Genomic DNA, 62,288 nt, shown 5'->3' with positions numbered 1-62,288 from the left:
GCCTCCGCCAACCAAAGTCCAGCTGTTGCTTCTCTCAACCATCATAGTGCTCAGGGCAATGATGACGCCTTCGAAGGCACTGCTGCATCCCCACCATCTCCAACTCCTCCGCCGCCTCCAAGGAAGTCCACAACTCCTCCACCGAGGTCTCCAACACCTCCACAGCCTCCAAAGTCTGCACTGCCTCCAAGGCAGTCTCAAACGCCTCCCCTCCTCCAAGGAAGCTAGCCCCTAAGAGGTCCGCCTCACAAACGAAGCCGTTGCCCTGCCCACCGGCAAAGAAGCAGAAAGCAAATACGCATCCAGTTATTCCCCAAAAACTATCTTATGAGAAAAGTAAACAGGAATTAAAGGATGCAGTACAAAAAGAAGTGATAGATTTCTTTGAAGGTGCAAAATAGGCACGACGAGCGAGAGAGAACCCGGAGCCATCATACTTCTTCCTACCTCCAGATCAGCTAAGAAAGAAGTTGGAACAAAAAAATGGGATTCTCTTAAGAGCGCCGCGAAACAACCGATATCGGACTATGACCGCTCTCTCACCAAGTCATATGAGGTGGCGCAAAAAAAGAAGAGAGTGGAGAAAGGTGTTGCACAACTCGGACAACAAACGCAACAATCAATCCCCCCTTATCGTTCCTAACGAATATGGTTCAAACTTAAACTTAGTGGCGGAGGTAGGCGACTATGAGTCGTTTCTTCGGTTTTATGAGGAAATTGGTTTGAACCTTGCCGAAGTGCTCGCTGAAGGACCATTTGCTCCGGAAGTGGATCCTTACAAGAAATTTGTACCAGGCCAGAGTCTATACAACCCAGAGAAATTAGGTGAACTAGGTACGTAAATGTACCTGCTAAACGGGTGGTACATGTTGTCATCTGATGCGGGACAAATCTATATTTCTATCGGAATTAGAAACCACCATTACTTCCGTGGCAATGACATTATTTATGTTGAGCTTACAGAATTACACCAATTATGCCACCTGGACTCTCTTGACAAAAGTCTCATTAGCTGCTATTGTCTGTAAGTGTGATTATTTTCTACTATATTCACAATTTCTTTATTATATATTCATAATATATATATTCACAATTTTCATGTATGCAAATATGAGATGACAGAACTTAGAAAGAGAAAGGATAATGATGTTGGGTTCGTTGATCCGTATGTCGTATACAAACACCCTAACCCTCCGAAGGATTATAAGCCTCAACCTAAGAGAAATCTCATGAATTTCTTAGTGAACCAATGCGACAAGAAGGAGATACTCTTCCCCTACAACTTCAAGCGAGTGTTATTATAAGTAATTAATGTCGATCATATATATGGGACAATATTTCCTTACTAGCTAGTTACCTCACACACACACACATATATATATATATATATATATATATGTTTATGCAGGAATCACTGGATATTGATGGTTATCGATATGGTCAATAGTAGATTAAAAATCTTAGACTCGTTGAGAAAACCGCAAACGGAGTATCAAAACATGATAGATATTATACAAGGGTAATTAATTTAGTTTCTCTATAACAACGTATATATATAATGGCGCCGATCTCTCAACAATTATTAAAGGTTAAATTATTTTTTTATTTTATTGGGAGCAAGGTTTGGAAAATGTTCATTGAGGAACAAAAAATAAAACATTGCAAAGCGCCACTGGGTGTAATCGCACACAAAGTAAGTACTATAACTACACATTTATATTCAATTAACACCATATGATTATTTTAATTCACCCTAATTGATTTTTTTGTCGTAAAAGTGGGTTCTAAGGCAGGAGCAGGGTAACAACTACTACGGATACTATGTTTGCGAGTTCATCATGACGTACTTAAAGAGAACTCCTGAAGAGCAACTCAAAGTACGTATATAAATACTTTTTCCTTTATATTATTTCAATCATATATTTACAATTTCTTTATTGCTCTCATTTGTATAAGTAATTACATGAGCAATACACACATATATATATATATATATATATTAATACTTTTTCCTTTAACTTTTATTGAAGACTGAATGGTTGAGGAAAAGAGTCATACGACTTGACCAACTTAAAACAATTCGAGAGACTATAGCAGGATTTCTAAATGACCAGGTCATCAACCCCAACGGCGAGTTCTACAATGACCCGAACGAAACGTGGATGCCAAATCTGGAGGAGTGAATTGCTAAGGACATAAACAATTTATATATCAAACCTTTGTAATATATATATATGTATGCACTTATTATATGTACATAAAATAACGTGTGTATATATATGATCATCATATATATTTGCATGTACGCGTATATTCGTTTGTTATTTATGTACAAAGTTCGAACAAAAACTTATGCGTGCGAAGTACACATATATATTATTATTAGCAGCGTATTCGAAAATGTATTTTAATATCAAAACTAATCATTAAATGAAAAAAGAAACCAAAAATAGAAATCAAAAAAAGAAAAAAAGAGAGGGACATTTAGTCCCGGTTGGTGTTTACAACCGGGACTAAAGGTCCTGCCCCATGACGGTCCCTAGCCAGGCCTGGAGACCCCCTTTACTCTCGGTTGGTGTTTCCAACCGGGACTAAAGGTCCTTTAGTCCCGAACGTCAAACCGGGACTAAAAGAGGATACCTTTAGTCTTGGATTGGTGCTCCCGGTTGAAAAACCGAGACTAAAAGGATTTTCCAACCGGGAGAAAAAAAAGCCTTGTTGCACCAGTGGGAGCCTGGCAAGCCGTGCAATCTGGCTACCACACATGCCGACTAATCCCTGAGAGATGTTAAATAATTTGTTGCTCTCACATCTTTCTTTGTCATCGGAGGATTGTAACTGCTCCCTCCCTTCCCTGTCAATAGGACAACAGTAGTTGGGAGTATGGCTATAGTGTCATATAGTAGGTAGTATGACTATAGTGGTAATGGGCAGTATGACTCTAGTTTGACTTGTATAATTTAGCTTCTATACGAAGGAAGTGGCTTGCTACAACCGCAAACAGTTTAGTAGTCCAATTCACGTGTTTATGTGTGTGTTCTAATCTCCTCTTCTTCATCCTCTAGTGTGTGTGAGAGTGAGGGGTATGGCGATACACACCCATGTGACAAAGCTGACCAACAAGTAGTATTAGAGCCACGGTTAGCTATCATTGGTGATGTCAGAAGCCGGAGGAGGGCGTTCTCTGACCTTGGGCCAACATGAGCATCGAATGTCTTTATCACCAGAGCAACACCAGCTCGTAGTGCAGAGGACGGTGAGGGAGGTTGGAGGAGCATAGTATCCCAAGCTCACCCACACCAACTACAATGATTGGACGGTGTTAGTGAAGGTGATACTCTAGGTTCGGGGTTGTGGCGCACAGTGGAAACCGACACCACGTATGAAGTCTAGGAATGGTCCGTGATCGAGGCCATCCTCCAAACAGTGCCACTGGAGTACGTCCAGACGCTCGATAGCAAGGACAAGGCGAAGCTCGCCTGGACAGCTTCAAGTCCACGCGACTGGAAGGATCGTGTGGGCGAGGGCGCCACAGCTCTAGTGGGAGTACGAGGCCATCGTGTTCCATGATGGGGAGGTGGTGGAGGCCTTCGCATTGCATTTGCAGTCACTCGAGCTCACGGTGCTCGGCGAGACTATCGATGAGTCGGAGGCCATGTATCTGTGGGTGGTCCCACCTATATTTTGAAAGGATCAACAATACCTTGAATAGGCATAACCTACTTTAAAATTTTGCAGCGGATTAAAACCTAGGTCGATCCTAATCGGAAACTACGGCCTTGTCTAGAATTTTGGGGACGGACTGAATTTTTGGGCCCTGGTAGAGAGTGAAAACCTAGAACTACGAATTTAAGGAACAAAGTTCAGATCGACTTTTACCACACGTGTAGGGGAGTGCTATGAAGGGATTCCACACTGAGACTTGCACCAATACCTACACAAAACGTAGCCGAAGCCACCACATGGAAACAAATACAAGAAATAGGAGCTCAAGAACTCAAGCACACCAAGACACGAGATGTGATCTCGTCAATCTTCATGGTATTTCTTTCTGTTGATTAATATGTAATGTACATTATGGCCCCGTTCGGTCTGAAATTTGGCTGAAACTAGCTGAAAACACTATTTCAGCTGAATTGTTGTGAGAGAAAAATACTGTTTCAACTGAAAAAAGCTGAACAAGCTAAATATAGGATAAATCGAACAGGGCTTATATCTACTTCCGTGTACAGGATTGCGACCAGTGAGAAGAAGTTAAGTTAAGGTCTGTTGATTAGTATGCAATGTGCTTTATATCTACTTCCGTGTAGAGAGTTGCGACCGGTGAGAAGAAGCTCACAAATTAAGGGTGGAGAGTCGATGGACAGCCAACAAGGTGGACGACCCTCTCCCCGATCTTATTTATTATCTACCATACTAGATCCTTATTACTGTATACCAGAATCTGCCCCTCGCGCGTCCACGTCATCGGCAAACCCAAGCCGTCCAAACTCCAATCTAAGAGCCTAGATTATTTAGAGCCATCTCCACAAAATATATACTTCCTCCCTCTCTCTCCTCATCCGCTGTCTCGCTCCCTCGCGAAGCTTCACCGTCCGCACCATCGGCCTCTCCGACCCAGGCCACCGCCCCAGCTTCTGGCGCCCCCAACACCCCCCACGGACGCACTGCCGGTCGCCGGCCGCCGTCGGCGCTCCTCCCACCAAGGTCCTCAGCGCAAGGTGCGCGCGCCCCCGCGGCGCCTGTAGCGGACCTCCCCTCGCCTTTCGAAGCCTCCGCCGGCCTCCTCCACCTTAGCGTCTTCCTCTCCATGCCTCTACCCGACAGAGACACCTCCGAGGTTGCGCCTTCCTCTCCCTCTCTCTAATTTTTCCAATACTCCAGTGATTTGGTTCCTCACCTAGGGTTTCAGTCCTCATGCCTGTTCCTATTGCATTGCCGTCTTCATCTTCGGCCGTCGGCTAGGCCAACGACTCGCTTCACAACTCCGATCTGGGTCGTCTCCCTCACCCTCCACCTCCACCTCCCTGGTGCGTCAGGCCGATGAAGCCTGCGGATGTCGTGCAGCCTGAGGCCTACTAACTTGAAGAGGAGAAAGGCAGATAGTGATGCTCAGGTACATTGTGCTGCTCCCAAGATACAAATATTTATATATCAAATAAGTTTGCATATTGAATTTAGCCATCCATGGATACAGTACATGGATTATTATTTATTAATTTACATACACAATGCAGTGTGTTATGACTGCAAAGCACAGCTGCAGTTTTTCCGATGTTCAGAACTAACCTCAAGGTGGCCGTCATATTGACATGCTGCGGGGACTTCAATATGCTCCATGTCCCCTCCTTTTCCTTTTCCCACAAATTAATTAGCGTCTTCGTGCTGTTTGATATGTTGCCCTTCAAGGCTAAAGTGATGTATGTATTTTTTTTCTTTGTTTCAGCACAAAAAAAGGCAGCCTCTGCTCTTTGTGGATAGCCTGGATTGACTATTAACATCTCATGGTATGGTAGTCCTTACAATTTACGTTGTTATTCTCATAGTTGAATTACATATCTGTTAAAAATAAGAATTAAAAAACACACAGGTTGCCAAATTGTTGTGTGTCAGTTTACAAGGTAACTACATTCTGTAATGCTTCAATAAGCACCATGTCCCCTCCACCTTTTCCTTTTCTCACAAATTAATTAGCGCCTTCGTGCTGTTTAACCTGTTGGCCTTCGAGGCTAAAGTGATGTATGTATTTTTTTCCCTTTGTTTCGGCACAAAAATGGCAGCCTCTGCTCTTTGTGGATAGCCTGCATTGACTATTAAAAATCTCATGGTATGTTAGTGCTTACAGTTTACGTCAGTCATTCTCATAGTTGAATTAATTATCTGTTAAAAACAGGAATTCGGATACACACAGGCTGTTAAATTGTTCACTGTCAGTCTACAACTCGAATTGCTGAATTTCCCTTTAGCGGGCATTGTACTGGGCCTGGATTGACTATTAAAATCTCATGATATGTTAGTCCTTACAGTTTAACATGTCATTCTCATAGTTGAATTACATATCTGTTAAAACCAGGAATTTGGATACACACAACCTGTTAAGTTGTTCAGTCAGTTTACAACTTAGATTGCTGAATTTCCCTTTATTCAGGCATTCCTGTGGATAAATCACAAAGATGTGGTGCTAATTCCTTCCCAACCAACTCGACACATAGTGCCGATGCCTCTTTTTATGCTGGTTGCTGCCATGGCATGACTCAGTTTTGAAACTGACGCAACCTCCCTAGGAGACAGAACAACACAGGTTCATGTTTTAGGCCGCCATTTTTTCTAAGATCATCTTGCTACAACATGTCCTTTTATGGTCATCATTTATAGTGTTGAGCATCTAAGAGTACCCTAAATTTTGTTTCCCATCCGTGTTTTTTTTCCAACTCCCAAAGTAGTATGGGGAGGAAAACAAGAGACCATCTCCAAGAGTACCCCATATTTGACTTCCAAAACATCAAAATTGTGGACCCACAATGGTTTTTTTTGTGGCTTTTTTTTTCTGACGTGATCTCTTTCGTGGCACCGCGAAACCTTTCACGCCGCCGCCGTTTTGGACATCGTGTCCGTCGCATGCGGTTCCCAGCCGACGGTAGCCAGGGACCCGACCCCTCTAGCATGCAGGTCCCTCTCCTAGCCGGCAGTGCCAGCCTTTGGTAGCCAGGCACCCGCCCCCTCCAGCCTTAAGCTCCCTCTCGTAGCCTTTGACAGCCAGATATGTGAACGTATACTACTATTATTCGCACGCAGTATATTTTGGCTTGAGATTGGCCGTAGATGTGTTTATGCCTTGATGATCAATTGTTCAATGAGATTCATATTAGTATTTCCAGGCCACCAGTCATTTGTACATAGTGAATTCTCAGGCAGGGTAGACGTCATGACGAAATCACTTCTTCAAAGAGAATTGGACGATTCATCTTCAGGTGACGATGATTATTTGATCTTCTCAGCTGCTCAAATTGTGCAAACATATTCGAATGCTAAATGAAGACATGGTGGTTCTGTCCCAGGCCATCAAGTTATCTATTGAGATAGAGAAGGCGGCCACCAAAGGATGTTTCAAGATTATTTGGCGGATAATCTGACATACGGAGGTTGGTTTGCATTCACATAATTATGATTGGTACGTACTATGTAGTTAATTATTGTATGAGTTGTTTAAATTTGTTTTTGTTTATTTCAGATACAGGATGAGTTATGCGTAGGAAAAGCTCCGTACTCATTATGCGTAGGAAAAGCTCCCTACTCTATCTCGATAGATAACTTGTCTTCCTTTAGCATTCGAATATGTTTGCACAATTTGAGCAGCTGAGAAGATCAAATAATCATCGTCATCGTCTGAAGATGAATCATCCAATTCTCTTTAAAGAAGTGATTTCGTCATGACGTCTACCCTGTCTGAGAATTCACTATGTAAATACTAATATGAAATCTCATTCAACAATTGATCATCTAGGCATAAACACATCTACGGCCAATCTCAAGCCATGCGAATACTAGTAGTATACGTTCACATACCTGGCTGCCAAAGGCTACGAGAGGGAGCTGAAGGCTGGAGGGGGCGGGTGCCTGGCTGCCAAAGGCTGGCACTGTCGGCTAGGAAAGGGACCTGCATGCTGGAGGGGTCCGGTCCCTGGCTGGGAACCGAATGCAACAAACACGGTGTCCAAAACGGCGGCGGCGCGAAATGTTTCGTGGTGCCGCGAAAGAGATCGCGCTAGGAAAAAAAAGGCGCAAAAAAAAAAAAACCGTTGTGGGTCCACAGTTTTGATGTTTTGGAAGTCAAATATGGGGTACTCTTGGAGTAAGATCTCTTTTTTTTTCTCCCCGTACTACTTTGGGAGTTGGCAAAAAAAAACATGGATGGGAAATAAATTTGGGGTACTCTTGTAGATGCTCTTATAGATCATGGATGCTTTTTCTTCCCCCATATGAGCTTTGATTACTTCACAAAACATGCAGCAGCATTTGGTTCCTGAATTGTATATTACAATTTCTGATAACCTGTGTCACTGTCAAGTGCAAGTGATCTGTTCGATACGAACTGCTATTCAGTGTGTAACTGTGTATCTTCTCTATGGAAGATAAATTTCTCCAGAAGACGGAATGGAAAATGTGCATGTACAGCAATCAAACGCATTTTCCTTATTTCCTGGACAATTCATCGTCAAAGCATTCCTGTGATGGCCCTTGCATGCCATCTAGGCAGTTCTACAAGTTTAGGCAGCATCCTGTCCAGTTCACTTATTTTGGTGAAAATATTCTTTACGCTTCTGATCGCTAATTCATTGGCATGAAAGCCACGGAATAGACTAATGAATGACGTAGCGTTTTGTTTTCTCTATGTTTTACTCACGACTCCAACTGCTCCAAGATGAAAAGAACGACAAGAAGGTACCAGCATCAAATCATCTCGTACCATTTGAAGAATAACTAGTCCATCATGTGCGCCATCGCGTGCGTCGGCAAATGACCTGATTAAGGCATAGGGAAAAAAACTGTTTAATCTTTGCATAGAAACAATATTAGGAATTCAATGTAGATATTTTATGCACGGGAAAGCGAAAGCTTTGTCACTTGTCAATATTTAGAAACAAACCAACTAAAAATGCGTACGTAGGTAGGAGTATACCAATCTGACAGCAGACGACACCGTTGTCTTCATAGGGCACGTGGATCAGTTCCTGACATCATCATCATATCAGCGATTGATTCCATGATCAGCACTACTTTGACAGCAGTACACCTCTGGCCACTGCATTGATCACAACACATTTGAGTACAAGGCCAAGAAGTATTAGAGATGGGATAGTACCTTATTCAAAATAGTAATACTGTCCTTGGAAAAAAAACAGCAGTGCACTTTTACTCATAATAAGTCACAACCTAAGATGGAAGCATGGAAGCCAAATCCAAGGATAAGCATGTGACAACACTCTTGTGTAAATGACACCAGCTTGGATACCACATGTCATGTTCTGTTAGCTAAAAGTTTTTGTTGATTCCAATTTTTGGTTTCACTTTTTGAAGTTTTCAATAAAGCCAAGTGCGATATAAAATTAAACAGCATTATTAAGTACTGCACCTGTAAGAGAAACCACCCTTTACTATATTTCCTACAACCAAGTCTAGATCTGCATCCTCTAGCACAATGCAAGCATCTTTGCCCCCAAGCTCCATCTGAAGAGGGACCATTCCAGCCTTCTTTGAAATGGCTATACCAGTATCGGCACCAGTAAAACTAAGAAGCAAAGGAACAAATAAGGTTCTGTCTCACTAAAACTGAAGAATTCAACTGTCGGCAAGTGTTGTTGATGCCTACCTTATGCAGTTGACTCCAGGATGCATTGTAAGAAAATCTCGTATTTCAGAACCCTTCCCAGTCACACAACTGATCAAACCTTTCGGGAAACCAACCAGGTGGAAGCAGTGTACCATATGAAGTGCAAGCACAGCACCCTGTTCGAACAATAATACTTCACATAAGTATTTTGAGTTTGAAAGGCACTAAATTCACACTCAGGAAGTGAGTTAGGTTAACCCAAAAAACTCATATACCTGAGTTGGAGGCTTCAGCACAAGAGCATTGGCCGCAATTAGTGCTGGGCCAATCTTAGAAACCGCTAAGTTGACAGGATAGTTGAATGGAGGGATTGCCAAAACTACTCCAAGGGGTATTTGCATTAACAGGATGATACATTAGATATGCAAGGAAACAATATTAATGGATCAATAATTTTGGGGAACCCAATAGTGTTCAGGGGAGCATCAATGGCAACTTAGCACCATAAAAACTGTCTGAAATACAAATTTCTACAGGCTACAACATGCATGAATATTGGTTGGTAAACAACTTAACATCATCAAACCTATGTTTGGCAGCCACAAACATTGTATGGTTTCTGAGTCCATAACTTACTGTTTGGTCTATGAGTTCATAACTGACTGTTTGGTCTATGAGTTCATAACTGAATGTATGGTGTTTGGAGTTTCATTCTAACAAACATAACGGAATGTTTCCCTGCCATCTCAAGTAGCACTGCTCAATAGGATGAACCTAATTTCGAAACACCTCTAAGACGTAAAGTGGTACAAGGATCAGCATAGTTGGTTTAGAAAGGAAAGGTGAAAATATTCATTTATAAAGAAACAACCTCAATGATTTTGATAGTACACTGAGGGGGAAAACCAGCTCAACTACTTGGCTTGAATGAATAACAGTGAAGTGACTGTATTAGTACAACTGTGCCAGCGAATTAAGGCTAGCAAAAACCATAATGGCAGAATCCTAGCTCGAGGCACAACACTAATCCTCGCTGGTTTGATGCTATGTTTTCTTTGAGTTATGGTTGCACCTGGACAATTCCAGCCAATCTGGCATAGAAACAGTCGAGTCAGGCAAATCCATGACCTTGTTGAGTTTGGCCGAGACACGATATCATTTACACAGGGAAAATAGGATGGACAAACGGAGCAATAGTTTACACTGGATAGAATCATAGAAAGTACAACATGGCAATGACATCAATGAAGAAAAGGCAAAACAAAGCAAAAGGAATCAGCAAGACATGCCAACAGCATACATGGAATATTCCATGCTCCTCTGCATGTCAATAAGCTGTCACAGAGAAGCAAGGTGCCTATTTTATGGCCTATCCTTTAGAGATGAATTTAAACTTAATTGCTCACCCCCAACTTTTATTATTCCATTCTCCATCACTCAGGATGAACTGGTCCATCAATTAATTTCGTAAACGTTCAACTAGCTTATTTCTATCAATATTTCTGAATAAGTGAAGATACACAAACAATGTCGTAGTGAAATCAGTGGAGCATTTACAACAAACAAGAGTACTGCAATGTAGCTATACCTTAGAGCTCAGACAGTACTTGTTCCGCTCATTACCAGGGAAGCTATCAGAAACGAGCAGCTTGCCCTCCCCCAGTATCTGCACACTCTCTGTAACACCTCTGGTGTTTTGACCTAGCACTAAAACTTGACATGTCATCATATGCATTGCAAAGCATTCATAAAGTAGAAAATTTTGAATGCATACACGAAATAAGCTTTATTTCATAAGTTGTTATTTTATGTGTGATGTGATTCAAACTCTAAATAAAGATCATGATCACAAGGGTCAAATTTCATGTGATCATGTGAGGCCATGTGTCATTTGACTCAAATAACCCTAATGGGCCATGTTGCTGGTCAAAAATCAAAGTTAAAGTAAAAAGGTAAACAAATCAAATTTGAATTCAAATTCAAATCATAAAAGTCCTTTTTGCCCCTTTTGTCTAATTCAAAATCCATTTGGAATTTGGGGTTATGACAAAAAACAAAGTTGAAGCTTATTTTATAAGGATCAACTTTGGTATTCAAAGTTTTTCAAGTTTACATATAAAATTTGGAGTAATTTTGAAATGATTCAAATGCTCAAATGCACCCCAAATTCAAATTTCAAAATGGAGGCAAAATTTGAAAATATTCCTTGAAGCAAAGTTGTAGAGTTTGAAAAGTTGAGCAACTTTCATTTTTGGAGATTTTCAACTTCTTTAGAAAATTTGGGAGTAATTTGTAAAATGAACTCAGTGGCAATTCTGTAAATATTTCAAAAATCAAGTTGACAACAGGGCGCCACCGCCCCACCGCTGGCGTCCTTTCTTCGGTCTTCCAGGCGTGCCCATGGCCGCCCTCGGCTTCACGCTGGCACGGGGTGCACACTGCGTGTCGATCCCGCACGCTCCTGGCCGCGCTATAAAGCCCAGACGTCGTCGTTTGCTTTCTTCCTTCCCTCTGTTTTCCCGACGCCGCCGTCTCGACTCCGGCGAGCTCCCCTTGCCTCCTCAGCGCAAGATAGCCCCAGAAAAGCAGTGTTCCAGTTCTGCCTGCTCCTTGCGCATCCGACCAACCTGTTGCTACCGCTTGATTTCGCCGAGAACTCGCTGTCCACGTTCTTCTTCCTCGCGGCCCACGACCTCGATCGAAACTTCGATTCACCGCGGTTAGCATCATCCGGTGAGCCATTGCCCTTGCTTGTTGTCTCTACAGCTTCATCTCGATGCTGTAGTGCTTAATCTACTCTTGCTTACTCGTTTTGCCCACTGCAGTCGCCGAAACGCCGTCGTCGACGAGGTCCGCTTCGCCATGATCACTGTCACCGTCGAAACGTGTCACCATAGCTTCTCCGGTCTCGCTCGTTGCTTCAACACATTCGGGGTGAGCCACTGATGCTTCCTGAACTCTTTGTTTCACCGTTACCGGCCTTGTTTCGCCGGCGTAACGCTGCCGTGCCACCGCGTCCGCCATGGCCGGTGTTAGTCTTGTTCCGTGTCGTAATCAACCTCCGTAGTGCCACAGATCGATGCGCCTAGTCCTTATGAACGTTGTGGTGCCTTTGCCTTCACCGTTAGACTCACCATCGGTGAGTTAGCGCCGGTCAGCGCCGTCGTTGCCACGGTCAAAGCCAGAGGTTAGGGATGACATGCGGGACCGGCTGTCAGTGAGAGAGAGAGAACAGTGAAGTTTTGTTATTTCTGAATTTTGAATAGTGCTAAAACTTTGGGAATTTGTAGGAAAATAATCATAGCTCCAAAAATTCTGAAAATTTGTGTGTAGCTTCTGTACATGTTCTATTATGGTTTAAAAATATGAAACTTGAAATTTGAATAAATTTTTAATGTTCAAATATTCAGTCCATTAATTGATAAATGCAATTTCCATGATTTTTGTAGGCCACTTTATAATTCCAAAAATTATAAAATTTGTTTTGGTACACTAATTTGTCATGAGGAAGCTTACATAAAATTTTGAGGTCATTTGAAACAAGTTCATTTTTGGGCTTATTTCCAAATTAATTCAAAAATAAATAAAAGCAAACCCTAAGTGTTTGATTAGTGTTTGATCTTGTTTTGATCATGTTTTGTGACTAGTAGGGTTTCAAGATCAGTTTGGTCAAGTCACGTGTGTGGTTCTTGATGGTAGAATTGCAAGTTAGTTTTGTTGGCTTACAACTGTACCGTGAAAAAAACAGTTGTATTCGAGGTGTTGTTATATTTCATCTACAATGACAGCATCATGTTTACATTATCATCATGTTAAAGCATATGTTATCATTTCATGTAGAATTCGAGAGTGAAATGATTCTAGTTGAGCAAGTTTTGGAAGAATCCCCGGTTGTCACGGGATTCGATAATTGTGGTACTGATCCAGAACCTGAGATTGTCAACGAAGGCAAGCCCCGGTTTATGCATTAAACCATTACCTTGTTTACTTTGAAAAGTTTATCACCTATGTTACCTATTGCATTAAGTTGATTATTTCAAATGTTACCTATTTGATGCATTGCCTACCTTGTTAATTGTTTACCATCCTTGAAGATGATTTCATTTACAAAGGCGTAGAATGCTTAGTATGCTTTATGGTAGGTTTTTAAAGTAAAAGTTTCGATACAATCAAAGATGGCATACTGGCCAAAGAAAGAAAGAAAATAGAATGAACTAGAGGCTAGTCGGGTGACCTACCTTGAATGTTGGGTAATGTTGCCGACTATGTCGCTTAAAGGCCACTCATTGTGGATCTTCTGAACGAGACACTTTGTAGTACTGGTCACATACTCCAGTAAGCCTACTTCGGCTAATCCGATACTAAGACGAATGCCCATGCATTAGAAGTGGAGAGATGGCAGGAGTAGCATGTACCCTCATGGCTGGAATGTGGCCGGATTTGAGGTGTGTTGTGCTCTCGGGTGGCGTGGAGACAACTTAGTATAGGAGGATCCGGTAGCGAGGTTGATATATGCAAGATTAAGTTCTACATATGTCGTGTGATTAGGAATCCCTAGCTGGGACTTGAATCAATTCGAATTGCTGATGCTCCGTGGATATGGGGACTCGATTCATTACAGAAGCAATGCAGGACTGGTGAATTACTAAAATTTGAGAAAAGGAATGGAATGAGAATGTTTGGAACATGGGATATGAACACTTAGTTTGGGATAATGAACCAAGAAAACTTAGGGGTAAAACGTGAAAATAGGATGAAGAATAGTAAGCTTTTGGCAAAGAACTTTTGAATCTTGCTACATCGTTACCTTGCCCCAACACCTGCATCTTTAAAGTCTTTCACCCCCTGTTACGTCAGGTTAGTCTTGTTGAGTACTTTTGTACTTAGGGTTTGTTAACCCTTGTTGCAGGTGATTCGCATGCACAGGCTTGTTTTGATCCCTGCTGCATGTCTGTGTTTGAAGTCAATGACGATAAGGAATGATGATTGGCCTTTGGACAAGGCACTAGTTTGTATGATAAATAATGTTAATGTAATATTATCCCGCTACTATGGTTGTATGACACTTATGGTATTGTAAGTTTGAAAACAACTGGTTTGTAAACTATGTTATCTTAAGACTTCCGCTATCTTTTACTCTGATGTATATATCCGAATAAACTGTTGTAATCTGCAATGTCTGTGATTGGGATCCTATTCGAAAAGAGAATCGTGGATGATTCGGGTTTCCCGAGGACACCCGACAGACCTGTTGAATTGTTGGGAACTCGTGTACGCTATCCGAGGTCTGTTAAGACAATGATAGGTGCATGTGGGCCTAATTTCTTAGGAGGTTCTGCCACAGCTGGTATCAGAGTAGTTCCCATCTAAGATCATTATAGGTTACTTTGGAAAACCATCAAATTGGTTTGGATCAAAGAAAGTAAACTTGATATTTTAAAGTTCAAATTTCTTTCTTCTTACCTTTGATCTAGACTCAATCCTATCTTATTTGAAAATTTATGGCGGATAATATGATTAGGTTTGTCCTATGTATTAAAAATCTAGTACTTATGATTATATAAATCTTTTGTACCTAGATTCGTAAGATCGATTCATGCATCATGCTTGAACACCTTGCATAATAATTCCCCTTAAGAAGTGGTTGGGTAAGTAATGTCAATCCCATTCTTGCTAACCTCCTTTATCCTCAAGCTATTCTTATAGTCCTACCCTAAATTCTACAGGCTATGGCAAAGACCAAGGTAATCGCACATAAGTCCACCGGACCTCATGGAGTCCCTCGTCACCAGTTGGCACCACAAAACCATGAGCTTGGTGAAGAAAGTTCCAATAAACTAGGAGATGAAGGATCTTCAAGCAATCCCACCAACATCGAGAACCTTAACAAGGAGCTCAACACTCTTCGTCGAGCTCATGCCAAAGATCATGAAGAGCTGGCGGAAATGCAAAGGGGCATCACCATGACCATAGAGCTACGGAATGAAGCCTAGACACGAGAGGATGCGGCCAATGAACGCATCCATGAGTTGGAGTTCTACGTAGAAGACCTAGAGATGGACAATGCCATTCTTCATGAGAATGTCCACATGCTGTACACTCAACTTCATCCTCCTCATGGGGATGGTGAAGTTATAGATGAAGAAATAATTGTAGATCTAGGAGAAGTCAAGAATAAAGAAGAGGAGGAGGATCCTAAGGAGTTAGTGTACTTCTCAGATGAAGATGGGGTTTCGTCCGGTATGGGCACGGACGCCGATGACTGAGAGCTCGGAGTAGTAATAGTTCCTTTACTGCTTTCCTAGTAAACCAGTGTTGTCTTGTGGGATACAAGACATGTAATTTAAATAAGTAACCCTTTGTAGCATGAAACCTTTTAAAATGCTTTTAATAAAGAATAATGTAAGTAAACGTGTTTCTCTAACAGATGCCTCGTCCTATCACCCGAGCTGGTGCTAGTGGCTCACATGACGATGATGAGTACCCAAATCCTCTACCAATGCCTTTGACTATGGCAGATGCCATAGCCACACTCGTCAATGCAACGGTAGAGAATGCTAGGTTGTTAAGGGAATTGGCGTAGAACCAACAGGCACCATACCCTAATCGTGGTCGTCGTAATAATGGAAATGATGAGTCAACCTATGTTGATTTTACTGACACATGTCCGCCTGTGTTCTCTAAGGCAGAAGAGCCTTTAGAAGCTGACGATTAGCTTAGGACAATAGAGCAAAAGTTTGAGCTGATTCACTGTACCGAGATTCAGAAACCAAGGTTTGCGGCACAGCAACTCCGAGGAGCTGCTGGTGCCTGGTGGGCAAATTTGGTAGCAGTACAGCCCGCTGGTCACCAAATCACCTGGAGGGAGTTTAAGGATGCCTTCAGGGCACACTATATTCTAGATGGTGTAATGACCATGAAGTTAGAAGAGTTCTTGGCTCTTAAGCAAGGGGAGCACCCGGTGATGCACTATGTTGGGCGCTTCAATCACCTGTCGCAGTATGCTATAGAGTATGTGAATACTGAGAGGAAGAAGAAGAATCATTTTCTTAGAGGCCTGAACACTAAACTTCAGACCATGATGGCAACTTGTGATAACGCAACTTATCATGAGACAATCAACATTGCTATCGCTTTGGAGGAGAATTACCGCCGACACAAGGAGGCAAAGAAAAAGAAAATATCTGCTTCTAGATCGTCGAGTGGAAAGCGTCAAAAGATAGTCTACCATCCTCAGAATCATGGTCGTGCACCATTCCGCCCACAACAAGGCCAAGGTAGGCAGCAAATCTTTATTCGCCCTGCAACTAATACGCCTTATCCTCATCAGGCACCGCAGCATCAAAATAATACAAATAATGCAAACCGCAATGCTACTCCCCAGAATCACAATTATCCATGCTATAATTGTGGTAAACCCAGACACTTTTCCCGAGAATGTCTGTATCCTAGGAAGAATAATCCTGATGCACCCAAAGCCCCTGTTACTCAAGCTTAGAATCAGTACAAGGGCAATGCTCAGAATAGTCAGAAGGGTCAGGCTGAGAAGAAAACTAGAAGGGTCTTCTATACTCAGGTGGAATCTATTCCAGAAGGAGAACCAGTAATGATGGGTATGTTTCCTATTGCTAAGCATCCTACAATTACCTTATTTGATTCTGGTGCATCCCATACATTCATCAATCGTACATTTGTTGTGAAGCATGGGATAGCTATTGGGGAAACAAAAGAACCATATCATATATACAGTCGCCCGGGGGATGAATCTGTACAAGGGAGGTAGTTTAGCATGTACCTATTGATTTGGGAGGTTATGAGTTCCCTACCAATATGCTGATATTAAAGGATCAAGATATAGATGTGATCCTTGGTATGAACTGGTTAACCCAACATGGGGCTATCATAGATGTCCTACGTAGAACCATAAGAGTAAATGCACCTGATAGCAAAACCCAACTTCTCATCCAACTTTCCTTTCCTAAGAGTACAGTGGAAACAGTCTGTGCAACTACTGTTGAAGAAGCTGAGAAAATTCTAGGAGTATGTGAATTTACGGATGTCTTTCCCGATGGTCTATCTAGTCTACCACTAGACCGAGATGTAGAGTTTAGAATTGATCTGAAACTAGGAACAACACCAGTGTCCAGAAGAGCATATATGATGCCACCCAAAGAACTAGTAGAATTAAAAATGCAACTACAAGAGTTGTTAGACAAGGGTTTCATTCAACCCAGTTCATCACCTTGGGGATGCCCTGCTATCTTTGTGAAGAAGAAAGACCAAACCTTAAGGTTATGTGTTGACTATCGGCCGTTAAATGAAGTCACCATAAAGAACAAATACCCCTTACCTCGAATTGATTTGCTTTTTGACCAACTTGCGGGAGCTAAGGTGTTCTCAAAGATAGACTTGAGATCAGGCTATCACCAGATTAAGATCAGACGAGAAGATGTGCCGAAGATAGCGTTTACCACCCGATATGGTCTATATGAGTATCTAGTCATATCTTTTGGGCTGACCAATGCCCCGGCTCATTTCATGTACCTGATGAACTCGGTTTTCATGCCCGAGTTGGATAAGTTTGTAGTGGTGTTCATTGATGACATTCTTATCTATTCTAAGAGCAAAGAGGAACATACAAAACATCTCCGTATTGTTCTACAAAGATTAAGAGACCACCAATTATATGCAAAATTCAGTAAATGTGCATTTTGGTTGGAGGAAGTATAATTTCTGGGTCATGTGTTATCTGCTGAAGGTATAGCTGTTGATCCGAGCAAGGTAGAAGAAGTCCTTAACTAGAAAGCACCTACCACTGTTCATCAAGTTCATAGTTTTCTAGGGTTGGCAGGGTATTATCGTCGATTCATCCCTGACTTCTCTAGAATTGCGAAGCCAATTACTGGACTGCTGAAAAATCAAACTAAGTTTGTATGGTCAATAGAATGTGAGAAGGCCTTTTAGATATTGAAGAAGTTGCTGACAACTACACTAGTATTATCACAACCTGATATCGAGAGGCTGTTTGATATCTATTGTGATGCATCTGGAATCGGTATTGGCCGTGTTCTTATGCAAGAAGGCAGAGTCATAGCATATGCTTCCAGACAACTCAAGATGCAAGAAAAACATTAACCCACCCATGACCTTGAATTAGCTGCTGTTGTTCATGCACTCAAGGTTTGGCGACATTATTTATTGGGCAATATCTGTCATATCTATACGGATCACAAAAGTTTGAAATACATCTTCACTCAATCAGAGTTGAATATGAGGCAAAGAAGATGGTTAGAACTTATCAAAGATTATGACTTAGAAGTGCATTATCATCCAGGCAAGGCTAATGTGGTTGCCGATGCCCTGAGTCGCAAGAGTCATTGCCATTGTCTGATTGTAGAACCTATGCAACGAACATTGTGTCAAGAGATGGAGCATCTGAATTTACAAATCATAGAACAAGGTTCCCTATCCAATATTGCAGTTGAGTCCACTATCAAAGATCAGATCATTACTGCTCAACGGAAAAGTAAGGGTATAGCCCATATCTAGGATAAAGTTAGATCTGGAAAACCAACATGTTTCAAGATTAATGAATCAGATGTTGTATGGTTCAAGGATAGATTGGTAGTACCCAAAAATCTAGAACTGCGAAAGCAGATTCTTGATGAAGCTCATTCTACAAGATACTCCATTCATCCGAGTAGCAACAAAATGTATCATGATCTAAGAAAGAGATATTGGTGGACTAAAATGAAAATAGAAATAGCTCAATATGTAGCCAAGTGTGATATTTGTCAGAGGGTCAAAGCAGTTCATATGAAGACTGTAGGTCCATTACATTCATTGCTAGTTCCATCTTAGAAGTAGGAAGATATCTGTATAGACTTCATCGTGGGATTGCCTAGGACATCTATAGGCTACAATTCTATATGGGTTATTGTTGATCGCCTAACCAAGATAGCTCACTTCTTACCAGTCAGAGATAAATATCGAGCGAAACAGTATGCAAAGCTTTATCTTGATAGAATATTCAGTCTGCATGGGGCACCCAAAACCATTGTCTCTGATAGAGGGTCATTGTTCATATCTAAGTTTTGGAAAAGTCTACATGAGTCTTTGGGAACTAAACTTATCCATAGTTCTGCTTATCATCCGCAAATAGATGGACAGACTAAGAGGGTAAATCAAATTCTTGAAGATATGTTAAGAGCATGCATCCTTTCCTATGGTGCTAAATGGGATGAATGTCTTCCCTTAGCAGAATTCTCATATAACAATAGCCATCAAGAGAGCATCAAAATGGCACCATTCGAAGCATTGTATGGCTGTAGATGCTTGACACCTTTAAATTGGTCAGAAGCTGGAGAACATTAGTTCTTTGGACCAGATGTGGTCAAGGAAGCTAAAGAGAAAGTTAAGCTCATACAAGCTAATATGAAGGTAGCTCAATCCCGATAGAAAAGCTATGCTGATAAGAGGAGACGACCGCTAGAATTCAAAGTGGGAGATCATGTCTACCTTAAGGTATCGCCGATGAAAGGAGTTCATCGTTTTGGGATTCGGGGAAAGTTGGAGCCCTGTTATGTCAGTCCTTTTCGAATCCAACAACGATGTGGACCGATCGCCTATTGCATCAAGTTACCAGATCACATGTCGGCTGTGCATGATATCTTCCATGTATCTCAGTTAAAGAAGTGTCTTCACATACCTGACCAAGTGATTGACTTTGGTGATGTAGAACTAGAACCTGACTTGACTTATGCCGAGTACCCCATTAGAGTCTTAGATCAGAAAGATCGAGTCACTCGAAGACGTACAATCAAGTTCTACAAAGTACAATGGAATCAGCACACTGAAGATGAAGCTACTTGGGAGTCCAAGGATTACTTAGAAGAAAACTTTCCTGATTTCTTTGCTTCTATCTAGTTGCAATACCTTGTCTATATTGTAACTTGTCTTGTTTGTCAACAGAATGGAAAACCCCCTCACTAGCCTTTCGAATAAAGTTATGATGTGTTAGCTTGACATATTTCCTTTTCCATTACTTAGCCTTAGGTTTTAAATCTCAGGATAAGATTTCTTTAAGGGGGAAGGGTTGTAACACCTCTGGTGTTTTGACCTAGCACTAAAACTTGACATGTCATCATATGCATTGCAAAGCATTCATAAAGAAGAAAATTTTGAATGCATACACGAAATAAGCTTTATTTCATAAGTTATTATTTTATATGTGATGTGATTCAAACTCGAAATAAAGATCATGACCACAAGGGTCAAATTTCATGTGATCATGTGAGGCCATGTGTCATTTGACTCAAATAACCCTAACGGGCCATGTTGCTAGTCAAAAATCTAAGTTAAAGTAAAAAGGTAAACAAATCAAATTTGAATTTAAATTCAAATCATAAAAGTCCTTTTTGCCCCTTTTGTCTAATTCAAAATCCATTTGGAATTTGGGGTTATGACAAAAAGCAAAGTTGAAGCTTATTTTATAAGGATCAACTTTGGTATTCAAAGTTTTTCAAGTTTACATATAAAATTTGGAGTAATTTTGAAATGATTCAAATGCTCAAATGCACCCCAAATTCAAATTTCAAAATGCAGGCAGAATTTGAAAATATTCCTTGAAGCAAAGTTGTAGAGTTTGAAAAGTTGAGCAACTTTCATTTTTGGAGATTTTCAACTTCTTTAGAAAATTTGGGAGTAATTTGTAAAATGAACTCAGTGGCAATTCTGTAAATATTTCAAAAATCAAGTTGACAACAGGGCGCCACCGCCCCACCGCCGGCATCCTTTCTCCAGTCTTCCAGGCGTGCCCGTGGTCGCCCTCGGCTTCGCGCTGGCACGGGGTGCACACTGCGTGTCGATCCTGCGCGCTCCTGGCCGCGCTATAAAGCCCAGACGTCGTCGTTTGCTTTCTTCCTTCCCTCTGTTTTCCCGACGCCACCGTCTCGACTCCGACGAGCTCCCCTCGCCTCCTCAGCGCAAGATAGCCCCAGAAAAGCAGTGTTCCAGTTCCACCTGCTCCTTGCACATCCGACCAACCTGTCGCTACCGCTTGATTTCGCCGAGAACTCGCTGTCCACGTTCTTCTTCCTCACGGCCGGCGACCTCGACCGAAACTCCGATTCACCGTGGTTAGCATCATCCGATGAGCTGTTGCCCTTGCTTGTTGTCTCTACAGCTTCGTCTTGATGCTATAGTACTTAATCCACTGTTGCTTACTCGTTTTGCCCACTGTAGTCGCCGAGACACTATCGTCGACGAGGTCTGCTCTGCTGTGATCACAGTTGAAAGGTCCTTGTTTGGTTTTGGTAATTGAGTGACAACCTAGGTGGACTAATTGTGTTTATGTGAGATACACAGGTGATTAGTCCACAGGTACATGTGTGTGAGCAACATATGCCATGAAGGTGAAAATGGCTTGGAGATGTTGCAAAGCTCACACATGTGATGATGAAGGAGCTTAAATGCACATGAGACATGACATTGAGTCATGTGATCAAGGTGGAGAAGATCAAGACAAGACTTGGCTTGATGGACCAGTTGCAAGCATGAAGGGCAAGTCGAAGGCTTTGGAGTGATGGACCGCGTGGCGGTGAAGCTTGAGCAAGACTTGGCGCCGATGGACAATGGCAACGGTGAAGAGCAAGTAAAGTCTAGATTGATGAACCAATATGATCACATGATGATATGAAGTGAATCATATCATTGTTGATCATGTTGGTGCATGTGTTGTATCAACATTGAAGGAGATGGAATGGAATGCGCAAGGTAAAGGTATAACCTAGGGCATTTCATTTCACCGGTCATAGGTGTGTAGAGAAGTTTATGACCGGGTTTAGGATAGATGGCCGTACTATCAAGAGGGGCAAACTTGTTTATATATCGGTCATCTAGTGCCACTCGAGTGATCTAACTTTGCATTGTCGCTAGGATCGAGTGGCGTGGCAAGTTGAGTGGCTAACACCCTTGAAATTGTTTGTGAAAATATGCTAACACACATACACATGGTGGTGTACACTTAGTGGTGTTGGCACATCTACAAAGGAGGTGGTGTTTGTAGGGTTGAGATGGGATTCGACGCTTTTGGGAAAATGGAATGCCTATTTTCTATTACACCGGATGCAAATTCTTGGGGTCGGCACATTGGAGTAAGGGTGAAGAAGTTAGAAGTGAAAACGAGTTGATTGCAAAGATGCTAGCGTCGGTCTACTAACCGGACGCTGGGTCACGCAGCGACCGAACGCTAAAAGGCTGCGTCCAATCAAACTGATGGGTCTACATAGTACCGAGGGTATTGCATCGGATGCTGGTCTGTGTTCGGTCAAGGTGGACCGGACGCGTCCAGTCGAAGAAATATGCCTCGGGGAGCTTACTGGAAACGATCGGACGCTGAGGTCCAGCGTCCGATTAGTTAAAGCTGCTGCGTCCGGTCAGGTCAAGTGACCGTTGGAATCGGGACACGTGGTCGTCTACGGGCGACCGGACGCTGAGGTCCAGCGTCCGGTCAACACGACCGGAGCGTCGGGTCGGCCCGATTTTTCCCCAGTGAAGGGGTAACGGCTAGTTTAGCCCTTGGGGCTATAAATAGAAGTGGCCTTCGGCCATAGCTGGTGCGGAGCACCTTGGGGGACTTTGTGTCCATGCTTGAGAGTGCTTAGGAGCCCTCCATCTCACACATACTTGACAGTGATCATTCGATTGTGTGAGTGAGTGATTCTAGTGCGATTGTATCGTGAGGTTGCATCGAGTGGCACTAGGTGATCGAGTTGCAAGCCGATGGTGCTTGTTACTCTTGGAGGTTGCCACCTCCTAGACAGCTTGGTGGTGGTCTCCGTCGAAGCACACAAGAAGCTTGTGCGGCATTCTGAAGAAGTGCTTGTGAGGGGCATTATGCTCGCCCCGCGGGAGCCGCAAAGAGCAACTCTAGTAAAGCGTGTCATTAAGCTACCCTCACTTCCAGGGTAGGTTCTTACAACGCCCGACGTGCGGGCTTAGCGGGTGATGCTAATTAGCCGCCGAACCACCAAGTGAGTGGTCGACACAATGGGGACTAGCGTGTTGGCAAACACGTGAACCTCGGGAGAAAAATCATCGTGTCAACCTTATTCTTCCCGTTGGTTTGCATCCCCGTTACACAAGCTTGCAATTACTTTTATACATATTAAGCTTGTGTAGTTGCTCTTGTAATTAGATAGCTTGTGTAGCTTGCTAATTACCTTCTTGCTTGTGTAGCATAGAAGTAGCTCCCTTGCGTGGCTAATTTGGTTTTAGTAACCTTGTTAGTCACATTGCTTAGTTTGTGTAGCTAAGTTTTTGCGCTCTCTAATTAGGCATTGGTTGCCTTGTTATTGAGCATTGCTAGTGAGCTTAGTTAGCTTTGTGCTTTTGCTTACTAGCATGTGTAGGAGCTCCCTTGTTGCTTAAAGTACTAGTGGCATATGTTTATGTAACCTTGCTCCTAGAATTGGTTAGGTAAGCTCTAGCTAGCCCGGCACCTTTGTTGCTTGATTAATATCTTTGGAAGGTACTAGAGAACATAGATAGAGGGGTGTAGTCTTGGCTAGACCAATAGTTATAATTCCGCACTTGTTTCGGTTAGCCAACACGATTAATTTTAGAAAAGACTATTCACCCCCCTCTAGTCTGCCATCTCGACCCTTCAACTGTCACTGTCGAAACGCGTCACCATAGCTTCTCCGGTCTCGCTCGTTGCTTCAACACATTCGGGGTGAGCCACTGATGCTTCCTAAACTCTTTGTTTCACCGTTACCGGCCTTGTTTCGCCGGCATAACACTGTCGTGCCACCACATCTGCCATGGCCGGTGTTAGCCTTGTTCTGTGTTGTAATCAACCTCCGTAGTGCCACAAATCGATGCGCCTAGTCCTTTTGAACGTTGTGGTGCCTTTGCCTTCGCCGTTAGACTCACCGTCGGCAAGTTAGCGCCGGTCAGCGCCGTCGTTGCCACGGTCAAAGCCAGAGGTTAGGGATGACATGCGGGACCGGCTGTCAGTGAGAGAGAGAGAGAACAGTGAAGTTTTGTTATTTCTGAATTTTGAATAGTGCTGAAACTTTGGGAATTTGTAGGAAAATAATCATAGCTCCAAAAATTCTGAAAATTTGTGTGTAGCTTCTGTACATGTTCTATTATGGTTTACAAATATGAAACTTGAAATTTGAATAAATTTTTAATGTTCAAATATTCAGTCCATTAATTGATAAATGCAATTTCCATGATTTTTGTAGGCCACTTTATAATTCTAAAAATTATGAAATTTGTTTTGGTACACTAATTTGTCATGAGTAAGCTTACATAAAATTTTGAGGTCATTTGGAACAAGTTCATTTTTGGGCTTATTTCCAAATTAATTCAAAAATAAATAAAAGCAAACCCTAAGTATTTGATTAGTGTTTGATCTTGTTTTGATCATGTTTTGTGACTAGTAGGGTTTCAAGATCAGTTTGGTCAAGTCACATGTGTGGTTCTTGACGGTAGAATTGCAAGTTGGTTTTGTTGGCTTACAACTATACCGTGAAAAAACAGTTGTATTCGAGGTGTTGTTATATTTCATCTACAATGACAACATCATGTTTACATTATCATCATGTTAAAGCATATGTTATCATTTCGTGTAGAATCCGAGAGTGAAACGATTCTAGTTGAGCAAGTTCTGAAAGAATCCCCGGTTGTCACAGGATTTGATAATTGTGGTACTGATCCGGAACCTGAGATCGTCAGCGAAGGCAAGCCCCGGTTTATGCATTAAACCATTACCTTGTTTACTTTGAAAAGTTTATCACCTATGTTACCTATTGCATTAAGTTGATTATTTCAAATGTTACCTATTTGATGCATTGCCTACCTTGTTAATTGTTTACCATCCTTGAAGATGATTTCATTTACAAAGGCATAGAATGCTTAGTATGCTTTATGGTAGGTTTTCAAAGTAAAAGTTTTGATACAATCAAAGATGGCATACTGGCCAAAGAAAGAAAGAAAATAGAATGAACTAGAGGCTAGTCGGGTGGCCTACCTTGAATGTTGGGTAATGTTGCCGACTATGTCGCTTAAAGGCCACTCATTGTGGATCTTCTAAACGAGACACTTTGTAGTACTGGTCACATACTCCGGTAAGCCTACTTTGGTTAATCCGATACTAAGACGAATGCCCATGCACTAGGAGTGGAGAGATGGCGGGAGTAGCATGTACCCTCATGGCTGGAATGTGGCCGGATTTGAGGTGTGCTGTGCTCTCGGGTGGCGTGGAGACGGCTTAGTATAGGAGGATCTGGTAGCGAGGTTGATATATGCATGATTAAGTTCTACATATGTCATGTGATAAGGAATCCCCAGCTGGGACTTGAATCAATTCGAATTGCCGATGCTCCATGGATATGGAGACTCGATTCATTACAGAAGCAATGCAGGACTGGTGAATTACTAAAATTTGAGAAAAGGAATGGAATGAGAATGTTTGGAACATGGGATATGAACACTTAGTTTGGGATAATGAACCAAGAAAACTTAGGGGTAAAACATGAAAATAGGATGAAGAATAGTAAGCTTTTGGCAAAGAACTTTTGAATCTTGCTACATCCTTACCTTGCCCCAACACCTGCATCTTTAAAGTCTTTCACCCCCTGTTACGTCGGGTTAGTCTTGTTGAGTACTTTTGTACTCAGGGTTTGTTAACCCTTGTTGCAGGTGAGTCGCATGCGCAGGCTTGTTTTGGTCCCTGCTACATGTCTATGTTTGAAGTCAATGACGATGAGGAATGATGATTGGCCTTTGGACAAGGCACTAGTTTGTATGATAAATAATGTTAATGTAATATTATCCCGCTACTATGGTTGTATGACACTTATGGTATTGTAAGTTTGAAAACAACTAGTTTGTAAACTATGTTATCTTAAGACTTCCACTATCTTTTACTCTGATGTATATATTCGAATAAACTGTTGTAATCTGCAATGTCTCTAATTGGGATCCTGTTCGAAAAGAGAATCATGGATGATTCGGGTTTCCCGAGGACACCCGACAGACCTGTTGAGTTGTTGAGAACTCATGTACGCTATTTGAGGTTTGTTAAGACAACGATAGGTGCACGTGGGCCTGATTTCTTAGGAGGTTCTGCCACACTCTCCTCAGCTGTGTACGACACCAAATCCCTAGACCGCACAACCTATGAAAACACAACAAGGCATGTTAACCATTAAGCCCAATTGAAGAATGAAAGCAAAACATTAACAAGAATTTCTTCATCTGCTAGTGACCTCAGAAACAACATCCTTGGCTGGCTTGGCTATCTCCTTGACAAGGCACTCGGCGATGGGTGCCTTGCGCTCCTTTAGGATCACGGCCGCCTTGTGGAGGAGCTCCACGCGCTTCCACAGCAGTGTACGGGCCCATGCCTTCTGCGTGACCTTAGCTGCTGATAGGCATTCCCTTTTGCAGTTCACATACAACCACCGAACCTATCAGCACTAGCAAAAGCCTATGGACTTTGATCAATTCGAGAAATGGTTAATTGGAGAGATTCTTGGAATAGACTGCCAAGTGGTTCAATTGGGGGACAACGAAATTAAGCATCAAAAGTGAGACTATTTGTTTGGGGCAGTAGTTAAGTAAGAGGCACTATCAAGGACGGCCAGCAGAATTATGGAAAGTGATAGCGTAGGTAGCCAGCCATTAATGGCTGGCGCTTCTCGTCCAAGTTTTAACCTCATGGTCATCGACAGAATTCGATGGTAGCACGGGTGTGTACGTCCCTATCAACCGTCTTTCCCCAAAACAAGGGGACAACACTAGCGCTAGCTCCCCGAGGTTCTTGGAGCCCGGTAAAAACAAGGAGCAGAGTCGAGAGATCCCGCACCTTGCACCCTGTACTGGGTCTTGCGGGTGGTGGGGTTGACGATGGTGATGGAGTTGCTAGAGGTAGAGCTACGCCAGTCGCCATCGGCGTAGTACCTATACACCTCGTCGTCCAGGATCTGCCTGGTTGCCGCAGATCTAGCGCCTCTGTTGCCAGTGTGAGCCCCACGCCGTGCTGCAGCCTCAGATCCGTGGCCAGGAGGGGCCCCACGAGCGGCCGCTTCAGATCCACCGCTGAGTTTGCTAACATGACCTCCCCGTTGTCATCGACGAGTGAAAGGTCCTTGTGTGGTTTTGGTAATTGAGTGACAACCTAGGTGGACTAATTATGTTTATGTGAGATACACAGGTGATTATTCCACAGGTACATATGTGTGAGCAACATATGTCATGAAGGTGAAAATGGCTTGGAGATGTTGCAAAGATCATATATGTGATGATGAAGGAGCTCATTGCACATGAGACATGAAATTGAGTCATGTGATCAAAGGTAGAGAAGATCAAGACAAGACTTGGCTTGATGAACCGGTTGCAAGCGTGAAGGGTAAGTTAGAGGCTTTGGAGCGATGGACCGCGTGACGGTGAAGCTTGAGCAAGACTTGGCGCCGATGGACGAAGGCAACGGTGAAAAGCGAGTGATGTTAAGATCGATGAACCAATATGATCACGTGATGATATTAAGTGGATCATATCATTGTTGATCATGTTGGTGCATGTGTTGCATCAACATTGGAGAAGATGGAATGGAATGCGCAAGGCAAAGGTATAACCTAGGGTATTTCATTTCACCGGTCATAGGTGTGTAGAGAAGTTGATGACCGGGTTTAGGATAGATGGCCGTACTATCAAAAGGGGCAAACTTGTTTGCATATCGGTCATCTAGTGCCACTCGAGTGATCTAACTTTGCATTATCACTAGGATCGAGTGGCGTGGCAAGTTGAGTGGCTAACACCCTTAAAAATGTTTGTGAAAGTATGCTAACACATGTGCACATGGTGATACACTTGGTGGTTGGCACATTTGAGCAAGGGTGAAGAAGTTGGAGGTGAAAACGAGTTAGTCGCACTGGTCACGGAGTGACCGGACGTGTCCAGTATGGAGATCGGACACGTCCGGTATGTGGCTCAGAACTGAATTGCACAGTGCGACCGGACGTGTCCGGTCACCACACCGGACGCGTCTGGTGTGAATCCAAAAACATAGTGTTCGGCAGTACAGTCGATCGGACGCTGGCAGCGTCCGGTCCGGTGTGACCGGATGCGTTCGGTCGTCAGTGGGTGCTTACTGTACTCGACCGGACGCTAAGGCTCAGTGTCCGGTCAGTTTCTAACAGATGCGTCCGGTCGGCCCTGAAGGCTTACTGGACTCGATCGGACTCAGCGGCTGAGCATCCGGTTGTTTCATGCTGAGCGTCCGGTCATCTTGTCAGAGAGCCATTGGAGGAAACGGTAGGACACGTGGCGGTCAGACATCTACCGAACATATCCGGTATAGCGACCGGACACGTCCGGTGCGTTCGGTGCTGCGTCCGGTGTTGTGTCCGGTCGACCCAAAAAACGTCCAATGAAGGGGTAACGGCTAGTTTAGCCCTTGGGGCTATAAATAGAAGTGGCCTTCAGCCATGGCTTGTGCGGAGCACCTTAGGGGACTTTGTGTCCATGCTTGAGAGTGCTTAGGAGCCCTCTATCTCACACATACTTGATAGTGATCATCCGATTGTGTGAGTGAGCGATTCTAGTACGATTGCATCATGAGGTTGCATCGAGTGGCACTCGGTGATCAAGTTGCAAGCTGGTGGTGCTTGTTACTCTTGGAGGTTGCCACCTCCTAGACGGCTTGGTGGTGGTCTCCATCGAAGCCTGCAAGAAGCCTGTGCTGCGCTCCAGAGAAGTGCTTTGTGAGGGGCATTGTGCTCGCCCCGTGGGAGCCATGAAAAGCAACTTTAGTAAAGCGTGTCATTGAGCTACCCTCACTTCCGGGGTAGGTTCTTGCGGCGCCCGACGTGCGAGCTTGGCGGGTGATGCCAATTAGCCGCCAAACCACCAAGTGAGCGGTCGACACAACAGGGACTAGCGTGTTGGCAAGCATGTGAACCTCGGGAGAAAAATCACCGTGTCAACCTTGTTCTTCCCGTTGGTTTGTATCCCCATTACACAAGCTTGCGATTACTTTCATATACCTTGAGCTTGTGTTGTTGCTTTTATAATTAGTTAGCTTGTGTAGCTTGCTAGTTACCTTCTTGCTTGTATAGCATAGAAGTAGCTTTCTTGCGTGGCTAATTTGGTTTGTGTAACTTTATTGGTCACATTGCTTAGTTTGTGTAGCTAAGTTTTTGCGCTCTCTAATTTAGCATTGGTTGCCTTGTTATTGAGCATTGCTAGTGAGCTTAGTTGGCTTTGTGCTTTTGCTTACTAGCATGTGTAGGAGCTCCCTTCTTGCTGAAAGTACTAGTGTCATAGGTTTGTATGATCTTGCTTCTAGAATTGATTAGGAGAGCTCTAGCTAGCCCGGCACCTTTATTGCTTGATTAGTGAAAGGACCTAGGATGCCGCCTAGAGGGGGGTGAATAGGCGTTTCTGAAAATTAACACCTTTAAATGCGGAAATAATTAGAAAGGGGAGTTTCCAAAATGGAAACTCCAAATCAAGAGTACTACCATCCCTCACAAGTTAGCCGCAAAGTAAACAAGGTATAAAGAATATATCTAGAAGCTACAACCCTGCAACACCAAGTTAGAACAGAGAATAAATATTTTCAGTGCAGGCAGGAAATACCGGACGTGTCCGGTATGAATACCGGACGTGTCCGGTATACACGATTTCTGCAGATCAGCCCCGAACTTGCTCCTTTCGATTTCTATCTTCAAACCAAACTACAGGCACCTAATGGAGATGACAATATACACAGAGAACCTGCAGCACAGCTAGAGCAACACAAATATCAAATGGAATGCGAATTAAGACACGATATTTGTTTTACCGAAGTTCGGACTCGTTCGAGTCCTACTCTCCGTTGAGGGGGCTGCGGGCGACCAAGCGAAGGTCAGCCCTAGAGGGTACCATGAAGGTCACTCTAGCCGGAGTCTTTTCCAACTCCTTTTCCTCCTTCCACTAAATGATTCCGAGGCGGCGGAATCGACCGTTACAAACTCTCCGAAGCAACCACAATCTCTCGGTTGCTCTCCGGCGACGCCTAGCCGTCTAGGACCGAAGAGTCCAAGAGTAACAAATGCGAATCACGAGATTGACAATATGCACAAGTGCTCAAGTGGTGGCTTGCTCTCTTTTTCAAATTCTTTCTCAACCCACAAATTGATTTTGCAATTTGGATCACACACTCACTAAGAGAGGGTTTAGGAGAGTTGGCAAGGCTCAAAAACGTGTGTCTATCTCAGCAGAATCAGCAGCCTCCAAAGGTGGAGGCTTGGGGGTATTTATAGCCCCCTTGAAAAACTAGCCGTTTTATAGCCGTTGCAATACCGGACACGTCCGGTATGAATACCGGACACGTCCGGTATTACTCACACTGCGCCAACGGTAACTAAGTTACACTGAAGTTGTGAGGCGTCAGAACTCCCGAAGAATGCCGGGACTTCCGACCGTCGGAACTCCCGACTCAAGTCGGAACCCCCGACCCTCAGTAATTTTGAAAAACATGTAACTGAGTTAAAGTTAGTGAGGTGTCGGAACTCCCGACACATGTCGGAACTCCCGACCGTCGGAACTCCCGACTCACGTCGGAACTCCCGACCCTCACGACTTTTGAAAACTGACCGTTGGCTTCTGGTCATCCATACCGGACACGTCCGGTATGACCAGGACAGTGAACCCTCCAAGTCAGTTGAAGTGCGAGACGTCGGAACTCCCGACCCATGCCGGGACTCCCGACCGTTGGAACTTCCGACCTACGTCGGAACTCCCAATGAACCAACACGAGAACAACAGTTTTACAGCTGCTGGACAAATACCGGACACGTCCGGTATGAATACCGGACACGTCCGGTATTGTCAGACCAGCAAAAAACAGTTAGCACTTTTATCGCTCAAATACTCAAAACTCACATGGGTTGGCTTGAGCACTTATGAAACATTTTCTATCAACATGATGCATCCCTCTTAATAGTATGGCATACCTATTAAACTCAAGATAAACGGAAATATGAAATTGTACCACTTGAGTTGTTCTTTTTGAATTGATGCCGTCCCTTCCAATCTTCATCAAGTAAGGGTGCTAACATGTTGATGTTGATCTTTTCACTTGAGCATAGCCATCTTGAGTATGTGACTTGATTCCATTCATCAAGTTTGAATAATCCCAAATGTATCAAGTCACTTCCATCAAATTCTTCATTATAGATTTGATCCTTCACATCAATATGACCATCTTAGCTTGATTAGTACCTCAACTAAATGCAAGTACTTTCTTGTTCACCCTAGCTAGGTTCTTCGGCCGCCAAGCCGTCGCTTGCCCTTCACCCTTGCTTAGTACCTCGAAGCCTTTCCTTGCTATCTTCACCATCTCAAGCCATCAAGTCACATCTTTGTGTTGAATCATCTATTCATGTATTGTTATCATTTTCATTTCAATCTAGCAAGCTTCAAATATGAGACCAATCCATATGCAATCCCTCATGTCTCATTAACTAATAATCACGAGCTTGCTTTCACATAGTACATGGAAATCCCACAATAATTAAGCCTTAGCATGAATTCCATTTGCATTGTTGTCTTGTGCTTGAACTATATTGTTTATACAACAACACACCATTTTGACTTTCATTAAGTACCTGTGAGATAACATATTACATGTTCACACTTAGCAAACGGGTTAGTCCTTTAATCACGTTGTCATTCAATCAACCAAAACCCACTAAAGGGCTAGATGCACTTTTAATCTCCCCCTTTTTGGTGATTGATGACAACTTGATTAAAGCTTACAAAATGATATAAACATTTAAACTTTTGGGTTCAATGATTTATGAGAGGCTCCCCCTTAATATGTGCTTAAGATTAGAATTCACAAAATGACCTCAAATGTCAATTGCACATACTAAAACATATAGGAGACTCCCCCTAAATCATTGCATCCGTGGGGTGCATGTGTGTGTGACAAAGTGAAGCCGTGATGCATATGACAAGATATATCACACAAGAATAAATATAAAAGCATCACATCAAATATTTTCATTCTAGCATGCATAGTCCTTATGAAAATAAATATGACATATGTAATTCACACATAGCACTCATTACAAATTTTCTCAAGTCCAGAAACCACTGATATATATAGATAAAGATCATGTCTCAAGAGATACAAAGATAAAGCATAAGTAAGTCTCATCTCTCACATGATACAATCTATCTCAAATCCAAGATACATCAATGAAGCTCAAAAACAAACTACAGCCTGCAGTACATATCTTCAGGTACAAAGATAAGCAAATGAAACTATCCTGAAGCTTTAATCAGTCTCTCTCCCCCTTTGTCATCTATCACCACAAAGGTCCAACAATGACATACTAAGGACAAAGGGGCTACAAGTTGTCACGGAAAGCTGAGATCACTCATCATCAGCATCTCGACCAGCATCCTCATCATCTGAGCGTGCAACACCGGCTGGACGAGAACCACCCGCACCAGACGGGTCATAGCCACCAGACCCGTAGAGGCCACCACCACCTGTCAGGTCACTCCACCAATCTGTAGCATAGTCGTCTGTAGTGCTGGGACGTGGCTGAGAGTGAGTAGGCACACGAGCCTGAAGTGGTAGTGTCAGGGTGCTCAGGTGCCTGCTGCTGCTGCTGTCGCTGTATGAACTCAACATACTCTCTATCATATCTAGCCTGCTGCTGCTCCTCAGTCTCAGGCTCACTAGCTGCCTCATCTGATAGAGGAGACCTAGGAGGATCAAGCTCAAGATTAGAAGCAATTTGCTTCAAAGTCCGAGTGTCCTTCCTCCTAGCCTCCCTCTCCTTCTGCTGCCTAGTCTGGATGTCACGGCACATCCCAAATATGGAGCTAAAAAGCCTGCGGATAGGCGAAGGAGGACTGCCACGGCGTGAAGTAGAACGTGAAGGAGCACGTGGTGAAGGTGAAGCTCCTGCTGGTGCACCACTCCCAGGTGCATCTGCCTCTGGTGCTGCTGCTGCTCCTCCTGGTCCTGCTGGAGGTAACCCTATCTCAGGCAAATCTGCAATAATCTTCAGGGCCTTGTGAATCTTATCATACTCAAATGTGTGCCCTGTCACCTACTCAATCATATGCATGATATAAGGAGCAAAACCACAGCCCTTGAGGGGCCTCTCTCCAACACTCCTGATCTCGGACCAAATAAAGTCAAACACGCTGAAGGGCCGAGCATCAGGTGCCATCCTGTGGAGTAGGTTCCTGGAGTAATCAGCAATGGTGCCCTTGTCTCCACCCTTGCAGTCAATAGTCTTCCTGAACATCCTGTCCAGGTACCTGTAGGTAGGGTGAAGACCTAGAACCTTCCCCACAGCTCCTCTCACACCACCAGGAGGATACATGTAGGCGAGCTGCTCAGGAGGTAACACCTGCTCGGTGTGGATCCTGTCCCTCTGGAGATCATCCTCTATGAAGCCAAGATGGGCGGCAAAAACATCATAGTCAACACTGTACCACTGGCCCTCAAGCATCCAGTGCATCCGCCGCTCATCCTCCTCAACAAATAGAGTAGCATAGAACTGAGCTACTACCTTTGTGTTCCAGTCATGCTGGAACTCCATGATCTCATAAACTCCTGTGCTCTAGCAGATGGCAATAGCATGATCAACTGAGGCCTTTTGCAACTCTCTAATATATTGCTAGTCAATCCACTGAGACCTGGCAATTACTGGGTTCCTGGTAAGAATCACACTGGAGTAAAAGTCCAAGTGAAAGGCTGTCTGGAAGCGATGATCGTACTGAACCTTAGGTAAGCTCCTCGGATCAACCCTTCGCTCATCTCTAGCCTTCCTGGTCATACCCTTTCCCCTGTAGTCAATTCTGGGAACATAGGAGGGCACATTGGGCAGACGTGTCTCAAGAAGACCATAATGCATCCCCTGACCAGGCTGGTGCTGAACTGGAGGAACTGACTCCTCCTCAATCTCCTGCTCCTCATCTGAGCTGTCACCATCTGATCCTCTGTCAGTGCTCTTCCTCTTTCTTTCATCTCTAGACTCCACTCTGAACTCATCAGTGTCTGTGTCAGAAGAAGAGCTCCCGGACCCCTCTGCATACTGAGCTGCTGCACTAGTGGCAGCCCTAGTGGACCTCCTGCTGGTCGGCTGAAATCTAGGATGCATATCCTGTCTCGCCTTCTTGTACTTCTCAAGTGCTGGATCATGCCTGTGCTTGGACCTCGGCTCCTGTCGTCCACTCATGGCAGTTGTCCTGTATCCAAAGATTTCCAAAGAATTTTAGATACATGCCCATAGCTTATTCTTGAATTGTAATTAGACATAGATTCTTTCATCCAAGGTTTTACAATCACCTCGACACACCATTGTCACAAGGTTTGCAAAACGTAGATACAAAAGAAACTAAGCCTAACAAACCATTCTAGATAGGATTGAGTCAGAGATCAGCAGGGAGTCTGCTCTGCTGGGCCATACCGGACACGTCCGGTAGCATACCGGACACGTCCGGTATGGGCGACCAGCAACCCTAACCAGGGTCCCTCGATTCAAACCACCACGGATCAATTCCAAACATTGGGCATTGCTTCTATATCACCAATGCAGCATATTTACCGAAGGAATTTCCAAATCATGCATTAACCATGTAGATCGGACGAGGTCCGTGATTAGGGTACCTTGAGAGGAGAGAAGAGAGAGCGATGTGAAATCCAAATCCACGGGCCTTCAATCCTTGATCCAAGCCTTCTCCAATGCAATCTCCCTCTCTCTCTTTTCCTTGGTGAAATCCTTGGTCGCCCTAGGGGAGAAGAAGGGCGTCGGCTGGTTGGTTTGGAGGAGGCAAGTCTGGTTGGGCCGAAGGGGTACGCTCTATTTTTATAGTCCCGCTCATACCGGACACGTCCGGTAGCATACCGGACATGTCCGGTATACGCGGACTGGCCCAAATAATTCCAAAATGTGTTCTCACTCTTCCAAACCCTTTCTCTGTTGTTGCTCAGTCCAAAAAGGTGTATGATCTTGATCCAAACCGAGTACTATCACTTTTCTTATCGAATGCCATCAATTTATTTTCTCTTTTCCAAATAAATGGCATAATCAATAATTTGCTTGCTTGAGAGAGATAAAGTGAGACAAAGTAGATAGTGGACTTAAGAGAGCCATGTCATGTGTGATTAGCTGATCAAACAATCAAGGAGAGCTATAATCATCACATGGTAAGGCTAGGTCACAAAGACCAAGATTCAAATAGTTTTTCAAATTCACACTTCCTACTCATGCTAGTTAGGGGTTTTGAAAAACATCTCTCCTATGTCACACAAATGCACATTCTAACATATAAAGGACCTTTGATGCACTTACAATGTATGTATGTAAACACATACCTTTGCCTTGAGCCCACAAGAATACCACTAAGAAGATACGTGGCATGATAATCTTTATGTTGACCTTGATTGCCAAGTAATCATGCTTGATACAAATTCAATTTTTCATCCAAAGGACTACAAAGAGTGCTAGATAAATTTGTTAGTCCACAATGGTGTAAAATGGAAACTTAGCTCCCCCTAAATAAGTGCTTCAAGTATTTTGAATGACTTTCAACAAGCATTTTTATTCTAATAAAAAAATGAGAGCCAATTTTCATTTTGACCATAAACCAAATAAGATTGCTATAGTTAAAAGTGAGTTTAAGAGATGCTCACAATCCACTTAGATTTGATAAAACACAAGCTTCTGAGTAAGTTAGGGATATATAAAAATGTATGGATCGAGTACTCAGATGGAACACAATTAGTGTTCTGGTCCATGCAATACCGGACACGTCCGGTAGTATACCGGACACGTCCGGAATACACAAAATATAAACACTGACTTTCTGTCCCTGGCCTACCGGACACGTCCGATAGCAATACCGGACACGTCCGATAGGTGAAAGACAGAACCAATTAAGTTGCTGCTTGTGATTCTTCGTTTTAACTGTAATATTTATTTATTGTATACTTGCATCTCGACAAATAAATTACTCTACTAGAGAGCTAATAAAAGCATCATATGGCAAACATGATAAATCTCAAGTGAAATTAATTAGCCACTTTCATTATTTCACAAATGTACCTATTTGTGAACTATAGAACATGAAATGAACAAGGTGGCTATACTAAAAGGTTTAGGTACTTGTTACCAATGGTGATGATGAAATATATGAGATGTTCATTGAATTATCTTCGGGTCAACCATATAAAGGATTTAAGATAAGAATTGGTTGATAGATTGAGTGAATATAGTCAAATTGCTTGCTCAACCACCCCGAAGGCTTCATCTCATCACCAAGTACCTACATCATTAACCTAAGCACACTTTGGTACCCAACTCTTGTTGGGTCCTTTTGAGTTAGTCAACAAGTGCTTAGGTACCCAAATGGCTTTAGCACTAGTTTGTGGTGAACACATCACCTTACTAATGCTAACTCCATTTGTGGTCTTCCTAAGCATATCATGATAAACAAATGTGTTTGGCTTAGGTGAGTTACCATTTGGGCATTCATAGCTTAGATGCCCCTTTCTTTTACAAGCATAGCATATGCGGCCTTTGTTTGCTCTATGCTTGTTTTGCTTGTATGGACATCTATCAACCTTGTGGCCCATCTCATTGCATCCATAGCATCTTCTTGTTGCAACTTGGGCTTTCTTTCTTGCCACTTTGTACATTGGGCATTTCTTGGTAGAAGCCTTTTGATTTGCGGCTTCAACCTTGTCGGCCCAACTCTTGTGTGGACACATAGCCCACTCATGTCCATACAATCCACAACCATAGCACATCCTTTTTCCATGTTTCTTGCTCTTGGTTGTGTTGGTCTTGCTTGAGATGTGATTCTTTTGTTGGGCTTTGGAGGAAGCAAGGTTTGAACCCTTCTCAAGCTTCTTCACCATGTTATCACGGTTATCTTGAGAAGGTTGTGCTTTCTCCTTACCCTTCAACCGAATCACATCTTTCTTTAATCTTTGCACTTCTTCTTTGAGCTCTATGTTTTCTATAAGATTTAGCTCAATCGAAGATTGGCTTGCTTGAGGAGCACATTCATTAGTACGAGAAATATTTAATTGAGGTGGTGTACTAGTGAGCGGATGTGTGAGAGGTTGAGAGAATTTTACCGACATAATCACAACCTCATGAGCCACCTCAAGCATGATGCTTGATTCTACTACTTCCTCATGAGAGCATTTTAGATGAACATAATTTGCTTGTAGCTCATTATACTTGCTTGATAGTTCATCTAGCCTTGCCTTGAGCTCAAAGTTTTCCTTCTCTAGTTGTGAAACACTAGAAGAGGAGTTAGTAACTAAAGCATGCTCAATTGACAATTTTTCATACCTCTCATTTATTGCCTTTAGCTCTTGCAATTTGGAGATGAGAAACTTTTCTTGATTTTGAAGCGATTGCTCTTACTTCTCAATCTCTTCTTCAAGCTCATCATTCTTTTCAACTATCTTCATGATGATGAACTTGTCTTTATGGTTGAGATGATCAAGGTTGTAGTTGTCTTCAACTTCAACATCACTCTTATCTTGATCATCTACTGGTGCTTTCTCCTTTTCTTGATCTTTCTTGTTATTCTTCTTCTTGCTTTTCTTGGCCATGAGACACAAGTGATGAGTATCATGAGATACTGAGGTTGACTCATCACTTGGTCGCCATCGGGCTTGAGCATCGCTGCAAACAGCTGGTTGCTGGTCTGCTACCTTGGCCATACCAGACACATCCGGTAGGCATACCGGACATGTCCGGTATGTGCAGGTAGACAACACGTTATGCACTGTTTGCACTTCTTGCTCTGGCTCGGCGCTCTTGAGGTCTTGTGAGGCTTCTTCGCTGTATGATGACACAATGGACATACTTTCCATTGACTCGTTCTCAAGTGCATCATCACATTTGGATTTTCCATACAAATCAAAAAGTCTAATCCAAAGGAGATGAGCACTCTCCGGAGGTGGTTGTCCATTGAAGATTGCCTCATCTTGAACCTCTACACTTAATGTACTCAAAATGACATTAATAGCTTGAGCATTGAGTTGCACGCATATCTCTTCCTCTTTTGACAAATTTTTGTAGTTGCTCCAATCAACTATAGGAAGAGGTATGCTTGCATCCACAATATGCTCAACAAGAGGACTAATATCTCTAAAAGCATTGAGTACATTAATTGACCAAGGTAGAAAGTTTGAACCATCATTTTGGAGAAGCACCGGCTCCAATTCGATAGGCGTCGACATCCTTTTCTCACGGCGGTGAAGCTTTAGGTGAGAACCTCGCTCTGATACCAATTGAAAGGACCTAGGATGCCGCCTAGAGGGGGGTGAATAGGCGTTTCTGAAAATTAACACCTTTAAATGCGGAAATAATTAGAAAGGGGAGTTTCCAAAATGAAAACTCCAAATCAAGAGTACTACCACCCCTCACAAGTTAGCCACAAAGTAAACAAGGTATAAAGAATATATCTAGAAGCTACAACCCTGCAACACCAAGTTAGAACAGAGAATAAATATTTTCAGTGCAGGCAGGAAATACCGGACGTGTCCGGTATGAATACCGGACGTGTCCGGTATACACGATTTCTGCAGATCAGCCCCGAACTTGCTCCTTTCGATTTCTATCTTCAAACCAAACTGCAGGCACCTAATGGAGATGACAATATACACAGAGAACCTGCAGCACAGCTAGAGCAACACAAATATCAAATGGAATGCGAATTAAGACACGATATTTGTTTTACCGAAGTTCGGACTCATTCGAGTCCTACTCTCCGTTGAGGGGGCTGCGGGCGACCCAGCGAAGGTCAGCCCTAGAGGGTACCACGAAGGTCACTCTAGCCGGAGTCTTTTCCAACTCCTTTTCCTCCTTCCACTAAATGATTTCGAGGCAGCAGAATCGACCGTTACAAACTTTCCGAAGCAACCACAATCTCTCGGTTGCTCTCCGGCGACGCCTAGCCGTCTAGGACTGAAGAGTCCAAGAGTAACAAATGCGAATCACGAGATTGACAATATGCACAAGTGCTCAAGTGGTGGCTTGCTCTCTTTTTCAAATTCTTTCTCAACCCACAAATTGATTTTGCAATTTGGATCACACACTCACTAAGAGAGGGTTTAGGAGAGTTGACAAGGCTCAAAAACGTGTGTCTATCTCAGCAGAATCAGCAGCCTCCAAAGGTGGAGGCTTGGGGGTATTTATAGCCCCCTTGAAAAACTAGCCGTTTTATAGCCGTTGCAATACCGGACACGTCCGGTATGAATACCGGACACGTCCGGTATTACTCACACTGCGCCAACGGTAACTAAGTTACAGTGAAGTTGTGAGGCGTCGGAACTCCCGAAGAATGCCAGGACTTTCGACCGTTGGAACTCCCGACTCAAGTCGAAACCCCCGACCCTCAGTAATTTTGAAAAACATGTAACTGAGTTAAAGTTAGTGAGGTGTCGGAACTCCCGACACATGTCGGAACTCCCGACCGTCGGAACTCCCGACCCTCACGACTTTTGAAAACTGACCGTTGGCTTCTGGTCATCCATACCGGACACGTCCGGTATGACCAGGACAGTGAACCCTCCAAGTCAGTTGAAGTGCGAGACGTCGGAACTCCCGACCCATGCCGGGACTCCCGACCGTCGAAACTTCCGACCTACGTCGGAACTCCCGACGAACCAACACGAGAACAACAGTTTTACAGCTGCTGGACAAATACCGGACACGTCCGGTATGAATACCGGACACGTCCGGTATTATCAGACCAGCAAAAAACAGTTAGCACTTTTGTCGCTCAAATACTCAAAACTCACATGGGTTGGCTTGAGCACTTATGAAACATTATTTATCAACATGATGCATCCCTCTTAATAGTACGGCATACCTATTAAACTCAAGATAAACGGAAATATGAAATTATACCACTTGAGTTGTTCTTTTTGAATTGATGCCATCCCTTCCAATCTTCATCAAGTAAGGGTGCTAACATGTTGATGTTGATCTTTTCACTTGAGCATAGCCATCTTGAGTATGTGACTTGATTCCATTCATTAAGTTTGAATAATCCAAAATGTATCAAGTCACTTCCATCAAATTCTTCATTATAGATTTGATCCTTCACATCAATATGACCATCTTAGCTTGATTAGTACCTCAACTAAATGCAAGTACTTTCTTCTTCACCCTAGCTAGGTTCTTCGGCCGCCAAGCCGTCGCTTGCCCTTCACCCTTGCTTAGTACCTCGAAGCCTTTCCTTGCTATCTTCACCATCTCAAGCCATCAAGTCACATCTTTGTGTTGAATCATCCATTCATGTATTGTTATCATTTTCATTTCAATCTAGCAAGCTTCAAATATGAGACCAATCCATATGCAATCCCTCATGTCTCATTAACTAATAATCACGAGCTTGCTTTCACATAGTACATGGAAATCCCACAATAATTAAGCCTTAGCATGAATTCCATTTGCATTGTTGTCTTGTGCTTGAACTAAATTGTTTATACAACAACACACCATTTTGGCTTTCATTAAGTACCTGTGAGATAACCTATTACCTGTTCACACTTAGCAAACGGGTTAGTCCTTTAATCACGTTGTCATTCAATCAACCAAAACCCACTAAAGGGCTAGATGCACTTTCAATTAGTATATTTGCAAGGTGCTTATGAACATAGATAGAGGGGTGTAGTCTTGGCTAGACCGATAGTTATAATTCTGCACTTGTTTCGGTTAGACGACGCGATTAAGTTTTAAAAAGGACTATTCACCCCCTCTAGTCGCCATCTCGACCCTTTCAACGGGCAGCACGGAGGTCCCTCCACCGCCAGAGCTGGCCGTCGCGTCAGGGCCTCAGCTGGCTGGCCGCGCGGCCGTGGGGACGACCGGCGACGGAGGTGCCAAACCCTAGGCCGCGCGACCCGCTGCCTTGCGTGGCCTGGAGGAATCGGCGTGGTGGTGGTGGTGTTGGAGGAGGAGGAGGAGGAGTGTGGCCGTGCACGCGCGGAGGGGCGGCCGCCGCTGCGGCATGGCGCTGCAGTTCTGGCCGGGGCTCGCGCCATGAGCCGACAGCGTTGACCCGGTCAGCCTGCGGCGACGCGAGGGTAGGAGGAGGAGGAGGGCGTCGCTGCGTCAGGAGAGAGAAAGGGGTGGAAGAGGGGGTGGCGAGCGTCGCGGAGAGTTCGAGGAAGACGTACGACGGGAGGCTTCGAGAGGCAGCGGACGCGGTGGGAGCAGATATTTCCAGGGGGTGGTATAGAAGGCGGTGGGAGGAACTAGGACCGTTGATCGAAGAATCCGACGGTCCAAGTAATTGGGACGACGTGGATGGGCTGAGAGGCGGTCGAGGCTCGTCGGCTTAATAAGAAGAAATATGTTGTACACGTGAAACATTAAATTCTGTATCTTTATTATATTGCTATGAAAAAAGGCACTTGGAGTTTTTAGTCTTTTTGCATCTTACCCCACAATTACGATACATATTATCAATTACGACATATTAAATATTATCAAGGACTGCCTAGTATGTATCGCTTAGCCAGACGGCGTGCGGAAACACGACGTCGAAAAATGTTTCCCGTGCGCCTCCCAATTTGTGGACATCGAAAAACAGTATTAGTAAAAAACGATGTGGACATTTTAATTTTAATTAATATACTCATTTTTGTAGTTTTGTGGAAGTTAAGTTTATCATGTACGTGAGTTTGTTGGAAGATCCAAGTATATTTTTAGCGGTAGTTACGATAAAAGTTTTATCAAGACTAGTTTAGATAAAACTAGTCCAAACAACCCTAAAGACTGTTGGAAAATGCTGGTAGGCAATTAGTGTTTGGTTTAGGGAGTGTTTGGTTGGTGATACGAGGTAGTCCATTATCATCCCACTTTTTAGCTTTGTTTGGCTTGAAAGATCACGTTCCACGTAAGCACGTAAGCTAGTAATTGATACTAATATGAGAAATAAAATTATTTTTCCTAAATTTGAGTAAGACTCATAATGCACACTCCATCTAGAATAGGTTGAAATAAAATTATTTTTCCTAAATTTGAGTAAGACTCATAATGCACACTCCATCTAGAATGGGTTGATTTTCTAAACCAAACGCTCCATTAAGTGTCGTTCCTTCGCAAGTGCAAATGTTCTGTGTGCGTATGGTGGGAGTGAGGGGAGGGGCGCAAAATTATTGACAAAACTGAGCCAACAAATGAAAAATATAGCCAAGAAAACATGATCTTTAAAAGGAAAAGAGAGCAAGAATACACATGAAGTTTCAGCGCATCACGACATAAGTAGCTCAATAGGCAAAGCACTTTCAAGGAAGAGAACGAACCTAAGGAATAGTACTTGCAACCTAAAACATTCTCTGAATTTACACCTTAACAAAAATTGGATTGCCAATGTTATCTAGCTTTGTGTTACTATGCACCCACAATCCACAGCTTCTCGGCAATGTTACAAAATGACAACAGTACCAAGAACGGCAACAAACCAGGAACTACAAGCTGATGAGAATGCAGAACCTGAAAGCTACATGCCACGATCTTAGTTGTGATGGAATTGCTAGCCCACGCTTCCAAGATTAACAAAGAAAATGGCAGCCAAACATTAACAGTTCAGCTCCAAATTTTGCGCACAACAATTGAATTAACAGATATCCCCCTAAGGATCAATCAGAACACAAATGGATCTAGTCGACCAGGAAGGGTCCTTCACTATAGTATCATTTGTGACTGCTGAGGTTGTTGCCTTGAAACTGCAGGGCGCCCACCAACCTCCCTCCCCAATTTTCCAGCCAAGCAAAAATGTTTGCACAACAGGATAACTGACAAATATCGAATCAGATCTGCACAGTAAAACTTGTAAGTAGTCTTTGGTGTTACTGAATATGCTGTGAGTCTACAATAGCCTCCACAGGGTAGCCACCAACTTTACAATTCTTCCGCTTCACAACCATAATCATCCATGTCCAACCAAATTCATGCAGCAAGACCTGTAAACAGAAAATTCAAAAAAATATAATAAAAAAACTAGTAGGAACATGACCACAAGTATATTTATACTTAAAAAATATCTCAGATTTGTATTCGACCAGCAAACCATTGGGTGACAGTTCTGGTTTTAAACCCCCAAAACTCCATGCTATTTCTGGTCTAACCCTATAATTTTGAAGTCTAAGGTTGTACAGAAGACATGAACAGCAGAACAGGTCGGGATTTAATTGCAAGAGGAAGTAAGATGCAATATTGCCTCCATTGCACAAAAGATATATGCCCATTACACAAAAGAAATAATGCTGTCCTCTATACTCTGCAAAATTTCATGGTGTTTATATCATTTCATGGTGTAGCTTACAAAACTAATTTAGCTATCTTATCATGTTGTGTTACTAGATCCATTGGACAGTATTTAGTAAACACTTACACCATTCAGAATGGAGCCTCAAGTGATTCATCCCACACATCACCACTTCCATTTGAAGCATCCTCACCATCTTCTTCCATGGACAATCTAATATATTCTCTATGCGCAAACCGATCCCACTCAGTTAGAGTTGGATTTTCACGTTCCTACAATTAAACATTATCCAATTATTTAACTTAATTAACTTAATACTTGGCAGCAAATCTTTAGTTTATTAAGGGTTATAATCACCTGGCGAATGAGGAATGGATCACGAGTTTCAAACGCCATGAACTTGTTGAGATTGAAAAGAATATTGAATATATTTCCTGAGAGTTTACACCGTTTTAAGTCCCTTAGAGTGAAATAGCTCTCATTCTGTAGAAAGGAAAATATTTATCAAGCCCAGATAAAATGTTTGCGGAATATGTATGAGAATCTACCTCTGGTCCAATCATATCAATCATCTGGCATAATATGTCCTCAAAAAGCACAGGCTCCTGTGCCATGCACTCCATTCGGTGCAATTGCTCCTCGTAGAAAAATTGCATTTCATTGGAAGTTAAAATACCATTACCATCAAGATCAATGCACTTAAACCTGTGAAAGTTGTTTCCCATATTTCAATAACAAACAATTACAATATTTCAATAAAATTACAACTATAACCTGAGTTATACAATGTGCACAGCAAAGATAGAAAGTTGTTTCCCTCCAATACCAAATATATATGTCCATTCAGCCATCTCTCAAATGCATCATGCAACAAATATAAGTCCATGATAACTCCGATGCACCTTTTTGCTTCATTCTTCCATGTCTACCCCTACCTAAATGCACATTGATCAATGCGATACACTTGCTACTCATCTTAGGTGCTGTTTGGTTGTAGGATAGGTAATGCAAACGTAAAGGAATCAAGCTGCAGCAGTATCCGAAATGGAACAAGAGATTACATGTTGGTGCTTAGGGATCGGAGAGCGTAGGAGTGGAAGGTGGGAGGCCTGGGCTTGGAACCCCGGCGGTGAACTGGCGGCGCCGTGCTCGGCGCCTGGCTGGAGGACGGTGACAATAGAGAGATCGTGAACAGTAACGCATGAGGACCCAAGGTGAGATAAACTCAATCCCAGGCTGAATCTATTCCATCATATTGTTCAATACTTATACAAGCCAATCTCTAACCGACTCAACTCTAACTTAACCAAATAACAAACTAAGGAGATAAATATCCTAGATTCTAGGACTAGCTAACCAACTGGTCGGCTAAACCGGGCTCTCAGCCACGGTTCCTGCGCCTGTAGACCTTACCGGTCATAACATCTCTCCCCTCCTTCGGAAACAGCTCGTCCTCGAGCTGAAACGAAGGAAAAAGAGCACGAAACTCATCCAGGGGTTCCCAAGTGGCGTCATCTTCCGGCAAGTTCTCCCATTGGACCAACACATGCCACACCCCTCGCCGCAACTGAGAACGAAGCACGCGCGCAGGACGATGGAGCAGTCTGCCATGACGAAGCGGAGGAAGCGCCGGTGCAGTGGAGGGCGGAGTTCCCCGAAACGGCTTGAGAACCCCAACATGGAACACATCATGAATGCGAGCTCCCTCCGGAAGACGCAGCCGATAGGCCACTTCGCCAACGCGCTCAATTACCTGAAACGGACCAGCAAATCGGGGACTGAGCTTGCCACGGAAGCCCGGCACCAAAGACTGCGTCGGCCGATGAAGAAGGCGCAGGAGAACCCAATCATCAACGGCAAACTGAAGAGGACGGTGGTGGGCATCATAATGTCGTTTGGCATATTCCTGGGCCTGCAGCAGCCGATCACGAACATCGGCGAGAAATGCATCACGATCACAGAGAAGCTTGTCGACCTTGTCTGTCCTTGCCGTGCCTGCAGCATAAGGCAACAGAGGCGGCGGAGGCCGGCCATAAACCACCTCAAATGGCGTCGTCCGAAGGGATGAGTGGAATGAAGTGTTGTAACAGTATTTTGCCCAAGGAAGCCACTGAAGCCAAGACCTAGGACGATCGCCAGTGAGACACCTCAAATACATGGCAATTGTGCGATTGACCACCTCGGACTGTCCATCGGTTTGAGGATGAAAAGCTGTGCTCATCTTGAGCTTGACCCCAGCTAGCTTGAAGAGATCACGCCAAACATTCCCTGTAAACACTGGATCACGATCACTAACAATGGACGCCGGAAAACCATGAAGTCTGACAACACCCTCAAAGAAGACCCCGGCGACAGAAGCCGCGGTGTACGGGTGACTGAGCGGAAGAAAATGCGCCTGCTTGGAAAATCTGTCAACCACCGTCAGAATCACACTCTTCCCATGTACACGCGGAAGGCCCTCCACAAAATCCATGGAAATATCCGACCAAACTTGTGAGGGAACCTCTAAAGGCTGAAGGAGACCCGCCGGGTGTAGATGCTCTGTTTTGTTACGCTGACATGTGATACAAGAGCCCACAAAGTCCCGAACAAGACGACGATCATGATCGATTACGAACTCCTGGCGAAGCCGCTGCAGCGTCTTCTGTATGCCTTCTAGGCCAGCACCGTGCGCCAACTGGAGAACGGCAGGGAGTACCGTGGATGACGCCGGATCAAACACGCGGGCACCGCGCATGATGAGACCGTCCGCGAGACGCTAGGGCGCACCCCGTTTCGCCACAATGGAGTCGCGCAGCGCACGGAGGTCATCATCTAGCTGCAGTTCGCGGCGTAGATCGTCGAATAACTGAAAGGAAGGCTCTGTGATGGCATGAAGCACCAGATCGTCCATCCCCCGTCGAGACAACGCATCGGCAACGACATTGAGAGTGCCCGGCCGATATTCAATTGTGAAATCAAACCCAAAGAGCTTACTAACCCACTGATGTTGGGGAACTGTCGAGAGTCGTTGATCCAACAAGAACTTCAATGCATATGCGCACAATAAACTGCCGTCCCCATAGATACGGACGCTAGTGCCGAACTGCCTGGACTAGGAAAATGAGTTCCCTCTCATATGCGGCTAACTTGTGGTGTCGAGCTGCAAAGGGTCTGCTGAAAAATGCCAGAGCACCAGCGCCTTGATGGAGTACCGCGCCGAAGCCAGAGCCGGATGCATCACAATCTACCACAAAAGACTTGTCCCAATCAGGAAGTTGGAGAACTGGTGCACCGGATAGGGCCGTCTTGAGGGCATTGAACGCATCCGTGGCTGCGGGCGACCACAGGAAAGCCTCTTTCTTGAGCAGCTCCGTCAACGGGGCAGCCACCGAGCCATAATCTTTAATGAATCGCCGATAGTACCCGGCAAGGCCGAGAAACCCCCGGAGAGCCCGTACATTGCCGGGTTGAGGCCAGGTAGCGACGGCTGCAACCTTCTCCTGATCCATTGCAACACCAGCCGCGGAGATGACATGTCCCAAGTAATGGACCGATGTCGTTGCAAAGTCACATTTGGAGCGTTTCAACCGGAGGTGATGATCCCGCAGTGCAGTCAGTACGGCGTTGATGTGCTACAGATGCGCCGACCAAGAGGGGCTATAGATCAAGATGTTGTCAAAAAACACCAGGACAAACTTACGCAAGAACGGCCGGAGCACTGTGTTCATTAGACTTTGGAATGTCGTCGGTGCATTGGACAGCCCGAATGGCATGACTAAGAACTCGAAGTGACCCTCATGAGTCCGAAAAGCAGTCTTCTCAACGTCATCAGCATGCATGCGCACTTGATGGTACCCAGAACGTAAAAGTCCAGTTTGGAGAAAAATCGGGCCCCGTGGAGCTCATCGAGCAGTTCTTCGACCACTGGAATCAGAAATTTGTCCTTGATGGTGAGCTTGTTCAAGGCACGATAATCCACGCAAAACCTCCAGGAGCCGTCATGTTTTTTGACAAGTAAAACAGGAGCCGAGAACGCTGAGGTGCTTGGCCGGATTACCCCCGTCTGCAGCATAGTGGCACACTGAGACTCCAGTTCATCTTTCTGCAGTTGTGGGTAGCGGTAAGGTCGCACGGCCACTGGCAGCACATTCGGCACAAGATGAATGCGGTGATCACAGGCGCGTGCGGGCGGCAAACCTTCGGGCGTGGCGAACACATCCTCAAAAGAGTTCAGGAGTTTGTCGAGCAAAGCCGTTCCGGTGTTGCTGCTCGCATCATGGATAGCATGGAGGCGGCGAGTAGACTGCAAGTCATAGCGGGTGGAGCCGATACCGCGCCAAAACACACGTCGCCCGGCCTTGTTGAGCGCCATGCACAAGTCATCAAAATCCCACAATATCGGTCCGAGGGTGCGCAAGAAGTTGACACCTAGCACCATGTCCCACCGGTCCAATGGAATCGTGTAGTAGTCAACTGAGAAAACTTCTTCGGCAATGCGTATCCCGACGTCGCGCGCGAGCCCCTGGCAAGCGACGCGGTCACCATTTGCGACCGTGACTCCGGCACCTGGGCACAGATCAAAATGGATGCCAACGCGATGTGCGACGTCCCCGTTGATGAATGTGTGCGTAGAACCCGAATCAAGCAACGCCACGCACTGCACATTGCCAACCTGGACGTAAACCTGCATAGTATCTTCAGTCCTAATGCCTGCAATGGCCGATAAAGATATGGTGGGCTTGTCTTGGCCGGCGTCTGATGTTTGTTCATCCTCATCGGACTCTGGCTCTTCCACAATATAATCTGTCACTTCCAGGTAAAACAGACGTGGACACTTGTGTCCCTGCACATACGGTTCATCACAATTGTAACACAAGCCCAATTTACGGTGATCTGCCATCTCCGCCGGCGTGAGACGCTTGAAGGGGCGGGTTGTTGAAGACGCCGAGGCTGCTGAGGATGGCGTAGCCCCCCTGGTAACCGGAGCACGCCGAGGAGTACGAGTGGGTGGTGCTAGTAGCGCGAGGGCCGCTGATGCATGGCGACGCTCATAAGCCTGAGCCAAGCGCATGGCGCGGTGCAAGTTCTGGGGGTCATGGAGCTCCACATCAACCCTGATATACTCAGGGAGACCTCCGGTGAACAGCTGGGCTTGCTGTAGCGGCGCCAGATGTCCCGCGTGCGCCAAGCGCGCTTGGAAAGCTTCCATGTAAGCATCGACGGAGGCACCGAACGGTAGGCGAGCAAGGTCAGCAAGATGGTTGGTGGACAGCGCTGGCCCGAAACGCTGGTGGCAGAGCAGACGAAAGTTGTCCCAGGATGGCCGGCTGGAGTCACGTTCCAAAACATAATACCATTGCTGTGCAGGTCCCGTCATGTGGAAGGATGCGAGCCAAACCTTGTCCGCCTCACGGGTAAGCTGGCCGCGGAAGAACGATTCGCAACGGTTTAGCCATCCGAGCGGGTCTTCTTTGCCGTCGTAAGTGGGGAAGGACAACTTATGGAATCTGGGCACTCCCTGACTGTCCCCATGCTCCTCAGGTTGATGGCGCGGTGCATGCACCATCGTAGCCGAGGAGTAGATTGGCGCGTTCATGATGGAGGACAGCGACAGAACCGGTGACGGTGATGACGGAAACGGGATCGACTGAATCGGCAGCCCAGTCGGGAATGTCTGAGAGGAGACAGCAGCAGCCGTGGTCGCCGGAAGCTGCGCCGAGGATCCCGGCAGTGATGGTGAGGGCAGGATCTCCGAGACGATCGGCTCTGACGCCGGAAGACCCCCATACCCCGGGATGCCATACTGTAGGAGCAGCGTGGTGGAGTATGGCAGACGTGGTGGCGACGAAGGCCCCGGACGGCTCTCTACCGTCGACAGGCACAGAGACATCTCCACCATCTAGCGCTGCATGCCTTGGAACATCTCTCCCATCTGCCGCTGCATGCTTGCCAAGGCGGCCAGGGAGTCTTCAAGGGTCGGTGGTGCTGGAGGCGGTGGGAGGGCGCCCGACGTGGCGAGATGAGCGGACGACGGCGGCATGGTGGTGCCGGTGGAGGGCACCGCAGTGGCAGTGGCACCGGCAGGAGTACCAGAAGATGCCATGGTCTCTGATACCAGATTGTTGGTGCTTAGGGATCGGAGAGCGTAGGAGTGGAAGGTGGGAGGCCTGGGCTTGGAACCCCGGCGGTGAACTGGCGGCGCCGTGCTCGGCGCCTGGCCGGAGGACGGTGACAATAGAGAGATCATGAACAGTAACGCCCGAGGGCCCAAGGTGAGATAAACTCAATCCCAGGCTGAATCTATTCCATCATACTATTCCATCATATTGTTCAATACTTATACAAGCCAATCTCTAACCAACTCAACTCTAACTTAACCAAATAACAAACTAAGGAGATAAATATCCTAGATTCTAGGACTAGCTAACAAACTGGCCGCCTAAATCGGGCTCTCAGCCACAGTTCCTGCGCCTGTAGACCTTACCGGTCATAACATTACATGATTTGTTTGGTTCACTCCACATCCGTAGCATTATCTGATCCCGCTGGATGGGGAGCGTAGTCATGATTCTACTAAGCTAGTATTCGTTTGCAGGGCACCTGATACCAGCACATCACAAGCAAACACAACCTAGCGTGATTCGTTGACACTGTGATCGGACCCCACGCCAAATCAGTCCAACCAAACAGCACCTTAAACTCTAGCAATGATACAAAGTCTAAATGGGTTTGGTTTGAGGAACCACCTCATACTACATGAGTTGGTGCATCATGAGTTCATCCCATGAACTTTGGTGGAATCAACCCATTCCTCATGCATATACTAATTATTAGTTTGTGAGGAATGAGGTGGTGATGGATCAACCATTCTATTACACAAACCAAACAAAAAAGTAAGGAGTGACATGATAATGGATCAACTCATTCCTCAAACCAAACACACCCTAAGATTATAAATTGTAAGGTGGAATCATCTTATCACATTAAGACAAGGGGAACAGTTCTACAAAAAAAATACAACTATTCAGAACACAGCTACAACTTACCAGTATTCAAGGCTAGGCTCAGATGATTTGTCTTCCTCTGATAATATAAAGTAAACAAAGTCTTCATAACCCATCTTTCCTTCTGACATGCTTGTGAATTTCCTTGGGATCTAATAACAGTAAAAGAGCCAATATAAGGACACAAAGCACAACATTTTGGTGATAAAGGGCTAAGGTTTGAATGCCAAAATGGAATAGACTAACCTGTGTGAAAATTCTATCAACTATTCTATAGGTCAACGAATGATTTCCATATCTGATGAGATTTTCCTTATCAATCAAAAAATCGTGATCTGTATCCAGCTCCCAGAATTTACAGTAGATCACATAAAAGTGCTCATATGAGAAGTATCTGCATCAAATCATGAGCCAAGATTATCAACTTGGGAAACATTATCCAAAGGATACTGTTAAGACTATATAAAGAAAACACAGTGAACAAATGTAATCCACACAAAAACAAATAGAAGCAGAGGACAGGTACTCCCTCCGTTCCAAACTGTAGGTTGTTTTGGCTTTCCTAGGTACATAGCTTTTGCTATGCACAAAAACATATGCGCAATGTCTAGATGCATAGTAAAAACTATGTATTGAAGAAAGCCAAAACGACTTACAATTTCGAACAGAGGGAGTAAAAAATGCATGTACGCAACTGCATCATGATAAATAGTGTGATAAAAACCTCAGTTCTGCTCATAACTCATATGGTGATGCACAATGAATAGACAGTGGTGATCTGTTAGGATGTCATATATAATTACCTCAACACTTTGTTGATATCTTCCTCCTCATCTAACTGCTGAAGTGCAGCAATTAAATTTCCACGTTTGAGCTCTCTCAGAGTCAGATGGCCATTCCCAGATCTATTTATGGAGTAAAAGATTCTATATATTACAGTCTCCGCTGAAGAAAACAACAAGAAATGATGAATGTGACACAGCAAACATTAGCAACAGTCCAAAACATTCAGCAAATCTGATCTTAAAAACAAAATGGATAGTTGAGTTAGTTTTAGTGATGGTTGGTAATGCTCCAGACTTCATGCAACCAACACTTGTTGCCTACCAGCATTTTCCAATAGCTAAGGGAAAGAATTCAAATCAGGGTGCCATCATTGCCCGTAAATTCCTATGGCAAGAACCACGAAGTGAAAGACAAGGCTGTCCAGCTACACTAGAACTACTTTAAATGAAAAGGAATCATATTGTGTGTCCATGTCTATGTGACAAACAAGCTTACTGGAAAAACATATAAGAGTCCACAATCATATTTCAAATATGTCTAGCAAAAGACCGATCTGGCTGAAAACACCTAACACTGTAAGGATGCTGCTCTACCACCAAGTAAAGGGCTTGCCATTCATATGTGCATTTCTCAAGGAATAGAGGAATAAAAAAGCATGAAAAGCACATCTATGAAGTACAAATTGGAGTGAAGAATTAATTCTCAAGTATGCTAATTCACTTGGACTTTGGATAGCAGGAACTACCATATCTCTCCTGAAACTCGGGGGTCCCTTGTAAAAACTCTAAGCCAGGGTGAGTTGCCAGTAGTTCTTTCAGGACAGGCTTGAAGTCATCCTGTACATTCGAATGTATTTTCCCCCCATCAGTATAAAATTAGTCACACAGAATGGAAGAACTAAAATCTCTCCTAGATTCATCTATGCCCGTGTTAGCACTGAGAACATTCGGAAGAAAATAGCTGACCTGAGTGAGATATGTGTAACCCGGCTTTCTTAATATTTCAAATATTTGACTAGCCATATCCATTGTAATCTTATTGTCATTGATCCAGTACTCCACAAATGCATCCCTGTGTTTAGATAGAGTTAGACTACCATACTTAAATCTTTCTTCAGAATAATCAGTGTTGGTGAAACAGACTGCCATTTTACATCGAATCACTAGTACAATTTATCACATGTAGAGATGCAAGTTTGATGAAAGGCAGGTCAACCCAAAACCCACTCTTCCACACTGAACTCTACCTCCACCTAATAGTGTTTTGTTTTTTCTTTTTTTCTAGGATTTACAGACCAAATGAAGTAGTGTGCGTCATTGGGTTAATTGACGCATTTGTTTCCCTAATTGTTCAAACATAGTAAAGAAAACATTACTATACATAAATCGCATTCCCAACTAATAATTAAGAAACTATGAAACAAAGCAGAAGTTGAGTGATGCCAAATTTTACCATCAAAGCTATAGAGCATGTTACATGATCTGACACACTAGGAGGGGAAAGGCAAGCTAGAAGCTGCAACACTTCTCTTAATGAACAAATTCAGCAAATCAGGTTCCAAACCAGTGGCTAAGGTACGATCTAGCATTACAGGTATGAACGAAATCAAAGAAAAGCTAGCATCAGTGATTCAAGGAGGAAGCAGGATAACAGAAACCACTTTTGCATGTATCAATGTTTTTGCAATGGCAACTTTGCTAGACCTTGTAACTACTAACCAGTAACCTATATAATTCCTTTGAAGATGAATATACATATGGATGCAGCTTTCAACCAAAAGGTTGAAGCCATTTGAGTGATGGAGTATCACTTAGCCTTGAAATGTCATGCCCAGTAGTCCAGGTACTAGCCAAGCATGATACACCACTAAAACTGTAAGCACTTGCATGAACAAGACAAAACTAACTGACCAAAATGTATACTCCCTCCATTCCAAAATGTCAGTTTTTTTAATTTTGTCGAGTCAAATTCTCTAACTACGAGAAATTTATGGAAAATATATTACCACCCACCCCCAAAAGAAAAAACTACAAATGTAGGTTCTTTTAGCCCTCTCAACTATTCTCAAAATGCAAGTCAACCTAGAACTTCTATATGCATCTTTTACCCTTTTCTTCCCCACTTAATAAATGCCAATACTCTCACAGATGAATGAGCCCTCTTTCCCAATGCAGAATAATGAAGGGCAACAAGGTCATTTGACCTACTTTCTTAATCCTTGTGCACAAGTCTTAAACAACATTTGGAATAAGAGGGGTTTAGCATCTACTACACCAAATAAATGCGCTATCATGGTGGACTTGATGAAACTAATTTGATGTTGTGGATGTTGGTGCATTTTTCTATAAACTTGGGCAAAGCGAAGTTTGACTTAGGTCAAAACAAAAACAAAAACACCTTAGATTTTGGTGGTTGTTTTTTTCCTCATTATTATCTTAATGATCCTTATAGTAGTTGAACTGCCCACAGTCGATTAAAGAATCATGTGATGGCTTAAAAACGAATGGTCAACATGTGATATCCAACTAAAGTGCTGAAAACCAATGATAAGTTGTGGCAAAAGCAAAGATTAATGTTTGTCTAAGTGACAAAGGAGGTAAAAGGCATAAACACATATGACCGTAATCAAGTAGAACTAGCATTTAGCATGTTTACAAGCTTCAACGAGGACGCAGAAGAAACCAACACCCCAAAGAATAAAGAACAAACTGAAATAGGATAAGGAGACACTAGCCTGACATCTAAAAGTAACTATAGTTCCTCAATTGGATCTTTACATCATTACATGGGCGTCACCATAGACCTTGGGTTCAGATGTCGAACATCATACCTTGAGACAGTTCCGGTGCATGCAACATCAATTTTCTTGAAAAGGACACTAGAGAAGAATGAAGGAAGTTTACATATGTCCTTTGTGACCGATCTGAATTCTGGTATGGACAAGTAAAAGTATATAAGCTTCAGAAGTCATTGCAATGACAGAAAATAAACTGTGAAGCCGTATTCACCTTGAATCTGAAGTCCCTCCCCACCAAAAAATAGGTGATCTGTTCTTGATAAGCACTGCTCCTTCAAATCTTTTGTAGGAGGACGCCCATTCTTGAAGTAAAACTATAAAACATATTGTTCCAGGAAAATTTTGTGCTTAAACAATGTAGCAACAAAAACAACAATAATAGTTACAAGGACAGGTGTGAAGTACCTGAGGTATAACTTCTCTCACTGGTTCACTAACTAATTTTAATGGAGAACCCAAGGACGATGGTCCAGCTCCAGATCCTCGTCTCATAACACGGGGGGAACCAGAAGTGCTCCTAGGAGAAAGTGGTGGAGCACTACCAGCAGGAAACATCGACGGTAGAGAACCACTTGAAGCAGCATTTGTGCTAGCCGAGCTTCCAGCAACATTAAGCACGGCGCCAGTCTTTGCATCCTCAATCAAAGACTTTACCTAATGTACATGAAAAATAAACACTGTAAGAAACTGTGCATCTGACTTCCTATCTACTCCCTCCATTCCAAATTGTAATCCGTTTTGGCTTTTCTAGATATACATAGCTTTTGCTATGCATCTAGATATACACTATGTCTAGCTACATAATAAAAACTATGAATCTAGAAAAGCCAAAATGACTTACAATTTGAAACAGAGGGAGTACACTTCAGAGTTTCAGATCATTCACATAAACAGAGAAAGAAAAACTCAACAATTTACAATAAAGAAAGTTACAAAAGATCTGCATTTGCTGGAGAGGATACCCATAGATAATCACACACAAGGAAAAAAATCACACAGAAGAATATTGTAGCACCATTGGACAAAATAACAGTATCCTCATAGTTCATAAAGCCTAAATCTGTAGGCAACACTACTGTAGGTTTCATAAAGCATCATATTGCCAATGCAAGTTTTCCATTTTCACCCCTAGGTATCATGCATTTATTCAATCAATTCAAGCCTAAAACCCATTGCAACTGGCCATCCTTATTTCCCGATGGAATATCTTATGGGCAAACAGAAATATTTAGAAACCAAAACATACCAGGCCACAGAAAGAGTTATAGCTTCCAATATATCTATGTTAAGTACGTATCAAGGCCCATTCTAAGCCCATATGGCCCATGAGGCTCTCTATATAATGTCATCTCCACTAATGGAGTCATTGTCTTCTGAAATCTTTGAGATTAGTAACATGGTATCAAAGCCATGGATTAGGGGTAGGGTTAGTGATAATCCAATGTTTTAACTTTTAACCCAACCACTATCCACTCTTCCCGCCGGTGTCTTCATCCTCCGTTCAGCCGATGCATTGTTCGTCCGCTCGCTGTTGTGCTATAGAAAAAATAACCTACTGTAGTGGTAGCACCATGGTCGTTACATGGTCTATTGCTGCAGCACCGCAAACAGATACTATTTTGAAACAACAATAAGGTTCATATATACCTAAACGAGCTAGCATAAACTAAGCTACCAAGGAGCACTTGAGAACAATCAAAGGAACAGCGCACACTCTCTCGACTCAAAAGTCATTGCACTCAGCGTCAAATATAAATAAATGCAGTTGTTCACAAAAAGCTGCCGGCCACAAACCAGAAATGAGCTAAGAATCAAAATCAGCATCACTGTTGGAAAGTTAAAATATAGCACAGCTAACTTAAAATATTCTGCATGCCTCTACCATAATGCTATTGCAAAGAGAAAACCTCAAGTCCAAAATTTCATGTCCGTGAAAAGGTAGAATCAATCTATGTACTAGGTCCCCAATAAGCACTTTGCAAAATTGATAGACAACACAACCTAACTTAAATTGGAGACAGGCATAGCTAATCATCTTAAGCTAGTGTTCTTACAGTGTAGCACCACAAAAATGGCATCAATAGGAATGTACATGTTTGCATACCCAACACATACGATCTGCTCATAAAGCTCAGACCACCTCACTAGTATCAACCATAAATCAACCACCAGCTACTCTCTTAAACTCTACTTATACAGCAATCAGGCCCGTCCCTAGGGGTGTGAGGCCGGTGCGACCCAAATTGAGGGCCCCTACAGGCAATGTCGCACCAGTGACCCGCTATATTCCATGGCCAAATTACTGTGTTTGACCGACCAACGCAAATGCAGCATTCCGTTTGCTCGTGGCTAGTGTCTGTTCATATCCCGTCCAGCCGTCTCGGACGATCAGAGGGGCGTTTGTTCTGTTGTTCATCACATGCGGAAGGGCCAAGCACCAACAGGCAGTGCCAGTGTGCTGCAGCAGTGGAGCATGCCTGCCAGAAGCCAGCCGCCGCGCAGCCTGATCTGCATGGCTGCAGGGCTCAGGCCTTGCTTAGCGACAAGCAAAATAAGTGCACACCGGCACAGGCAACAACTCAGCAATTTAGGAGTCATGTAGTTTCTTCTTTAAATATTTTTCTTCTACAAATGCTTCAGATGACAGATGAACTATAGAGATCAGTGAACAAGCTTGTTTGTGGTTTGCTGTATATCTCGTAATTTTCTTATTTTTCATCTTTTTGTGTACCTGTGCACCAATTGATAAAGATGTCGATATGATTCTGGTTACCAAAAGACTTAAATAGAAAAAAAAAAGAAGAAAGGATCTAACTCAAATCTAAAAAAGGAGACATAAGATAGGTTTATTATAAAATATAATGACAAGTCATCTGAAATCATACGTTTATTGTTCTATTTAGCAAGGCCTCACTTTAGAGTTTGGCACAGGCCCTGATTTATGCCAGGACGGCTCTGACAGCAATGAAAATAAGGATTCAGACTAAGACAAGTTTCACATGCACCAGGCTAGTTCCTATATCATTGTTGACGTGAAACACAGCTTAGGTGACACTAATCAGATCACTGGATATGGCACATATCTCCTACAAATATGATACATGCTCATGTCACCAAGTTACTAAAATTCAGAAAACAATGGTAGTGTAGATAACAATAAAGTAATTCAATGAAGATAAAGATCACTACCAGACTCCCGGCCATAAGTTGCTTAAATAATTCAATGTGGTATTAAAACCTTGATATAAGAAAAAAGAATAATCAATCAACAGAATGAGGTTCCAGAGACCATAATAGAACTGTCCGACAAGCACAACAGCATGAGGAAAAAAAAACTGTTTAGCAACATGAATCCTTTACACGAACTGTATATGCATTTTAAGCAGTCTTCTATGGTTGTCACTTAAATCGACAAACTAACAATTCAGATCAAATATCTAACTAAGAAAGGGCACCCCAACCTTCCAGGCTCACTAAACTACAGATGTAACATCTTGGGATTGCAAAGTTTAAAATAATCAAAGCCAACCCTTGCACGCAGACTACCAGATAATCACAGGAAGCAGAGACAAATGCTATATCCATGCTGCCCAGTTACACTGAAATTTACATTGGCGAGTTTCCAAGAACAAGATCATAGACAAAGAAACATAAGTACGAACAAAGACAAACCAAGCCACTAAATGAACCCTGCACTTTGGCCTACCAAACTCCATCATCATACTTCATCGAAGTCACAAGCTCGTAAATGCGATATACGAAGTAACAACCTAACCAGTACGCGCCGCAGCACAAAGGACGCCAGCCAAAACGTTCCAACGATGTTTCTAACTTGTCTGAGCATAAGATCAGAGTCCAGAGAAATTTAAGCACAAAGCAAAGCAGCAAGCGAGGAAGGCGAGAGGGCGCGTTGAAGGGATACCAGCTTGGTCGTCTCGGGTAGCACGAGCCACTGCGAGTAGAGCGCATCAGCTATTATGGAGTTCTCGCGAAGCGCGCCCGGCGCGAGCTCCGCCAGCTGCAGCAGCTCCGGGTCCAGCGCTGCCGCGTCCCTCCTCGCCGGCTCCACCTCCATTACTCCCAAGCTCTAGAGGCCTTCTCATACACCAAGCCGGCCACCAAAACCAGATCTGCCCCCGCGCGTCCGGACGCTGTTCCGGCGGGGAGGAAGGGCGCAAATCGGAGCTCAGCGGGATCAGCGAGGAGCAACGAAGGAGGATCGAGTGCCGGCAGCAGCGGGATCTCAAGCGACGGCTGGAGGCGCGGGGCGGGAGCAGGCGAAACCCTAGGCAAGCAGCCGAGCGAGGAGGAGATGGGAGAGACGGGAAGACGGTGATGTGGTAATGGTGGGCGTCGAGCCGTCGATATAACAGCGGAGGGCAAAATAGATTGGGATATTTGGATCAGGCCATTACAATCGTCGATCGTTATAATTTATCTATTAAAAGATATGTTATTATAATTTTATCTCTCCACCGTTTAGGTCATTCTGTATATGAGATGCGTATAAGGATCTATTGTCAGACGTATCCTCATACAGGGACACGTACGAGCGTTAAGTGGCCGGCTCCGTCCGTTAACGGGCGTCGTCGCTCTCTCTTTCTCACCTTCTCCTTGTCCTCGTTCCCCTTCGTCAGATAGCGACGAACCCTAGCGGCGGTTTGGGCTAAGCTAGAATTGAGCATGTCTTTCGGAGTAGATCTATGTATACACGTCTCTTTGAACTTCCAATTCCAAAATCCAAAAATCTAAAAAGAGCGTATAGAAATATAATGTTGTACTGTAACATGTTAGATCGTGCTATGGATTATATACACAAAAAATTGTAAGATTGAATGCCTAGATGAAGTGCAAAAAAGGGAGATTGGATAGGAGGAGCTGATACAACTACGAAATTAGGTCCGGTTCGTTTCGCTGAAATTTAGCTTATACTGATTTATTGTGAATCGTGCTATGGATTATATACACAAAAAATTGTAAGATTGAATGCCTGGATGAAGTGCAAAAAAGGGAGATTGGATAGGAGGAGCTGATACAACTACGAAATTAGGTCCGGTTCGTTTCGCTGAAATTTAGCTTATACTGATTTATTGTGAGAGGAAAATAATGTTCGTTCGCTAAAAAGTATTGTTGAAGTAGTTCAAGCGAACAGGGCCTTAGCATTGTGATATAATTTCTCCAATTTTATATGAAACAAGGCATTCCATGGAAGTTTTAGAGGACCGGTTCTCTTTTCCAGAGGACTTTATTAGAAAAGAGTGAATTGTGTCATGCGTTGTCACCTAGGTCTATGATTTTTTTCTCATCCGAGCCCATAAACTTTGTTCACGTCCTAGCCGCTATCCAAATCAGGCCACATAGAACTCTGCCACCTAGGTGACATTTGATGTGGTGCCACGTGCTCTTTTTTTACTTTTCATAAACTGGCTGGAACTTTGAAAAATGGTGCACCATAAAGAACACTAGAAGATAGCTATATAGAAGCAACACAACAATCATATACTGTAACACCCCGGGTGTTAGTTACGAGTTGAGCAGCGAAGTTGGACTTAAGTATGATATGTCAAGTAATGATTATGATCTCTAGTTCATAACTTTGAAGCGATGATAAAGGTGTTGAGGTCCAATCTATGAAATTGAGTCTCAACTTGAACTTGGACAACACATCTTTGCTTACATATGGACCCTGGTTAAGATTAGGCATGAATAATGTTAAACATGCTTATTTTATATACATTGCATCAACATGCATCTATCTTGACCAATGGAAAAGTTTCATGAAGTTTGGAATCAAAAGGTCACATAAAATAATAAGTTATAACATTTCTTGAATTGCTTCATCAGGTGAATGGGAACATGGGATGTCGACCAAACCTTGCTACCTTGTCCAAATAACTCTAATTGAACTCTACAACAAAAGTCATGAAGGGTTCATGTTGAGCAAATGTCAAGAAAATGCTTCTAAGTGTGGGAATAGCTAAAATTGTCATTTTCATTATATGGTTTTGACCTATGTTGACCAACTGTCTGGAGTGCTTGCATGGAGTTCGACCTTAAATAAAAGTTAAAGTTTTAGTGGAGTACGACAAACTTTATTTTTGGACCAAGATCTGATTCAACTCCTAAGTGGCTCAAACACAGGACTCATGATGGAATCAGCTGCTGTTTCCGGGCTCTAAATAATTCTAAGTCCGGAATTCATTGTCATTGACATTGGTGTTTCGCGTTCTCTAAAATTTGTTAAACACCTCAGGTTGAGCCAAAAGTAAAAGTTAGAATATATATTTCGGAGAAGGACATACAAAAAGTTGGAATCAATTTGACCACGTTTTAACCAAGTAATTCGAGTTCAAGCAGAGCAAGGCTTAACTTTCATTAAGTCGTTGACACTATCAACTTGGAGCTTAATTAGCCACTAATGGAGAGATCTAATGGCCAAACACCCTTAATGAGTTTTGTAGATCATTAGGTGGGCTACAACTTTGCTTTTGGGCCCATGGTCCAATTGGGCCCATAGCTAGCCCAAAAATGACGCCTACCTTACCCACGTCGCTGCCCGCCACATGCTCGGTAAAATGCCCCAATGGGCAACGCGTGTCCGGGACGTAGCCTCCATGTCGATCTGAGCGCCACACCTCCTTGCCACGTGCCCTTGCCTTCCCACCTCGCTGTCGTCAATGTGCCTCATGCTCCATGCGGTCGCGAACGGCCTCTGCTCTCCCTCTGGCTCGCTCGTTCTCCATCCTTCCCGCTCTGAGCTCGCGCGGACGCCGTCGCCATTGACAGCTAGGCCAAGCTCGCTGCAGTCGCTCCTTCTCCTCTATAGAAGCCCCCTCTAGCCACTCAGTGTGCCAATCCTCCACCAACATCTCACACCGCCTCTCCCGCGCCACCTTCCCAGCAGCGCCGCTGCCTACAGCCTGCTGCCTGCTGCTACTGGAGCAGCGCCTCTACGCGTCGCGCGTGCACGTGGCTCGACTGCCTTGGCTGGCCTCTAGCCAGGCTATGCCCCACTAAAAGGTCCTAATATTGGTAAAGGGAGGTGAATAGCCTATTTAAAAATCTACAAACCAACTAGAACAATTTGATTAATATAACAAATAGCGAAAAAAACTTGCTCTAGCTCTATAAGGGTTGCAAACCACCTATCCAACAATTCTAGTTACTATAATCACTAGACACATAATTTACTAAGTTACTACTCACTAAGAGCTCTCACACTTGCCACTTGTCGGGGACCAAATATTGGGGTACCCAAAGAGGAGAAGCTAATAACCATCAAACGTTGATGCTTCCGAATAGGCAAGAACGCAACTACACTTCTTGCCCATACGACTGAAGGTGGGCTCCGCCTCGCCCGGCCCCAAAGGGTTGGCTCCGCCTCGCCCGACCCCCGAGGGCCGGACTCCACCTCGCCCAATGTCTAGGGGCAGACTCTGCCTCGCCCGATGGCTAAGGGCTGGCTCTGCCTTGCCCGACGTCTGAGGGTAGGCTCTGCCTCGCCCGATGGCTAAGGGCTAGCTCCGTCTCACCCGACGTCCAAGGGCTGGCTCCGCCACGCCCGATATCCGAGGGCTGGCTCCGCCTCACCCGATGTCCGAGGGTAGGCTCGGCCTCACCCGACGTCCGAAGGGTTGGCCTCATCTCACCCGACATCCGAGGGCTGGCTTCACCTCGCCTGATGTCTTAGGGCAGGCCCCGCCTCGCCCGATGTCCGAGGGCAGGTTCCGCCTGGCCTAATGTCTCAGGGCAGGCCTTGCCTCGCTCGACGTCTGAGGGCTGGCTTTGCCTTGCCCGACATCTGGGGGCAGGCTCCACCTCGCCCGATGTTCGAGGGCTAGCTCTGCCTCGCCCGATGTCCTGGGGCTAGCTCTGTCTTGCCCAACGTCTGCACCCTGCTCCTTCATAATGACGAGCATAAGGTAAGACAGGACGCTCAAGTCAACTATAGTATCGAGGACCATGCCATGCACGCCTGCGGGAAAGTACCATCAGGATATGACAGGACAGGCGCTTTAAGCCCTTCTAGGCATGATAGAGCCCGAACAGTGTTGTAGGC

The 62,288-nt window shown here is 43.9% G+C and overlaps 2 protein-coding genes and 1 long non-coding RNA gene across 10 annotated transcripts; 1 reads left to right on the top strand and 2 right to left on the bottom strand.

Annotated features, from left to right (window-relative positions):
- Positions 1–4,510: 4,510 nt before the first annotated feature.
- On the top strand, positions 4,511–7,511 carry LOC136525454 (uncharacterized). Of its 7 annotated transcripts, none has more exons than XR_010776520.1 (5): positions 4,511–4,840; positions 4,913–5,116; positions 5,238–6,971; positions 7,059–7,142; positions 7,232–7,511. It is a non-coding gene; the product is annotated as an uncharacterized lncRNA (long non-coding RNA). The 7 variants fall into 7 exon arrangements; XR_010776521.1 differs by having other exon boundaries at positions 4,513–5,116; positions 5,238–5,340; positions 5,447–6,971; XR_010776517.1 differs by having other exon boundaries at positions 4,514–5,116; positions 5,238–5,507; positions 5,591–6,971.
- A 1,198-nt stretch (positions 7,512–8,709) lies between these two features.
- Positions 8,710–33,873, bottom strand: LOC136457313 (NADP-dependent glyceraldehyde-3-phosphate dehydrogenase-like). The gene is made up of 9 exons (XM_066457358.1): positions 33,734–33,873; positions 27,208–27,331; positions 26,611–26,811; positions 26,477–26,519; positions 10,922–11,008; positions 9,607–9,728; positions 9,371–9,507; positions 9,134–9,289; positions 8,710–8,803 (listed from the first exon to the last, which is right to left on the bottom strand). The coding sequence occupies exons 1-9, from the start codon at positions 33,871–33,873 to the stop codon at positions 8,710–8,712; spliced, it is 1,104 nt and encodes a 367-aa protein (XP_066313455.1).
- Positions 33,874–42,579: 8,706 nt separating this feature from the next.
- LOC136525343 (probable serine/threonine protein phosphatase 2A regulatory subunit B''delta) lies at positions 42,580–58,594 on the bottom strand. Of its 2 annotated transcripts, XR_010776510.1 has the most exons (14): positions 58,152–58,594; positions 54,635–54,883; positions 54,441–54,543; positions 54,263–54,362; positions 52,398–52,503; positions 52,178–52,268; positions 51,450–51,591; positions 50,893–51,040; positions 50,689–50,798; positions 44,209–44,365; positions 44,018–44,143; positions 43,787–43,932; positions 43,298–43,355; positions 42,580–43,208 (listed from the first exon to the last, which is right to left on the bottom strand). XR_010776510.1 is itself a non-coding variant. In XM_066518372.1 (13 exons), exons 1-12 carry the CDS (start codon positions 58,302–58,304, stop codon positions 43,792–43,794), a joined length of 1,626 nt encoding a protein of 541 aa, XP_066374469.1. In that variant the 5' UTR covers positions 58,305–58,594; the 3' UTR covers positions 42,580–43,355; positions 43,787–43,791. The 2 variants fall into 2 exon arrangements, 1 of the variants encoding a protein (XP_066374469.1); XM_066518372.1 differs by having other exon boundaries at positions 42,580–43,355.
- Positions 58,595–62,288: the final 3,694 nt, after the last annotated feature.

Source organism: Miscanthus floridulus, chromosome 1 (assembly GCF_019320115.1).
Source record: "Miscanthus floridulus cultivar M001 chromosome 1, ASM1932011v1, whole genome shotgun sequence".
Taxonomy (NCBI): domain Eukaryota; kingdom Viridiplantae; phylum Streptophyta; class Magnoliopsida; order Poales; family Poaceae; genus Miscanthus; species Miscanthus floridulus.
The sequence above is the reverse complement of the archived record's forward strand: the minus strand, read 5'-3'. Positions and strand labels throughout refer to the sequence as shown.

Coding starts and splice junctions, on each gene's coding strand:
- LOC136457313 (XM_066457358.1), bottom strand. CDS start 33,873: ATGCACTGGATGCTTGAGGGCCAGTGGTACAGTGTTGACTATGATGTT. Junction 26,520..26,610: donor CCAAGGATGTTGTTTCTGAG/GTCACTAGCAGA, acceptor GTGTTTTCATAG/GTTGTGCGGTCTAGGGATTT. Junction 8,804..9,133: donor AAGGGTGGTTTCTCTTACAG/GTGCAGTACTTA, acceptor TGATCAATGCAG/TGGCCAGAGGTGTACTGCTG.
- LOC136525343 (XM_066518372.1), bottom strand. CDS start 58,304: ATGGAGGTGGAGCCGGCGAGGAGGGACGCGGCAGCGCTGGACCCGGAG. Junction 52,269..52,397: donor GTTACACATATCTCACTCAG/GTCAGCTATTTT, acceptor TCGAATGTACAG/GATGACTTCAAGCCTGTCCT. Junction 44,366..50,688: donor GAGCCTAGCCTTGAATACTG/GTAAGTTGTAGC, acceptor CAACTTTCACAG/GTTTAAGTGCATTGATCTTG.